Source organism: Cavia porcellus, unplaced genomic scaffold (assembly GCF_034190915.1).
Source record: "Cavia porcellus strain 051 isolate PalLab524CR breed Dunkin Hartley unplaced genomic scaffold, mCavPor4.1 scaffold_8, whole genome shotgun sequence".
NCBI lineage: Eukaryota > Metazoa > Chordata > Mammalia > Rodentia > Caviidae > Cavia > Cavia porcellus.
The window spans coordinates 83,864,719-83,936,807 of record NW_026947491.1 but is presented as its reverse complement, the minus strand read 5'-3'; the positions used below and the strand labels follow the sequence as shown (position 1 = coordinate 83,936,807).

General features: G+C 42.5%; 1 long non-coding RNA gene across 1 annotated transcript; it reads left to right on the top strand.

The window, feature by feature from the left end:
• The first annotated feature begins 41,257 nt into the window (after window positions 1-41,257).
• Window positions 41,258-53,543, top strand: LOC134477381 (uncharacterized). The gene is made up of 7 exons (XR_010049430.1): window positions 41,258-41,331; window positions 42,999-43,149; window positions 44,270-45,052; window positions 46,325-46,476; window positions 48,573-48,756; window positions 49,717-49,773; window positions 53,165-53,543. It is a non-coding gene; the product is annotated as an uncharacterized LOC134477381 (long non-coding RNA).
• Window positions 53,544-72,089: the final 18,546 nt, after the last annotated feature.

The following is a 72,089-nucleotide window of genomic DNA, read 5'->3' as shown; positions in this document are numbered from 1 at the left end:
TCATCAACATACCTTTTCTTTCTTCTGTTTTTCTTTCTCATGCTTTGCAGTGCTAAAAATTAAACACAGGACCGTGCCCACGCTAGGCAAACTCCCTCCTATACCGCCAACCCCTCTGTCTCTGATACAACTCTTCCATCAGAGACCACAGTGCCTCAACAAGCCACCACCACGGCACGCCTTTGAAGCTGTGCGTCAGTGACCTTGGGGGCTGGAGGCAGGTGAGTGGGGATTGGTGCTGGTCCCTGCCATCCCTTCCCCTGGCAGCTGCCTGGGCACCTCCTTCAGCTCCTCACCCCCACTCACTCTTCCTTGGCAGGGTCTCCATAAAGTCCGTGTCATAGACAGCGCTGTCGACAGCCTTAGAATCAGGATGAGTTGCTGAGAGTTCACCTGGCCCCACGGCAAGCAGGTTGTCTGCAGTCCTGAGCCACAAGCCTTTGGTTTTTGATGGCATATTCCATCTCTCCAAGGGCATCTTGCGTTTCTGGTTTGAATGAGTCAGGTTTGAATCATGGCCTTGTCTTGAGCTGTGTATATCTGGTGTAGTTGTCTCTTGCATCCCATTGTATCAGACACAGTTTCTGTCCGTCATTTGTTGCTGGCACCTATGGTTGTTTCTTTACCTGGATTACAAAGAGCTCAGAGGCTTCGGCAGCTCAATTATGGCAAATGGCTCCTTGATTGCCAGATCTTATATTCACCTGAGTTAAGGATTATCTAGTCACTAATGCAGAGAGAGTCATTTACTGCCTGGAATGCAGTGGTACCATGTATGGTTACTCAGGTCAGGGACTACACAAGGGTTCCCAGCCCAACAGGCTGATGTGGACTGAAATCCACCTAAAGTTTGTCTTACCAAGTCATCCATCCTCACTCAGACTGAAGGATTGTTTTGTTTTAATTTTCAAAATGTCAAAAAACATGCAGCAGTCCTTATGGTAGAATACACTGAAGGATTTTGACATGCTGCAAGTGTGCAGCATGATCTCTATCTCCATTTCCATCGTAAGTGTTTTTTCCGGTACTAGCTATCAAACTCAGGCACAATCTACATCTTAGCGCTTTTTATTCTGAGACAAGATCTCACTAAGTTGCCCAGGCTGGGCTCAAACTTACAATCCTCCTGCCTCAGCCTCCCTCATGCTAGGATTAGAGGTAGGCATCACTACGCTGGCCTATATATCTCTCTTTTAGAAATCCAAGCCCCTTAAGTGTCTATGTTCTACATTGGGAGTTGGGATTTTTGTTAGGTATCAAGTTGTCACTCATAGGAAAAGACAGATCAAATTACTTGCTCTGTTCTTCCTGAAGATGACTGTTCTGTTTAAAGAGCTGCCGGAATGATTCCTGCTTCTGTATAAGGGCTGTGCGCTGACCACCTGCATTACTGGAGCTCTGATTCCTGCTATTGTAGCCTGTTGGATCTCCCTTTATACAGGGTTTTGAATTCCTTATGTACTCACTAAGTGTATTGTCAGGGACCAGTATAGTCTGGCATCATGCAACCAAAGCTCACCACTTGTTGTCTGAGTGATGATGGGAAAATTATTTAACTTCTCCATGCTTCAGTGTTCCCCTATAAACAGTGTTAACTATTGGCTCTGCCTTCTGGGGTTATGATAATTAGACAAGTCACCTCATGTAAACTGCCTCCGCAGTGCAGGTCTTCAGTAGGCATCAGCTTTTTAGCTCGGACCACTTACAATGCCCTGAGTACTAGAAAACCACTGAGGGTATCTAGGCGACCATGTGCTTCTGGGGGCTGACTGTCTAATAGGACCCTAAGACAGGGATCTCCATTGCTGTGCTATAGGGCAGCACATCAAAGGTTCTCAAACTCCAGTGAGTATAAAAGGGCCTGCATTAGCCACCAGGGAAATGCAAATCAAAACCACGGCAACAGACCATTTTATAGTCCCAAAGATGGCTAAAATAAAAAGGTAAGTAATAATAAGTGCTGGTGAAGATTCTGAGCAACCAGAATCCTCATACATTGCTGCTGGGAATACAAAATGGTGCAGCCACTGTGAAAAAGAGTCTAGTAGTTGCTCAAAATGTTAGACACAAAGCTACCACATGATTCAGGAATATACTCCTGAGCACATATCCAGGACAAACAAAAACATATGTCTACACAAAAACTTACACATAAATATTCACAGAAGCATTACTCGCAGTCACCCAAAGTGGGAACAACTCAAATTAGTGGAAAAGTGAAACTTGGCACATTCATACAGTGGAATGTTATTTGGACATTAAAAAGAAATAAAGTCCTGATTCTTGCTACTACAAAATGAATGAAACTGAAAATATCTAAGCCAGTCAGGAAAGACCACAAATTGCATGGTTCCATTGATAGGAAAGTTCCCAACAGACATGTCTGTAGATCTATAAATAGATTTGTGATTGCCTAGATCCAGGATAGGGCAGTGCAAGAGGAATTGCAGTTTCTTCTTAGAAGTGATAACACTGTTCTACAGTTAATTGTAGTACTGGTTGCTCCACAAACCTGTCAATATATTAAAAGCCACTGAATGACACTTTAAATGCGTGAGTTGTTGGGTAGCTAACTTATGTCTCAATTAAAATGTTTTAAAAGAAGTACCTAGAGGGTTTGTTTAAAATACATATTTTTAAAACCTTTCTCTCAAGATCAAGTCTGATCCAGGGTTATATAAAATCATTTTATTTTTCAACTGCTAATTAACTGTGCTCTGTGGTGACTATTGTGTTTGAAATGACACTATCTTAGTTAGAAATAGGCCAAAGGGTGGCTATTATAGTCCACTGAAGGTCCTAATTTAATGCCCACAGGGATGATTTGCAGCTGGTTCTGTTTGTCCCACAGAAGCCAGTCATGTGATTCACTTTTCATCTGACCTCAAAGGGTGATTTATCAGATAGAGGAACAGTCCCCTTGGCCACCTGACAGAGGCAGAAGGTGACCTGAATGTGTACATCAAATGTACCCCGGATGGAAATTTGTGAGAGTTACAAGACTAGGAGAGAGAGGGATGGGAGAGGTGTTCAGGAAACTTTGAAAAAATCTGACTTTGGAGGTTACAGTGCAACTCACAGAATGATATTGTCAACAGAAACGACAATTTTCAGATATAAAGATGGATATTTCCCCTATGACCATTGGTAGCTATTCTTGATTGTAATTAGGGTGACCAGCTTGTCCTGATTGTTCAGAACTTGCTTGGTTTTCACATTGTAAGTTCCTTGTCTGACAAATCCTGTCAGTTGTGGAAAACTGGAATGGTTGGTCACCCTCCTGGTAACAGAGGCATCCTGTCTTCAGCTCCTCTGATGACCCAGGAATTTTGCATCCCCAGGATCCAATTGTTTTCCAGAAGTTCCTCCTCAGAAGATCTGAGATTTTTAGGTGACATTTTACCTACAAACCCTAGCTGATCAAATCTAGGAGCTCCTCCATGGCTAGGATTTCAGGACTGCTTCTTCCATTACTTCCTTGACGGAATGGGAGTTTAAATTTTCGGTTTCCTGTTCTCACTGTTTCAGTGTATACAGATCTGAACGAGCAGGTAGTTCATCTCCTAGTCCGAGGGCTCTGTGGGGTCACAGAGAGCCAATCTGAGCCTAAAGGCAAGAACTGTCCAGCATCACTGAGATCCTAGACTTTGAGCTACTTAGAGCAACTGAGTGGTCTTCAGGTTATGTGATTTAGATTGAGGCTCTTTATATGAAGGACTAAGGGTGAAATGGGTGTGTGGTGAACATACGGGTAGTCTGTGACACAGATAAGACCATGCGGTGAGCAAACCAGGCGTCACTTTATTCTTGTTATCAAGCAAGACTAGATTTTCCATTTTTCTTTGTAATTTGCTGGTATCATGGATGAGAAAGAGACAGAGACAGAAACAGACACACACACACACACACACACACACACAGAGAGAGAGAGAGAGAGAGAGAGAGAGAATGCTATTTAACAGAAAGGCCACAAAAGCAGTCGAACAGACATATAGATAAACAGAAGGGAGAGATTGTTAGGATGAGGATGGGCTCTCTGTTCCTATAGACTGAGGCCAGCTGAAGGCTTTTCTGTAAAGGACAGTCCCTGTGCACTCTACCAAGACACCTGATTGGCAGGGCAAGTCAAGACCATTCTCGCCATGCTATGCTCATTTGTCTTCATTTATCTGGGGCAAAGCACACTCAGCCCTCTCTACAAATCACCTTCTCGGCAAGCCAACTATCTCTAGGGCTTTGCTGCTAGAGGGAGACGCACATATCCTTTTGCCTGGGAAGAAGCACATCTTCTGCTTTGACAGAGGTACCACGTGGCTCCCTCCCTCCCCAGCATTTTTTGGCATCAGCCGGAGGCTGCCATCCGTATCAGACTTTTGATCATACCCTGCAGCGATCTTGCTTTTACAGGTGGTAGAAACAAGATATATTGACTCCTAGAAAATATTCTGTTTAAAACAAGAAAAGCTTAGCTCAAAGGAGTCTTGAGTGACACTATCTACTTTCTTCCCCAGATTCTTCTTACCATTCACTGTAAGCTAATCGGAAATCTGCGTTCTAACAGGGTTTTCAATGCTGTGACAGCTCAGAACTACTAAGAACTGCAGGAAGCTTGTGCTTATCTTTGTTGTGATCACTTTTCTTCTTGCCTCTTGATTTGATATTTCTAGTAAACCTCCTCATTAAGGCAATATTAAGCTAACTCATAAATATGTATAGAGTCTTCTTAATTATCTGTTGATGGATATGGACCCTGATACATTTACATAATGAGCATTTTATACATGCGGATGTATTTTACAATTAGACCCAGGTGGGGGTTGGGAGAGGGAGAAAACAGGAGAAAAACAAGCTTGACAACACCAAAGGCTTCCTTTTAGAGAATGCCATAAGTCTGAGGAAACACATTTGTACTGTTGAGAATCTTAGTTCCTATCCACAGATTTCAGATACTATGAGTGCTATTGCCAAATTGGAAGAAAGGCTAAGCTGGAACTCGAAATTGAAGCCTATCATGTTTTGAATGGTTATGGTGAAGTTAATATATCAGAATACAGGAGGTAAAGCAGTCAAAGTTTGGTAATAGTAATCGGTCTGGTAAATGTTATTATGTTCTCCCACATCTGACATGCTGCAACCCTTCCTTCTATTACAGTGGGAGGGGTGTTTCCCTACACTTTAAGTACAGACACAATACATGTTCTGGTTAATAAAAATTAGGTAAAAGTGTTATCATCTACATCCAAAATGTTCGCCCAAATCTCTCGTTCAGATTTATTTCACAGTGCTCAGTCATGCACTCAGTCATGCACTCAGAGCCCTCTGCAGCCATGATACAAGGGCGCGTGGTTACTGCTTGAGCTGGTGGCAGACCTTAGCATCTCCATGTGGTGCTGGTTTTACAGATTTCAGAATGCAAGAGTTATGGAGTCAAGGAGGTTCCACTAAGATTTAAAAGAAGGCCTCAGTGGCCTGGTAGTGTGACTGTCAGAGGAGTGTGCACAAAGTTATGGGGATGAAGCCAAAAGTGCAGCGGAGACCTCAGAAGGCTGAAGATGCGAGGGGTGAGGACCATCCATTGAGGAAACCCACAAGCAGTGATTAGAGTCAAGTGAGAAATCATGAAGGTTGCTTCCAGCTGCCCAAATCTTTTGGAATTTACATTTTGCTACAATTCTGCCCTGGGTGCTAGACATGGAGCTACAAAATTTACTGTTTACCCTGCTGGGTTTCAATCTTGCTTTGGTTCAATTTCTGACTATTCCTCTATTCCTCCTTTTAGGATGGGATGTTTACCCAGTGCTGATGTATGTCAGAAGTACAAAAATTTCTTACTGATTTTTACAGAAACTCCAGGTAGGAGTTTATTTTACTTAGAGGACTTTAGACCTGGGCTTTTCAGAAATGATGAAACTATTAAGACTTTGGTGATTTGGGCTGGGGATTTAGCTCAGTGGCATAAGCACCTGCCTTACAAGCAGGCAGTTGTGAGTTCGATCCCTGGTACTGATAAAAAGTTAAAAAAAAAAAAAGACTTTGGTGATTTTTAGTGATGGAATAAATGCATTTTACATAATGATATGGGCATGAGTTGGGAGGGGACTTGAAGAAGAATGCCACACTTAGATCTAAAATGTCCCCAAAAGTATCATATTCAGAGCTAAGGCCTGGCTGGAAGTGGCTGGTAACTGGGGCCATGACTTGGAAGGTTTGTTCTTATCCATGGCTCCTCCCTTCTTTCTCTGCTTCTGGCCACTAAGCAGTGAGCAGCTGCCCTCTACCATGCTATTCTGCCTTGGTGCTTCTGTCTCAGAGCTGGCTGACCATTGACCTGAAACTGTGAACTAAAATAAACTTGTTCTCCTTTAAGTAATAGGTGTCAGGTACCATGTCTCAGTGATGGGACTGTGGTTAATGTAGGAGGTGAGGTTGGTCACTTTAGGGTAGACCATTTATGAAATGTTTTACAATATCCATATTCTGTCCGTTTTGATTCCATCTGAAGACATCAGCTTGAGTTTTAGATGGCAATGCTGTGGAGCAGACAAAGCTCACTGCCAATACATACCAGACTTGTGGTCTGAGCTAGAAATACACCTGTGATTATTGCAAAGTACTGTGACTTTGGGGAGGGGTGTTTATTATAGGAAGAAAATCAAGTTCATCCTGACCACAAATTGGGACTTGGAGTTTGTAATGTTATTCTAGCTATAATCTCTTTTGGGAATTTGAACTTAGCAGTTCTGAAGGAGTTTTGTGGACAAGGGATGGGCCGAGGTAGCTGAGATAAATGCTCTTTCTCTATTCTCCAAAGACTGTTCTTCTGGATTTCCTAATTCTTTTACCTGAAAGAGAGCACAATCTTTCCTTTCCAGTTTTGCTGGGTCACCTTATGATTCTTCCTAGCTTTAGTAGTGGCTTCTGAAGGCTGCTATTTAATGCAATGCTCAGATAAGTGAATGCAGTAAATGCATCTGATCCATCTAGAGGGCTATTAGTATGGGGAGTGGTGTTTTGATATATTCATTCTGTTAAAAAAAATTGAGCTGCCTCAGATGAAAATTGCTATATAAATCCTCACTTGATAGTAACATCCTGACAGAGGAGAAAATTGGAAAATAGTGATAACCAAAGTATCCTAAATTGGAAATTGGTTTTCACTGTCAAAAGCAGCATAGAAGCTAGATGTGGTCTCAGGACTTGCAAGGATCCAGGAGGAGAAAGGAACTATCTCTGCCCTTGCCATTTGATAAGTATAAACCAGCAGTCTTTGTTTGTGTTACACACGCTTTTTCTAAAAGCTTTATTTGTGTAATTCATTTGGTCACTACAAAATTCAGGCAGGTACTCTCGATTCAAATATGAGGAGACTGAGGAACAGAGTGGTTGAAGAACTTGTCTAAGATTCTGAACTGATGTAGTCTGGTTTCCATGTTATGCTGATAACAGCATTGAAATTTTAGATGTTTCATTGGCTACAGAATGTGGGCAATATAAAAGAAATACAGATGAAAAAGCAAAAGATGAATAGAGAGATTGTGAATTATAAAGAAGCTTTTTGGTTAAAGGATGATTTCCAAAATAATTATTACTTTCACCCAAATAAAAAATGAATTTGTTAGAGACTTTATATAGCTTAGAAATTAACAAGGGAATCAGGAAGATGTTATAACCCAGCCAAAGGCGAATTCAAATGACCACACGTGTATAGCTGGATAAGGAAAGTACAAATGATTTTATGAATAGATGGACGGCTATTAGAGCATGATAACCAGTTGTGTTCCACTGGATACAACTTGTGTTTTCACAAACAACCACTATTTGCACTACTGTCCATTTTCTACAAGTTAATGTCTATCTGTTTATAGAGGTGTGAAGAGAAAGCCACATACCCGTTTTGAATTTGATGATTCCTGTATTGCTCTGTGGAATGCATATACAGTAAAGCCTTTTGCCAATTTCAAAATCTACCAGATTTCCTTCCAATAGCCTTTTGTTTTTGTAGGTAATGCAACAAAAACTTAGAAGCCTCTTTTGCTAAAAAACACCTGACTCTTTAGTCTGCACTAAAAGACACTAAAAGAAAGATTAAAAACCTTGGCGTCTTCTGACCATCTCTATTTTCTTTCTGACTTGTCCTTTCTCTGAGTCACTCTCTGCTGCAGTCACCTTGGTTTCCAGGAACAAGAAATCTGATGGATAAACATCTCGTGACAAGGGTTGAAACCGCCCTTTAGGTAGCAATGACTTTCTTACCACGGCAAGGCCTGCCCTGACCCATGCTGAGATAATCACCAACTGGACCCCGCTTTGACCAAGAGTGCTTAATGCGGCGTACTTCTTGACCCCGCCCCCTTTCTTATGTAATTAGAACTCGTGTTAGCCTGCTGGGGATGAGGCTGAGAATACCTGATTCTCCTCGGCACCCCAGCATAGCTATGCTGAACAGATTGCTTACCTTCCTTTCACTCTAATCTTTTCCCCTTGGTTTCTGGGCCGAGTGGCGAGATGGGATTTGTTGAGACCCCTTGGAGCCAGGCTCCTCCCTCTCTCTGGCCTGGCACTTTGGCATCAGCTTGCTGCTGAGTAAGCCTTGGGTTTCTTCCCTCTGCAAACAGAGATGGAGGAAAGTGCTGAAGCCTTACCCTTGCTGATTCTGAACTGCAAAGTCAGTAACAGCAAGACCTACATTCTTTTTAATAAGCACTAAAAAAAAAAAAAAAACCCTCTCATATCCTCCTGTAATATCATTTGAGGTTTAAAATTAAATGTCTTTGCCAATAACAAATCTAAACAACGCCCCTGTCTTGATCTATTTTCCGAGTGTTATATTGGAATACCAAGACTGTAATTCATAAACAAAAGAGACCTGTTGATGCATAGCTCTAGAGGCTGGGAAATCCAAGAGGTTGGCACTGGCGCATTACAACCTCAGGAGAAGCCCATATCCACACAAACGGAAGGAAAATGTGTCCATGAAGCTAAGGGACGAGGTCTGAGCTCTGGAGAGCGGCAACACATTTCCAATAGAAAAGCACTAATTTACTGTATTCATGAGTGGCATTTCACATGACCCAATCCCAGCGCCCAGCTGGGGAACTAAGATACCAACATGAAACTTTGGAGGATGCATTCAAACCCTCCTAATCCCACCTCTCGATTCTAATAAACCCCTTAAGTCATACCTCTCTTAAATGCAATAAAAACCATAGCTCTAGCGGGTGGACCAAAGACAGAACTGTTTGGGAACACTTCTCATGGTTTAGACCCAGAATGCTCTCCCAAAGTCTCATGCGTCCAGAAGTGGAGCTTTTGGAAGGTGATTGGGTCATCCATTACTGATTCCATTGGAATCCTCCATTACTGAATTCAGAGCCACATGGAAGAGGTAGGTTCCCGAGGACAGAGCTGCAAGGGTACCGCACCTTCCCTGACTCCTCGATTCACTCTCTGCTTCCTGACCATCGTGATGGGAGCAGCTTTCCTTGCCAGACCCTTCCGTCATACTCCTCCTGCTTAGCAGTCAGCCAACTACAGACTAAGTCCTCTAAAACTGTGAGCCAACTAAATCTCTCCTTCTCTAACTTGGGGTGTCAGGTATTTTGTCCCAGTAGTGAGGAAAGTGACTAAGACTACCTTACAAGGATGCTTGTGGAAAAAAAAAAGAGAACAGATGTGTTTGGAGTTCAAAGCATGACATGAAAATCATCAGGTGGGAGCTTCAGAGATGCCGATTTTGACAACAAAGGAAATGCAATAATTTTGCCTCACTTTTCCTGATAAACTGGGTTAAAGACAGTGACCCTCTATCATGTGAGTGGCTAGTGGCACCTGTCCACCTTCCATTAGGGATCCTGTTGGAGCCAGTTTCTCCCTCAGACCCTTAAAGAGGCAAGCTGGGTCCTGCCCTGGAGCCCAAGCTGTAAAGTGGCACTATCAAACATTAGCGGTTGCAAGGACCACGGGCGAGCTTGTGGAGCACCCACCCCTCACTTCCACAGATGCAGATTCCACTGGTCTGGGGCAGGGTTTAGGATTCTTCACTTTTAAGAAGCTGCTGGTGCTGGTGCAGGTCTCTCAGGACTATGTCTTGCTTCCTGTGCAGCCCCCCTCCTGCTGTGAGCTTCCTGAGAGGGTGCAGTGCCCGTGGGTAAAGGGGACACTCACCCAAACCCCAAACTCTGCCCTTTCTAGATCACACTCAGAATTTCTTGAGTGTCCTTTCTTGATCTGCCTGGGCAGCTTCTCTTGATTCAGCCTCCCAAGGAGGCTATTAGTTTGTTTTTATTAAATTCCGAGATGGAGAGACTGGCCATAGAGGTTAAATTCTTGTCTCTGGACTAATGAAAGTCACCTTCTTTGAAAGTAGCCTCAATGTAGGTGAAATCGGGTAAAAATGAGGCCATATGGTTCAGCCGTGTTCCAATATAGCTGGTGTCCTTTAAAAAGGGGAAATTTGAGCAAGGACACATAAGTAGAGGAGAACGCCATGTAAACACAAACACACACAGAAGGACACTGCTTGATACCAGAGGCAGAGACCGGAAGGGTGTAGCTGCAAGCCAAGGAACTCTGAGGGCAGACAGCCTCCAACTGGAGCTGGAGGAGAGGAGGTTCCGGAGGAGCACGGCCCTGGGAACTCTTATTCTCAAATACCAGCCCCAGAACTATTGTTTATTGCTCCTATTGTTTATGAGCCACTCAGTTCATGGTATTTTGTTACAGCAGCCACAAGGTAGCAACACCCAAGGCTTTTCTAAAGGGCAGAGCTGGTTGGCTGATGGGAAAAAGTGAGGAAACTTTTTATTCACCAAAAGTGATCAGAAAGGACAGAGAGACTGGAAGACGTGACTGAGAACCATGATTCAGAGTGAGTAGAAAACTTTGGATTCCGAAGTGTAGAAATGCAGACTAAAAGCAGATAAGAGGGTTGGGGTGGGAAGGAAATCAGTTCTAGACCGAAAGCAACAGAAATGCCAGGCAGTTATCCTGGCTCCAAGGGTTACCTGCTGGTTAGGATTCTGAAGTTTCAAGAGGATAATGTACACACACACACACACACACCCCCACTTATATAAGAGCCTGTGCTTTGTTTTTTCTCCATGGTTAATGTTGTAGATTTATTATCAGACAGCATCTCTAAAAACTTGTTAGGAGCAGACCAAAGCCCAAGCTTCAGATGTCTCACTGACACTGTGCTTGTTGTTTTCATTACAGAAGATCAGTATTTCCATCAGTCTCTTCTTGAAAGCCTCAGTTTCCTTCAGATGAAGGAATTAGACGCATCAGAAGTTGGCTTCTAAATAAACAGCTTTCTGCCTTGCTTTTGTTTTTCTGATAACCCTTAAGTCCTGCATCCCTTGCCTTGTCCTTAAAATCACATGCAACTCCAGTACACTACAGATCTAGTGTAGTGTAGAATTCATGGGGGACGTTCTAAAGGCCAAGGGAGGAGCTAACAGTGAGATGGGAAGATGAGACAATGGAGATTGAGTGGCATAATATTTACTGCCATAAGATTTGACACCTTTTTATTCTCGGTAATGATGGGGTGGATGCTACCAAGGATGACTTGCAAGGTTCTGACTTCGGAGAAGCCGTAGATATGATGTCACCAACCAAAGCCGGGAATGCAGGATGCAGAGCAGGGGTGACACATTCTGTGAAGCAGAGGATAACTCATGCAGGGGAAAGAGCACGGGCTCTGTAGTCTACATGCTATCCACGGCTGCACCACAAATTTCCACAAACAGTGGTTTAAAACAACACACAGAGAACAAGTCAGCATTTCCTGAGAACCAGCCATGTTGAAACTTGGGGGGCCGACCAAGAAAGCAAGGAGCCCCCCTCTCTGGTAAGCGGCGCTGAGCGAGCTTCAGGTGTTCCAGGGAGAGAATACATCAGTGTCTCCTGCAAGCCTACCAGCGCTCAGCTGAGAATAAAATGTCCCTTCTCACCTCCCCCTCACATTAGCAACTGGATGGATTCGAAGTCAGCTGGAGTGGATAGCAACTAAGGCACGTAAAGCAACTATATGCTTGTATTGTTGGGTTGATTATGCTGACCTGGGGCCAGAGGTCTGAGCCTCTCTTGGGAACATGACTGTATGCAATATAGCAAATATGGGGCATTTCCTTCTGTCTTCTCTTTAAAGGCCAATATTGTTTTCACTGTTTTGCTTTGTTCTGATTCATTGTTTTGCTATTCAATATTGTTTTGAGAGATTTTATACTGTTCTGTTTTTGGTTTGATTTTGCTATCCCTGATTGAATGGACAACTATTGTGAAGATAACGAGATACACTTTGGTACCTATTACTGTTATCCCGGCATCCTGCCCTGAAGTTCTGTGCCATTTTCACTGCATTGTCTCGATTGGTTTTGTTCTGTCTTCTTTTGTTATATTTTACTGCCCTCAAAATAAAAATAAAACCATATCGTGGTTATTTTATAATGTCTGTGTCCTGGGTGTTTTGCATGGTTTATATGGGACACCTACTGCAGACTGTCTCTGGAGATCACAGTGAAGATGTTGAGAAGATTGGGGTCTCCTTCTCTAACCAGGCCGATCTGGTTGTGGGCAGGATTCAGTTTCTTGAGGTCTGTGGACAGAGATTGCCCGAAGGCAATGCATGCATGTGTCAATCCTTGACACATCCACTTGTTTCATCAAAGGTAGCAACAAACAGATCTGTTAACGTGTAACCCAAGCCCAGAGAGGATCCTACATTCCCTTTGCCATGTGTCACACAGGGTAAGACAGTTATTAGGACCAGGCCATGCTTAAGGAGAAGGGATTTCACAAGACCAGGAACATCAGGATTCTGCAGGCCACTTTGGGTCTGCTGCCACATCCAGATCTAGAACTGAGTTATTTCTTGGGTGGTAACTTTGAACTAAACTGCTCTAAACTTGTTTCCTCATCCTTAAAACGAGGATTTACTACCTAGCTCAGCTAAAAGGTTGAATAAGATGATTTGCATAGCAATCCTAGCACTTTCTCTTGTCCTTCTGTCATGTTGATGAACAGCTTTCCAGAAGGTTCCTTCTCTGTTAGCCTGCGGCTCAGGATAATGACTTTGGCAATTAGCTGGGTTGCAACATGAGCGTAGGTGAAACTTGGTGATCAGAAGCCACTGAGATTCAGGAGTGGATATTACTGCTCCCAGCTCTACCCTACAAGTGCTAATTGTAAAACATGATGTGTTCTTGAATATTTAAAAATATTATGCACATTTCCATTAATTCTCCTCAAAACACACCCCCCTTGCTTTGCACACATTTATCCCAGCATCCTTGCCAGTTCCTGCAGCAGCTCTGAAAGTCTCCTTTTGTGGGTGTCTTTAGGATGCATGATCAAAAAAATAGAGGAAGCTGCAGAGTGCCATCCAACAGAAGGGTGGACCTGCAAAAACATTACAGTGTGTCCTCACGCCTTCTTCACCAAATCTGGCACATACAACTTCTGCCTCTCCCCCAACGTCAAAATGACCATCCAGGGAAACATTGTGAATCAATTCCAGGCATCAAGGTGGTCACGGTGACCAACTAAAGGCACAAAAGAGGACTTCCACAACCGCTTCAGAAAGTGCCAAGGACACTGGACTAGGTTGTTTGAAGTGGAATATTCTGAGGGGAATCAATAGCAGGGTATCTTTTACTGTAATACATTTTTTTTTGTCTTTTTTCTTTTTTTATCGGTACCGGGGATCGAACTCACGACTGCCTGCTTACAAGGCAGGCACTTATGCCACTGAGCTAAACCTCCAGCCCCAATACATTTTTAAAACGTAGATATTCGTCATTTTTGATCACAGCTCATGTATTAAGCAACACAGCCTCCAACATGAGCCCATTTCTATTGATCTACGGTCAATTCCTTCACCTTAGAGTCTACAGCATTTCAAACCCTCCACCAGCAGTTTTTCATACTGGCTTCACTTCCTAATGCTGTCATTTGGGTGCCAGAGAAAGAAAACAGATCTCTTTCTGCATTGCTGCTTGCCTAAAGGTCCAATTTGGGTTGTGGTAAGAGAGGATGTCTCAGACAAGGGCTGTCATTTCCCAGCCTTTGAGGGACCTGACCCCAGCCAGCTGAGTCATTTGTTAAAGGTTAAAAAGATGGGGGAGGGGATGAAATGTCACCAGCAAGCAGAAAGCAAGCTCACAAGCTTCCCTCTCCAGTGTCTGGCAAGACTTTTAATTGTTTCTAAAGAAACCACCCGACTGATGTTAACCATATGGAAATGCTAAAACGCGGTGTAACAGGATAATACAGTTGGATCATATTTCTTTAGTTGTCTGTAAAATGGCATGTAATTTGTAAACCAAAATCGGTGCTTAAAGCAATAATTATGGCAAAGTTCTTCATTTGAAATTCCTCTCATTTTTTCCCCCTCCAACCATTCCAAACAGATGAGAGTCTTTAAAAGATTTTATCTTAATGGCGTTGTTTAAAGGACCATTGCACTTGTCGTTACTATTTTTTCTGAGCCCAGTCTTATTGATTACGTCCCACTCTAGCAAACCACACATGCACACGTGTACACACACACTGTATGCAATGCGATACTTCTGCTCAGCCCCTGGGTGAGTAGATGTGCCACGTGCCTGCTCTTGGCAGTAGGACTGTGACACTGGTGTCCTTGTGTATGCTTTCCAGAAGACACTCCTTTATCTTGGGCTTTTAGAGACTTAATTTAGGGTGAAAGATCAAACCCACATGATGGGAAGGAATATTTATAGTTAAGAAATGGTAAGATGAATGATGGGATACACAATAGACAACAAGTAACACGTGGCTTTAGATGTAATGATTCTGGCACTAATGACAAATCCCTTGCTGTATCTCAGTTGGGAAGGGTTCTCTCCGGAAAGAACCTGGGGTGAAGTGGCTGTTTTCCTCTGGCTCCAGAAGCTTTTCTTTTATGGTTGTGGATCTAGTTCTCTGACTCTTATTAGGCATTTTGCATCCCAATGTAGCTGAGTATGATGTTGTGGGAGTCCAGACAGGCTCGTGTTTGACTGCTGAACTGACTACAGAGGTCTTTCTGTCTGTCTGCCTGCCTGTCTGCCTGTCTCTGTCTCTGTCTCTGTCTCTGTCTCTGTTTCTGTCTCTCTCCATCATGGCTCAATGTTTAGGCTTTAATGCAACAGAGTCCTAGAAACTTTAATCAGGAGGGCTGGGACAAATTTTGGGGGGCTTTAATACTCCCACTGTGTAAATCAGCAGGGCTCCTGAAATCATGGCAATAGACTCTTTTCAAATAAAAATACACTCTAAAGCTTCTCCCACTCCACTGTACTTAAGGATCACCAGGGGTGCTTGTTAAAATACAAATTTCCAGATTCTATCTCTGATTATTGAATTCAAATATCTGTGAGTGGAACTTAAAATATGCTTTTTCAAACAAACTTTCAGATGATTCAGAGATTACTGGTCGACAGTCCCTCTGGGAAAGATTCTACTTATTAGATGCCTTTCCCAGTAATGTGATGTTTCTACAGGATTCCCCAGCACTGGCTGGGAGCTTCAATATCCCAGTCTGTGTGATACTTTAAAGTTTTCCTTCCATTATTTTTGGGTAGTTTTCTTGCTCCATTGTTCAGAGGTACTTCACTAAATTCTTGCTGTTCGGTTGGATCTTGCGTCAATTTAGCCCAAGTAATGGCAACAGTGCTCATGTCTGTAATACTGGGCTGTGGAGAAGCAATAAACCCATGGCTGTGCTAACCAGGCTTATCTGGAGGAGTTACTTTTTTTTAAAATTTTATTTAAAGAAAGACTAAACAAAACAGAAAATAGGTAGAAATAATACATGCATTCAGAGAAAAAATAAACAGTAAGAAATCACTGGTTGATGTTTACATATTGTCATTTTACAAATAGTTATTCAAGATACAAAAATGGAACATGTAAAGTGAGAATTCAAACAGCGAGACTGCAAACAGTTCTGTTCAACTGTTCAATAAAAACTTAGAAATATGGTTATCAATCCTATACTCTTAAACATACATGCAGTTATCCATATCTTCAATTGTGTTGAGATAGAAAAAACCCAAGCAGGCTAATATCACTCTGAACAGAGAATAATACTATTGCTGGGTTTCACATTATGACACACCAGAATCAGCACTGGGTTCTTTAGTGACTCTTTTTCCTCAAAGTATCTGTTCATTTCATCATGTGTCATAAGATCAGCTCTCATAAACTGTTTATAGATTCTACACATGCATGAACATGTATTTCTGTTCTTTCTATATTAGAGGTAGAAATGAAACAAAGCAAGACAGAACAAAACATATTCCTATAAACACATGAAACAAAAAAGACATATAAGACCATTGTGCAAGGACTTCTACCATAGTTCCTGTGTTGACTCTTGTTATCTTCAATAGAACTAGCTATATCATCAGACATAGTATAACTGAATATATCAGTATATAACAGTATCAATAAAAACACAACTTTGTATATAGCATAGAACTTCAAAAACTGGCAGATATCAAACCAGAATGTATATCGTAGGGTCTTGTCTTCTTCAGTGTAGTTGCCTATAATCCCAAATTGATACTATCAATCATATTAGTTTATTTTATTTTATAGAATCTGAAAATGATTTTATAAGTTCATATAAATTGCACAGAATAGTGGATTACATTTTGGTGTACTGCAACTTACTTAAAATTTACATGGATTTTTTTTTTTTTCGGAGGTATTGGCTTGGCTTTCCAGAGTCCTAAGTTCCAACATGGCGTGGATCTCAGGAGACACTGCTAGTTCTCCCCCTGGAAGGGCTGCAGTGGGCTAAACTACCGCCGCTTACCAAGGAGGGGAAGTGCTGGCTTGGATTCCCAGAGTCCTAAGCTCCAACATGGCGTGGATCTCAGGAGACACTGCTAGTTCTCCCCCTGGAAGGGCTGCAGTGGGCTACACCACCGCCGCTTACCAGGGAGGGGAGGTGCTGGCTTGGATTCCCAAAGTCCTAAGCTCCAACATGGCATGGATCTCAGGAGACACTGCTAGTTCTCCCCCTGGAAGGGCTGCAGGCTGCCACCCTGCCTCCGCTTACAGGGAGGGGAGATGCTGGCTTGGCTTCCAGGAGTCCTAAGCTCCAGCATGGCGTGGATCTCAGGAGACACTGCTAGTTCTCCCCCTGGAAGGGCTGCAGTGGGCCACACTATCGCAGCTTACCAGGGAGGGGAGATGCTGGCTTGGCTTCCCAGAGTCCTAAGTTCCAGCATGGCGTGGATCTCAGGAGACACTGCTAGTTCTCCCCCTGGAAGGGCTGCAGTGGGCTAAACTACTGCCGCTTACCAGGGAGGGGAGGTGCTGGCTTGGATTCCCAGAGTCCTAAGTTCCAACATGGCATGGATCTCAGGAGACACTGCTAGTTCTCCCCCTGGAAGGGCTGCAGGCTGCCACCCTGCCTCCGCTTAGAGGGAGGGGAGAAGAGTTACATTTTTAAAGACATTTCTTTATAACTTCCTAAAGGTATTTTCAAGCAAATGCTCCAAAAGGTTGTAAACTCTTCAAAGGCAGCAATTAAAAAACTCCTAAGCTTTTCTGATTGCTTTATTAACCTCTATTACCTGCAAATAGGTAGTAATTTGAAAGTCCTTAATTTCAACATGCTTGGAAAAGTTGCGTATTAGTGCAATAAACACATGATCAAATAAGGGGTGAGACCAAAGGAAAAATGTAAGAGAAATCCTTGGACACCCAAAACAAAGACAAGCTCTGAACATACTTGCCAAGTGTGGCTTACTGCCCGTGTAAAGACAAAAACAAAGGCTGGGTATTTACTCAGTGGCGTAAGCAGCCACCTGGCAAGTGTGAGGTTGTGAGTTCGATCTTCCGGACAAGAAGGAAAAAAAACCAGAAGACAAAAACAGTGAGAGGTGGGGCTGAGAATGGTACAGAGCCAGGCACAGGGAAAGGTGGGCTACATAATGTTTGCTACACAACGGGCAATGAAAGGTAAATGTGTCCATCTCGACCAACGTTCTGCGTGAATAGAAACATCCCTTTGAAAGCGGTGATCATGTGCCTGGTAGCTCATGTGCTTGGACTTACATTTATAGTACTTGCACAGTCTTGGAAAGTCCAAGGAAAAACTCGTAGGAAGTGACCATGGGTTTCCAGTACTCTCGGGCATTTATCAAAGCAGAAGACAAAGATCCTTTCTGAACAGATAAACTTTCAATCCAAACTTTACTGTTCTCCAAGGGAAAGCCCAAGTGAACTTGTGCTTGCAATCCAAAATTTCAAGCATGTGTAAACAAGTTACGATTACCAGGAACGAGCAGCAGGCAAAGATCACATCTCTTCTCTAAGACTCTCAGGTGATGGAATTATCAGATATAGAATGTAGAAATTAACTATATCTAATATAGCTAAAGAAAATCACAAAATGGAGTTTTGTAACTTATAAAATGGAGTTTGAAAATTACAAAATGGAGTTTTGAAAACACATGCAACTACAGTTTTTCTCTCTCAGCTGTTTGTCTCAGCCAAACCCTGAAACACACACACACATGCATACACACCTGTGTGCATAATTGTGGTCCTTGTTCCCCATTACTTCCAAATTAGTGTGCTCTAGACATGTTTTGTATTACAGAAAAGTTATCATTTTAATAATTGAACTTGCATAATTCAGGAGCATTTTTGTGAGAACATCACCAATATCCATGGGACGTGGTCTACTGTATACTTTACAAGTGGTTCAGCCACAGTCAACAGTGGCAACCTTTGTCAGACAGAAGACTGTATTTATATTAACAGCTCTGGCTGAAGCTTAGAATTGAGTGCATATTTGCTTTTTATATACATTTTTATTTTCTACTTATTTATTTGCATACTGGCCAATTAGCCCTGGGCCTGTGCATGATGGACAAGCACTCTACGACTGTGCTACACCCTTAGCCTCTTCTTAAAATTCCAAGACAGGGTCTTGTGAAGTTGCTGAGACTTTCCTTGAACTTTAAATCTTCCTACTTCAGCCTTTTGAGTAGCTGGGCTTGCAGGTATTCTACTCTTGAGTGCATATTTGGATTTCTTGGAGGCTGCTACCAATCTGTGACCACAGGAGAAGAGAATTTTGCAATATATCTTACAGCTCTTCAGAAAAAGCCAATAGGAGAGTAACAGCTGGTTCCTAGCTTAAAAGCTTTGAGTAAGATGTCATATGCTTCAGCGGCCATATTGACCTTGCTGATGATTAAGAAGTGGATAGGACAATTGAGAGAAATGATGCAGATAGAAAAGAAGTGGAAAGAACCTCGGAAGGCTTAAGAGTAATGTAAGAGGACACAGAGCAAACTCTCAAACGTTGCACACTCAGTATAATACAGGACACGTCAGACATAAAAAGAAGTTGAAAATGTGTGTCAAGGGTGAAAACTGCACAAAAGTTTCCAACAACAAGAAAATTGGAATTGAATGACAGCATTCCTTGCTCCAGGCCCTGTTCCAACAGACTAGCTCGTGATGTTCTGATTCTCAGTGTGGCATCACATGAGACCTTGAGGACTGTCCTCACAGAGGAAGACGCCATCTGTCACTTTTAAAAGGCAACTATTTAGCTTTTGAAACTCAGGTGATGGTCAGACAGTACATGTCTTTTTAAACACTCAGAGGTTTTGTTTTGCAATGGTCGTATTATCTGAATGCAAAAGAAACGTAGTAAAAATTTATCAAAGTTGCAAAATAATTTACCCACATGGAATGAGTGAATAATACTACTCCTGAAAGTCACGGTTTCTTTCACAAACACTTTTCCCAGATGAACTCACGCTACCAAAGCTCTCGGAACAGGAGGCCCAGCTGTCACTGGCATATTAGAATAGCAGTTGGCGCAGTCTCTGGGGCTTTTTAGCTTAGAAGTGACAGCATGCTCTGCGTTAGAGATGCGCTGGCCACACAAGTTACCATCCAAACTGCGGCATTTGGGAGCATGAAAGAGGACACTTATAATTACTTGTCTCCCCTTACCTGGGGGGTCACTTCCCACAGTTTTAGTTACCCAACCCCCAAGGTTGGCCTGAAATACTAAAGGGAAGATTCCCGAAGTGAACCATCCGTAAGTTTTAGGTTGCACTGTCTGAGTAGCGTGGCGAAATCTTGTACCATGATGAGTTTCAGCCAAGCCCGGTGATATCTACACTGCTGGGAATGTGAATCAGCCCTTTGTCCAGCACTCAGCCATTAATCCCTTGGTAGCTCTCCAGATATCGGATTGACTCTCACGATAGATCAGTGCCTGAGCTTAAGAAACCTTTAGTTTGCTTAATAATGGCTCCGAAGTGCAGCAGTAGTGAGGTAGAGGCAGCCCAGGGGCCTAAAGCGTTGGCAGACAGATTAGCTAGCCTTGGTATTATCTGGCAACACAGCAGTTGCATATAGGGAAAGCATGGTATATATTGGGTTAGTACCATCCAGTTTCAGGCACCCACTGGGGATCTTAGAACATATTCCTCAAGGGTAAGGAGGCTACTGTGTGCAGGCACAAAAGTCATAATCTGGAACTGTCCAGGATAAACCACAAGGTCTAAACATACAGGTGATGCATTCACATAGAGCTGATACCTGTTTAACAGCATGGACAGCTGATATCATGATGGGTGTCAATCAGACATCAAGGGAAGAAATTCACATGCATGGTTGACATCATATCACCTCGGAGAGGAACCCTGCAGTGTGCTGAGCCATGGATACTCTGCAGTCAGGAGGTTGGGCCTGACCACTCAGCCTCTGTGGGGGTCACACCTGAGAGTTCTCAACATCATTGACTGCTGTGAAATGGGACCCAGCCACCCAGCCAGGCAGGAGGGTGATTCTGCTTCATGTCTCATTAGCTTTACAACACTTGGTATGTCACAGACTTTAGGTGACTTTGCCACCCCCAAATTCAAGAATCATAAATCTCCCAATGCTAAGGATCAATGGGGTCTACCACGCGCAGCTTAGGATTTTCAAATATTCAAAACCAACTGTTCATAGGGGAATTTGCAACCACCAATTCAACTTTACAGAGAATACTGCAGGATATTCTAAAAAAGGAAAATACCAAGATTCCAGAAATAGTGGCAGAGAGGCCACAATGAATGGAGCAGAAAGCGAAATGAAGAAGACAAACTGACAACAAACGACAGAAAAAGAGCTCAACAGAAATAAGGCAGAGAAGATTGGATGATAGGAACAGCTATTTTGGGAAAAACAAGACATCATAATAGCTAGTGCTGATTTAGTATCATTTTGTATTGAAGTCCCATCAAACTTGTATTCTTCTGTCTCCATCGGTCTTAACAGGTTGTATCTTATTGGATTTTATTATATATGATAATATAAGTAAAAACTTTTATAGACAAGGAGATTATACAGAAACCATTGTTCATTTTCTGTTAATGGGTTCTAAATACCCTGTAATAATGTCATTCTCTTGAATGGTTTTATAGTGCCTTGATATGTTTGGTGCTACAGTATACGAAGTTATACTCAAAGATTTCAAGGAAAGAGACACTATGGTAACTATTTTTATGTCAGGATATCTTGTGGTAAAACACTATTTTGCTGGTTATGTTTTGACCTGCGCTGTTCTGTTGTTATGCCCTCTTTTATCTCAATCCCCCCTTTTTAATTATTTACTTTTTTCTTTTTAATTAAGGGAAAAATAAAAAATAGCAGGATACAGTATAATAACCTACTTTGATTTCCTATTAACTTGATTTGAAATCCTGTATTGCCCTCACCATCTTGTTTTGACTGATTTTCCCCTATTCTGCTTTGCTTGATAGTCCCAAGTCCGAAAGTATAGGCAACAACTGTGAACACAATAAGAATCATTACGACACCAATTCCGGTTGACTATTATCTTCTTTTAAAGTCCTGTAATGTCTCCAATGCTTTGGTTTTATTCTTTACTGTTTTGTTCAATTTTATTATAACTGGAAATTCTTCTTAAAATAGCAAGAGGCAGTATGGTAAACATTGTTGATCACCTTGTATTTTGTTTTTACGTTATCTATTATGTCCATCCTTTTGATTTGACTGACTCTGTTCTGATATGTTGCATTTGGTTTTACTCTCTTCAAAAAAAGTAATAAGAACTGTGGGAGTAATAAAACCCAAAATGTGTAATTGTCATTCTACAAAAGAAAAGAAAAGAAAAGTGCTCTAAAGGTTATAACTGCATATATGTTTAAGAGTATAAGATAGATAACCATATTATTGAGTTTTTTTGGATCATTGAACAAAACTGTTTGCACCCTCAGTGTTTGAAAGTCCACTTTATATGCTTCCATTTTTTAACTTGAACAACTATTTCTAAGATGAGAATATGTAATCTATTAACTAGTGATTTCTTACTATTTATTTTTTAAATTTTGTATTACTTGTACCTTTTTTCTTTTTTTTCTTTTTCTCCTTAAATAAAAAAAAGGAAAAAAAACTAACTGCATACTAACTTTCATACTTGAAATGCAGCATGTGAAAGGAGATCATTTCATACCAACAGCCCTTTTTCAGTGTCTGCTTGTGATAGTGCACAGCATGGGAACCTGAAGGTAAACGACCTGGGTTCAATCCCTCCTCTGCCATTTGTTAGATTTGTATCCGTGGATGTGCTGTCCTGCTTCCCTGTGCCTCTGTCTCCCTTTGTACCTATCTGAGATGATGTGCATGACGCACTTAGCACAGGTTGGGCCCCTCGTGTATACCTTGTTACAGCCACTGCTTGCGCTGAAGATGCTAGCTGCCCACAGAAGAAAACCAGGCCAGCTCCCCAGTGGAGATGCCTCACATCCCTCCAGAGTCCCATGTTGGCCCTCAAGTTCAAAGGAAGCAACACAGGGCATTGTACGCCTCATAGCTGGCCATATTCCTCACTCAGTCTTTCCCATGTAGGGGCAGCGGGAAAAAACCCTTTCCTGTAGACTCCTAGATTTTCTGTATGGTGCCCATCAAGTTAGAATAACAAAAGACAGACTAATAAGAGAAAAACAGAGGGACATATATTGGCATATGCAGTGCACAGACACATGAGAGGTGCTTGGTGATGGGTAACTCAAAAGGGTGAGTGACTTGGGTTTATACAGCATCAAAATAAAGGACAATAACTGTACAGAAGTGATGAGACCAAGGACATTGGGGTGGGCTGTTAGGGAAGCAAGTGTGACAAGGACAATGCATAAAGGAAACTAAGCGAAGAGGAGAGTTGATTAGTCGTGTCTGCTGTGCGATTCCTTTGGGCTGTCCAGGCTGACAGGTCTAGCAATGGGAGAGGCTGGCATGCTTGCTACTTCTCACTTGTCTTCGGCTCAAAACAATCCTTAGGACAAAGTAGTAGATTTGGGATGGTATACTCCAACCCCTTAATTTTTATTAATGAAGTATATCTTTTAAAATTTTTATTTTAAAGAGAATAAAATGAAACAATAAAGCCAATTAAAACAAAACAATGAGTGATACAGGACTTCAAAACAAGGTAACAGGAAATCAACAATGGCTACCATAATGCCTCTTGTTATCTTCAAAATAGCTGCCCATGCTACCAGACTTAATAGAATCTAACAAAACAACACAGAATAAAACCAAATGGAACAAAGCAATGAAAATGATACAGAACTTCAAAGCAAAGTAATAGGAAATTAACAATGGCTACCACCTTCTCTTTTTAGACATTTCCTCTCCTTCACCTTCACAATGTCTGTTCTACATTTTGGATCCCACAATCTCTTTCAATTCTTTATACTAAGGAGGAGACAACACAATGTTCACCCAATGTGAGTCCAAACCATTTCACTCATGAGCATGATCTCAAGTTGCATGTATTTACCTACAAAAGCCTTGAGGTTATCCTTCTTTATAGCTTAGTAGCTTTTCATTAAATAAAAATACCATATCTTTCCTATCCATTCCACAGTTGATGGGAAAGCTACCTCTGCTTTTTTCTGGGTCTCTGTCACATGAAGCATTGTCTTGTCTCCTCTGACCTTTTTCTTTCGAGTCAGATGTGCTTCTTGAATATAGCATATTGATGGATCCCATCTCCCAGTCCATTCTGGTCATGTTTCTTTTTATTGGTAAGTTGAGGCCATCTACATTAATGGTTATGCCTTACACGCACTGGCTCATCTCTGCCATGCTGTTGTCCTGCCATTGGTCCCCCATTTTCCTCCTCCATTCAGTTGCTGTCCTGCTCAGTGATTCCCTTCTGCTACTGTTCCTGGGACCATGTCATTTTTATCTGTCTCTAGAATATCTTTCAGGACTCTTCATAGAGTTGGTTTGGTGGTCATGAATTCCTTTAGCTGTTCTTTATCATGAAAGTATCTTATTTCTCCATTACTTTTGAAAGATAGTTTTGCAGGGTACATCAATGTGGGTTAGAAGCTGTTTTCTTTCAGGACTTCAAATACTTCATTCCAAGCTCTCCTTGACTTGATAGTTTGTGTTAAGACGTATACCATGATTCTGATAGGTTTTCCTTTATAGGTGATCCGTTTCTCTTCTCTAACAGGCTTTAATAGTCTGTTCTTGTGCTGAATTTTGGGGATCTTGATTATTCCTTTCAGAAATTTCAGGTGTGCAGCTTCCAAATTTTTTCCATTTCCATGTCTCCTATGTCTGTGGGCTGGAGATCTGAGATTACCTTTTGCTCCTTCATCTTGAGGTTTTCCTGGGTTCCTCTGGATGATCTGGTTGTGGGGTCCCAGGTGCTTCCCATTTGCAGTGTAGGGGAATGGGTCAGGCACCTGGGTTTCTCCTATCCTAAGTTCCCAGGAAGGTAGTGGAGTGCAGGACTGGCTTCTCCACACACACACGCAGCTCCACCAAGGCTCCCCCAATGGTGGCAGGTGAGTGGGAGCTTAGCTGGCTGGTTCTCCTTGCCAGTTCTGGCTACCAGTCCTTGATGGCGGCTGGCAGGCTCACAGGAGCAGCTATGTTCGGTTCCTTCTTCTGGTGGTAATCTCTACAGCTCTGTGGTAATGTCCATGCTGCATTCCACAGATGTGCTGGGTATGGACCTGATCTTGGCCTCTGGATGTGGGGGCTGAGATGGTCTTGTGTCAGTGGAGTTCTCCAGAGACCAACTGCTGTCTCCTTGCTGCTGTAAGGCATAGCTTTATAACATTTAGATTTGCAAAATAATTGAGCTGTTAAGTATAGAGAATTGCCATAGACAATCTCCTGACCCACATCCAATTTCCCCTATTTCTGCCTTATATTGGTATGGTATAGTTGTTTCAACTAATGAACCAATATTCATATAGTATGATTAGCCAAAGTGCACAGTTTACTCAGATTTTCTTAGTTTTTTATCTGATGTCTTTTTTCCATCCCAGGGTCCCATCCAGAGTACTGTATTACATTTTGTTATCCCTTCTCCTTAGGCACCTCTTGGTTGTGACAGTTTCTCAGACTTTTCCTATTCCTGTGATGACCTTGGCTGTTGAGATTGGGTCAGGTGTATCATTGGATGCTTCGTTGCTAGGATCTGATATGCTTCTCATGATTAGACCAGAGTTACGAGTTTGAAAGGAGAAGACCACAGAGTTGAGGCACCATTTTTAATCACATCCTATGGAAGGTACAAACTATCAACATGATTTATGACTGCTGATGTTGACCTTGATTACCTGGCCAAGGTAGCCCTGTTAAGTGTTTCCACTCTGGAGTTTCTGCTTTGTCTTCCTTTTCCTCTTGGAAAAGAAGTCACTATTAACAGCTTATGCCTAAGGAATGGGACCCTCCTGAAATGTTACCATCTACTGTAAGAGTTGGAGATTTTGAGATTAATGAGCAGCAGCTGTCAAGATAGGAAGTCATCTCAGTGAAAGGCTGAGGACACAATGCCATGTAGAGATAAACTGAGTTTCTCCCAAAGTGGTAGAAGGTGTCTAATAAGATAAAGCAACAGAAGAGAGGAAGATAGAGATGTGGGTGGTGGCAGTGGTAGGCAAAACCAGACAGATGGCCTGTTAGTGAGCAGAGAACTCCTCGTTATGATTAAAATCCTTTCTTAAAGACCAGAGGAAGAGTTCCAATGTAACAGTCACACGTTCACTGTTTAAAGGGATTATTTTTAAAAGCTTTCAGCTTAGTTGAGGAGGATTAGAAGAAAAAAAACAAGAACACTTTTAGATATTTTTAAAGAACTCACTTAGCTCCTTCCTAATTAGTCTGCTTTCTTCAAACTGTTGTATAATTACTAGGGGAAAATTACTCTTAAAGAGAAGCCCCAATGTGCCTGTAGGAAAATATGATTTTCTCACCGGGATCAGGAAAGACTTAACCTGCTTAACATGGATGAACAATTTTATTAACAAAGGGATTTCCCAACATCAGTGCATTGAATATTAATCCTATTTTAGAGCTACTTCTTTATGAGAAGTGTTGATGAGGGGAGAGGGAAGTGATCAGGCTGCCAGGCACTGTATCTAAAATCCTGAAACACCTATCAGACTAGCTCTTCCCACTACACAATACTTTTCTCCCTGATGTGAGCATGGCACCAGACATCCCAAGTTGTTATCCGAGTGTGTTCAAAAATAAAATCTCTCATATGATAAACGCCAAGTTTTATTTAACAAGCAAGTAAGTCAGCATCTGGAAATAAGTCTGCAGGCAAATCTTCAACTTCCAGGAATCCTGTTGGGGATTTAATGTTGCCATGGCAACAGTTACTGCACAAATTAAGAATGAAGGTTTTGTTTCAATAGTGTATTTTGTTTCTGTACCATACATTACAGAAAGGCTCAAGATTATGCATATACACCAGTGCTCCTTGACTTATGATGGAATGACCTCCCAATAAGCCCACTGGAAGTTGAAAATATCAGTTGAAGATACTCTTAGCACCCTAACCTACCTCCTAGCTTAGCAGCAGAGTATTTGTAGAGTGACCGTTGTTTACCTTTATAATCACATGGCTAACCCGAAGCTATGGCTCATTGCTGCTACCCAGTAGCAGTATCTTACTAGCAATCATCACATGCCCTGGGAAACACTGAAGTTCAAAAATTGGAGCATAGTTTCTAAAGAATTCCTATCACTTTTGTACCACCATCAAGTCAAAAGATCTTAATCAGCCAACCTGAACTGCATAGTGAGACCCTATCACAAAAAGACAAAAAACAAAAAACTTAATCATTGGAAACCAAGGAGTTTCAATATATATTATATTGTATTATGTTACACTATACACTTCATAAACCTGTGAAAATTCATTTTTGGCTTTTTCTCACCTGAAAATGCATGTAATAGGAGAAATTCAATCTTTCAAATGATTTTTCCAAAGACTATATAAGCAAATACCTGTCCCCTATTCAAAACTGCAGATTTCTATTCAAGATGTTATTTCTCCAAAAGTAATATGCTTCCATCACAGCAAAATTGACTGTCTGTGTTTGAAAGAAAAATGAGAACATCGTTAAAACCATTAGTAAGGCTGGAAACAGTACAGTAATTTTTTATCTAATGTTTCTCAGAGTGACATGAGCATCTTTGATAATCTGGTCTTTCTTTGATGATGGATGTAGGTCTTTTTGGACCATTTTAATGGCTAAGATTGGTCTGATTCAAAAGGAAGAGATTTGAGATATAAAAAACATTCCCTCACCTCCATATTTCCAAGACTGTTTTATTTTATTTTATTTTGTACCAAGGATTGAATCTGTGACCTTGTACTTGCCAGGCAGGTGCTTGCGTTGCTGAGCTAAACTCCCAGCCCTCCAAGACTATTTTTTTGTAACCTTAACTACTAAGCTTCCCATGGCTTTATTTCTGTACAAATGAGTTTTTGGCAGGTGGAACTAAAAATTATTGTTACAGAGAATGATTTCTACTGGGGTTAGAATTAGCACACATTTTATGTTTGTAAAGTTTATACGTATTCCTTCAGTTCTTATGATCTATAATCACAATCTTCCCATTGTAATGTTACAAATATCACACAGTAACAAATAAAAGGTTTAAATTCTTTTTACAGCAGCAGCAAAAATAAATGGAATATTACCCTGTGGATTGTCATTTATTAAAGCAGAGATGAAAGAAACATAAAGTACAAGTCTCATATGCATATTTCTTTCCTTAGAAATTCTATCTTGAAATGAACCTACTCTTAAGGTAGGTATTTAAAATCTCCTTCTTTGATATATTAGAACAGGTTTAACATCATTCCCAAGTGAAAAGCTATTCATTAGACAAAATGAAATGCCCAAAGGTCAGGATGACTGTGTCTAAAATTTTATTCAAAACTAAATAATTAGTTTTGTCAAGGAGTCCCAACTGGGGACCCAGAAGGTCAGAGAAAGCACGTGGTTCAATATGGTTTTGTTTAAGTACTACACTTCAAAAGATAGTCTTGGGCAGCCTTAGTATAGCTCATAATGTTTCAGTTTGCAAAAGGGACACAGTTCATGTGTGTATTCATCACAGAGGCAAAAGTGTGGTTTCATCTTTAGAACATGCTAGGTAATTCTATCTGGTACCTGAGAACCTTTTGTAGTGACTACAGGGAAACCAGCAGGTAGTAGGAAATGGTTGTCAATCACAGCTAAATATCTGAAATTCTACTCTTAAGAGTGGATGGAGGAACTGAGGTAGTATACAGATGATGGTGTAAACTTTGGAAACAGAACTCAATGTCAGGTCCAAGATCCACCAACTGTCAGCATAAGGACTTTGGGCAACTTTGACCTCATCTGTGAACTGGAGATAACAATGGCAGTGGTGTGTCCACTGTAGGAACACCTACTGGGCCTGCCAACTCCTCTCTTCCTCATTGGAAGGAAGCCTGGAAACCCTGTGTTCTTATTTTGCATCTCTTTTGCAGATAGTGGGAGTCTGGTGACACAATCTGGCCAATGAGATGCAAATGGAGACCTGTTGGTGGCTTCTGGTCTCCTTGGAAATATTCCCTTCTTTTCTCTTTTCCTTGTCAGAACTAGATTTTCATGATCCCTCTTGCTTTCATCATGAAGTAAGGATAAGGATAAAAAAAAAAAAAAAACCCAATATGCTAAGCAGTATGGAAAAGTGGAAAAATTGGGCCTGGGAGTTGTTCGTGGTGTCACTGAGCCGGAAACACCAACTGCTAGACTTAATGATCATGAGAGAATTCACTGTCTTTGTGGTTTAAGGTACCATCAATGAAACCCTCTGATGCAGCCAAAAGAATTCTAGACTGACATCCCATAAGCATGAGACGAGATGCTAAACCCTGGGACAAACTTGGTTTTCAGTTACAGAAATAAATGTTCGTTTTAAAAAGCCTACCCAATGCCCTCCATATCTTGGGAAATACAAAGGCACATTAACAGAAGAACTCACTAAATGGTCACGCAATTATTCATGTTGTTAGCTGCTTTTCTTTCAGGAGGAAACATAAAAAACCTTGTAAGATATGTTGAGTTTGTGTCCAAAGTAGAGAACAGAACATGAGAGGGCTTTTACTACATGATATTTCCATTTTAGGGAAGTTGGCCTGGAGGTTTTGTGGGGTATGTTTGTGGTAGGAAGGGTTTGGTGGGGAGGGAGACACAGGGAAAGTCTTACACCTTCAAAGTAACCTGCTGAAGATTGTAGAGGTTGAAATTAAAGCAAAAAAGGAGACAGGACGAAGCTGAACTTTATTCAAAAGGTAAAACTCTTGGGATTTGGTGTTTGAGTACATATGGCTATAAGGGGCAGGCAAGTTAAAAGATAACTTTTAAATTTCTAACTTGAGTGATTAGGTACATAGTTGTAAATAACTGGGGAAAAACATACACTTATTATTATTAAGAGAAATGTTGAAAAGGTTAAGCTTGTTGTGCTAGTTACATATGTGAGACAGGGTGAGTATCTGAGCACACAGTTTCTGGGAAATTTGGAAACCACTGGCTTACCAGTGGCAGCTTAAATCATGAATGAGATTAACCACGAAGAGACTATCTAGGCATACTTTTAATGTGTCTGAAGATAAGTAGGATTGGGGTAGCAATAAAATTTATATATAAACTGGAAAGCAATGAATATATCTATCCCATAAGAAACAAAGACTGCTATAGAGAAATTTATAGTTGTAATTTTCTGTGCTATTTTAGAAGATGATTCACAAAAGAACAGCATGTTCTTTAGGAAATTAGAAAACGAGCAAGAGAATCAACTAAAAATAGATTTTATAAAGATAAAAGCTGAAAGCAATGAATAATAAAACAAAATAACAGTAAAAGAACTAAATGTAAAAAATATTTCTGGGTCAATAAAACAGATACACAATTCACAAGTCTGATTTTGGAAAAAGTGTAAAAATTTACAAGTTTGGAATGAATAGAGATATATAATCCCATCTATACAATAAACAAAAATTATAATAAAATGTACATGCAATTTTGGCAATGAATTTGAAAAACTACAGTAAACAATAGGTTTTCATGTAAATCTTAAGTTTTCAAGTGAGTCAAGGGATGGTTACAGAAGTTGAAAGACCGCTTACCTTAGGAGTATGAAAATAATTAATAAACTATTATGTTAAAAGTCACCAGAATCTGATGATTCAGACATGATTCTAAGGGTAAATATTGCAGCAATTGTGGAAAATTATTTTAATTTATAAAAAGATTAAAAATATTTCAATTACTGGACAGTGATTTTGAAGATAACAAGAAGCATTATGACAACCATTGTTGATTTTCTGTTATCTTGTTTTGAAGTCCTGTATCATTTTCACTGTATTGTTTTGATTTGCTTTATTCTGTTTTATTTTGTTTGGTTTTATTCTCTTAAAAAACTTTCCAATTCCTATGAAATCTGCATATTATAAAAGTCAAACCTAAAGTATTATTTACTAATTACACTGATGAAAATAGAGTCAAAAATTCTATTAGATAGAGTCATTAAATTATCAAGAGAACAGCCCACAGAAACTAAAGAATAGCTAAGTCTAGATAAAATTACAAGTATGAGCTCAACAAATTCAAGGTAGGAAGCCACTCAACCCTGTCAACAGATGCTACAAAGAGTCTGGAAAAATTCAGTGACTATTTTTAAAACATTTACATGCACAGAGTAAAATACGAGAAGAAAGAAATTACTCAGTTCATGATACAAATTATAACACTTATGCATGAAAAAGAAATAGTAAATATAAATGATCAAATCCTTCTCTGTGAGAGAGTCATATTTCTTTGGAATGCTGAGCTCAGAGACATCTTGGGGCTATGATGTAGCCATTTGATTTGACCAGTGAATGAGGGGAAGTGATGTATGTCACCTCAGAAATGAAGTTTAGAAACCATCGTCAACTGGCCATTGCAATTTTCTGCTATGAAAACGGTAAGTCTGTGCAAACCTGGGCTTTGAGTTCCAGAAATGAGAAGAGAAAAAGGAAAGCCACAGCTTTGCCCAGCAGGCAAAGTAATTGAAAAATAAACGCTGGTGTTGCAAGCCACTGGGTTATTTCAGTTGTTAGCAATCACAGCACACTGTAACAAATGCTACGTAATGCAAAAATTGCCATCAAGGATAGAGAGATGCCATAAACACACAAAACAAAGACCAACCAAAGAAACAAATAAAATATAATATAGGGCATCACTCTCAGATCCAGGTAGTTATGGTGAGAAATTGTCATTAGATTCTGGAAATATGATGGCCCATGTTATCTAATAGTGAAACAGTCTCAGAATTATAACCAGTGGTATCTCATAAGGTAGATAATATACTGAGCGAATTATGGATTTATAAGGAGAAGTTCGGAAACTAAACGTTATTAGTATGCATTGGTTATCGTTGTCTAAGCTTGAAAGATTATCAGAAGAAGGAAATAATTCACAAAAAAATTGGCTGGATTGCAAAACATAACTGGGTAATAGAACTGCTCATCATCTCCAATGAGTATGAAATAAAACTGAGCCATGCCTTGGGCAATGAGGACCCATGAAGACATTTGTGGCAAGATCCACACCAAGCCCATAGCCATCAAACCTGTCAAAGCCTCTGAGATTCATCAGTGGAACTCAGCAAATCTTTTCACTTGGAAAACATGATGATTCTACCTTATGCCTTCCATATAGAAGTTTCTAGATCAAATTACTCCCAATAAACTTAGGAAAATGGGCAACACTGTGGAAAAAGTGGTACTGTCAAGAGAGCCACTAGTCCAGAGTGTTCGGTGACTACCCAAGACTTGAAACATCTTGTGGACCTTCAGGCTGCTATCAACCAAGCAGAAGACGAGGGAGCCAGGTGCTTTGTCCCAAATGAGGGCATTTCACCAGTGCCCATAAACATATGACTGAGAGGGACAACGGAAAGATTCACGAGAGGACAGAGCCACCCCAGTGGAAAACAAAGGGCTAGCGGATTGCTTGCATGCCTCTCCACTCAGGATATGAGGTCTTGCTGCCTTCCTCTGAGAAACTTCAGAGTTGTGATGAGTCAGCAACAGCTGCGGACCTTGCATCCCTCCTGATTTTCAGGGAGTGTGATCAGAGATCGCCCCATCCCTCTTTTCTACCCTTGTATGCTGGGAACTGTGAGGGCACATTCACTTTTATAGTTTTTAGGATTAAGGAAAAAGGACAGATTTTCACAACCTTTCAAGATCAAGGGGAATCACTTTCAAACTGGATGCAGGGACACTCCTGGGACCATAATTAGTCTTGTCACTGGCATCGGAGGGGACTGTAACGGGGTCTTCTTGAGGGAGTGGGGTGTGAGTCTCTTTCATGCAAGAAAGAGAAGAAATGAAGAAATCTGAGCCAGAGGGCAGGGTATTCTACTAGGTCATGTTATTGCTTCCAGTTCCTTCCCTCTCTCCGTGTATTTATTTATTTGTTTATTCATTTATTGACAGCATCTCTCTGTGTCATCCAGGGTGGCCTCAAATTCACAGCATGCCTCCTGCCTCAGCCTTCCAAATGCTGGGATTACTGGTTCCTTTTTTTGAGTTATAGTTTTCTACAGCAATGATGTTAGGTTTGGCTTGTGATTTTCCGTGTCCAAAGAATGTGAGTAGAAGTAATGTGATTTCGGAGCAGAAGCATTAAGCAGCATCTCGGTATCTGGCCACTGCTCTTCTCCTTCTACCACTGAATGGCACATATCAGGTGGATGCTCTGCCTTTAATTGCGATCCGGAGTGAAAGCCAACCACAACAGATTAACCACTGTGCAGTGTAAGCAAAAGAGATACCGTGTTGGGGCAAAGCCCTGATGTTTAATGTTCTTTGCTGTTGCTGTACAATCTAAGTTATCCAACTACATGTGAATATTTTTTATATTTGTATTTGTATTTGTATTGCTAAGCTGTTCCCATACAAGTCAAGAACAAGATGAGAATGCATAAAATCACCATTATCAATATTGCCTACATATTCTAGGCAATGCTACAAACAAAATTCACAATGTAAACATGCTCACCAAAAGTAAACATTTTGCTGGTAATATAATTTTATAACTGGGAGCACTGCAAAATTAGTAAAAAACAAATAGATATTTTATTTATTTATTTATTTTTGGTACCAGGGATTGAACTCACAACCTTGCACTTGCCAGACAGGTGCTTATGCTGCTGAGCTAAATGCCCAGCCCCAACAAATAGATATTTTTTAAAAAAGAATTTGATAAACTGGGTGGACACAAATAAAAATATAATATCATTAACTTTTTCTGTATGAACAATAGCCATCTACATATGGAAATAAAGAAAAATTTCATTTACAACAGAATAAACACCATAAGAACATGTTATACAAGAAAGGAACAGGATCTATATAAAAGTAAAAAAAAATCTACTTAAGGGCAAGAATATGAGCTGAAGAAATAAAAATCTAGATTATGTTCTTTAAAAGGCAGGCACAATGGGATGTATTTGTAATCACAGCTGCGTGGCAGGCTGTGGTGGTCATGGGATTAGAGCAAAGAGGTACCACGACTTGTAAGTGGGATCTTCCCAGAAAATTGGTGGAGCACATTTCTGGGTAGGTCATGGAGCCTTTGTCTCAGGACCTATGGTCGCATGACCCTTCCTCTTCGGTGCTGTGCCCCTGAGAACTAAGGGCTACCATAACTAAGCAGTTTTGCTCCACTATGCCCTTCTGACTTGCTGTTCCTGCCTCAGAGTCATGGACTGCTGAGAACCATGGACTGAACCCCTGGCAAGTTAGCTAGACCTGTGTTAATATTGAAATAAATAAATAGGACTGAGCATGTTGTTCAACAGTAGAGAACTTGCCTCACATATACAAGATCCTGTGTTTAATTCCCAGTGCGACTAATGAGAGAAACAGAGAGAAATGAGGGAGAGATTATCAATAAATAATCAGTTCACCTGAAAACGACCTATCAATTAATGCAGTACAATCTCAGTGTTTTTAATGAGATAAAATACTTTTAACTTGATAAATAAAGATCGGTGGTATTGAAGCTACTTAAAATCTAGAATAATTTTTAAAATTACAGTATTGGCACAAGAGCACCACAAGATACAAAAAAAGTGAAAAAATAGTAGAAAGCTCAGAATTAGATTTTAATGTATATGCATATGTGTAAGACCTAATAAAGATGGTATTTTATGTGAAGTTTAATTAATAACCTCATCAAAATTGGATTTACTCCTGAAATAAAACCAACTTGAGCCCCTACATTAATTCCAAAAAATAAACTCTAATAGATTAAAGACTTAAAGTAAATGATTTTAGAAAAAATTAGGATTCTGTCTCTACACCTAGGGATTGGAGAAACCTTGTAAACTAATCTTAAAACATGTATAAGCTACACATATTTTACACGTATAGATGTAAAATTTTAAAGTATTATTTATGACTCAATAGACCAAAAAACAACCCAAAACCAAGTCATCAGGCAAACAAGTTAGGGGAAATATTTTAAATTCATGTGCTAGATAAGAAATTAGTATCTACAATATAAAAAAGCTCTTTCACAATTTAATAACATAGACAATCCAATAGCCAAATGGGTTTGTGATATGAATAGGCAATTGCCAGAAAAGCAAGTGAGATAAAAATGTTCAACCTCCTCTAATAGGCAGAGAAATGGAAATGTAAATTACCATGATGACATCCACCAGAGAGGCAGCAATAAAAAGTGCAATAGCACCTATTATTAGCAGAGATGGGATTCAGGACAAGGCCACTCTCATATGTCACTGGGGGAAACGTGAAAAAGCAATCTATGATTTCTGTTAGAAATTTGCATGCACATACAAGTCAACCCAGAATTTCTGTCTTAGGACTTCAAACTGTAGAAGTTAAAGTCCCAGCGCAAGCAAATATATACAAGGATGACCATGGCAACATTATTTTTAATCATAAAAATCTGGCAGCATATAAAAATTCATTAATAAAAGAGTAGCTGGATGAATTGTGATAATTATGGTAGAATATTATGCAAGAATTAAAAATTAATCACCTATTCTATTTGACCTGGAGGAATTTTCATTATGTATTTTTAATATACAGGAAATTCTATGCCACAAATCCCTTTAAAATGTGTTCTTAAACACTGCATATGTGTGCATACAGCCAGATACATTGTGTATGCACATATGATCACACCTATGTGTGCATAATTGCCCACAGAGTTACATGAAAGAATGCTTACATAGTTGTTCTTTCAGAAAGGCATATTTGGGGTGACTTTTACTTTTTCCTGAATGGATTAATTTCTTGTAATGAATATGTTCGATTTATGACAGTGCAATCTTAGTCCACTCAGGCTACTGGAAGAGAATAAGCTATGCTGCGTAGTTTATCAACAACAAAAGGTTTTATTTCTTTCTATTTTGAAGACTAGATCCAAGATCAAAGTGCCAGCAGGATCTGGTGAGGCACATATAACTGTTGACTAACAGCCGTCTCTTCTGCCTCTCTCCTGCTACCTTTTTGTTGGGTCCTTGCATGGCACAAAGGGAAAATAAGCTCTCTGGGGTATTGTTTTATAAGGGCACTTATCCCAGAAATGAGGCTCCATATTCCTGACCTAATAAGCAGCCAAAGATCCCGCCTCCTAATGCCATCCCCTTGGGGGTTAGGATTTCATCTTATGAATTTTGGTGACACATAAATATTCAGACTATACCAAGGAGGAAAAAAGCAATACATCTTTCTCCATTGTAGGGAGGAAAAAATTGGATGAATACTTAAAGCTACATGCCTGCATCGGGCTATCGTGGTATTACCTATAAACTATAAACGCCTGTAAAAATTGTAAACATCTAAAATTAGGTTTGGCTAGATAAATTTGACCCACCATGAAAATGCTATCAAATAGCCATTTAAAACTATAAAATAAATACATGTTTACTGACACGTAAAGTACGCATTATTGTTAACAAAAACAAAATTATTAAAGAGCATCAATAGTACATCATTTAGAAGGAAAATATATTTTACGTGTGGATGTTTACTTCTATGTCCCTATATAAATTTATATTTTCACAAATAATATACAAACATGTTGCAGGATACATGCCAAAATACAATACAGCTAAGCTCTTGGTGTCACCCTTACAAAGTGATATTATTTTCTTGCCATTCTTTTTTAATTTTTCTGTATTATACTTCTGACTCATATAAACAAAGAAAATATGGATCGTTCCTTTTCTTTGCCCACTTTCCTTTCCTCTTATAGGCTGACTATTCTTTGGTGCTGAAGGAAGAGGACAATTACACAGAAGGGAACACTTGGAGATCAGATCTTTTCTCTAGAATTTTTTTGGTTGTCCTGGAACGTAGCTGTCAATAGAAGAGGTGGAATTAATTCCTTATCTGTATTTCCCTCTTGCTGTTAAACTTTAAATCGAACTTGGAAGGAGGAGTGCCAGCTTCATTAGCTCCAATCCGTGGCTGCGTGCCAGCAGGATTAATATTTTCCTAGGCTTCCTCCCCCCGCCCCTCTCCTCCCACATGTTCCATGAACTTCGTGCGTGGTTGTATTCGAGCCCCTAGGGAGTGTTTATGAACTAGATGAGAAAGACAGACTTGTCACTTCCAAGTCACAGCTTGTTTGAACACATTTGGGCTGATGAGCCAATCGGACTGCACCTGATTTCTGGCCATTTGAAAAGGACAGTGGTTGGCCACCTCCACAAAAATCCCACATAAAGTGCCACTGAAGCCTGGAAGGCGCTTACAAGTGAAGAGTTCCAGAGACGCTTTTGAGGGTGACTGTGGAGGAACTGGGCTTCCTCCCAGCTCTGGAGACAGAGGCCCAGTTAGTCTGGGACCAGCTTCCTGTTTCCCCCCTTAGACCCCAGTGATTTGACCGATTTTTTTCTCCCCTCTGGATTTCTCATAGGACCCAAGTAATACATGTATTTCTCAATTTATTCAATAATTAAGTTCCTAGAAGTGCTGGGAAATCTTTAAGTACTTCTATAAAATCCATTTTCTCTCAAAGTATATTAAAAGCAAGGAATATGCTTTAGAAATTTAATTCTTTTGTTTCATATTAATGGTGAGAACAGTTAACGGAAAAAGTAAATTATGTAACAGGGACCCAAAAGAAACCACTGGCTAATACGTTTGATGAAAATGCAGACACCATGTGGTTGTAAATCACAGTTGTGTTTACAACACTGCCATGCCGGGGTTCTTGCGTGGGAAGTCTTTGTTACATTCAGTGATGCCCACGTTTTGCATTTTGTTTAATCTTGAGGGAATTTTAATGAGTTATTCTGAACCTGCTAATGTCTATATTTCACTCGCCTTTTGTAGGACAGGCTAACAACCTCCATCTTTTACATATGGATGAGCTTTGATTTCTTTTTCTTCTAGGGGGCTTCTCTGTGATGTGAACTAGTGATTTCTAGTCATCGTTTCATGTAGAAGTTGAAGGACACCTAGAAAACACACAAGCTCATGTCGCTTGAGCAGTGCAGCCATTAGGAGGGGGCTTTGCTGGTTGGTACCATGCCCGGTGTCTTGCAAAGATCGCTTCAAACTATTTGTAGTTGATCCTATTCTATGCTGCTAGATAAGGAGCCTCTCAAAATTTTGGCAGGCATTTTAATCCCACATTACTCTGAAATTTGCTTGTAAACATTTTTAGGCAATGTTAACTTGATTCAGGCTCAATACCATCACTGATGACTTTTAAGTATAAATAAGACTAGAGTTAGTCCTTCCTAACTGCTGTACCCAGTTCCGACCTGAGAGATAATTCCTGGTCTAGGATCCACCCCATCCAATTTTTTAAAACATAAGCATTGTATATTTTATGATTAGTGGGCATACAATGTTTGCACATATTCATGGGGTACAGTATGATAGTTCAATACATGGGTACGATGTCTAATGATCAAATCAGGATAACTAACATCTCTACTTCCCCAAATATTTCTCATTTCTACATGTTGTAAAGCCTCGGGCTCCTCTTTCCTAGTATTTTGAAATATGCCATAACTGTAGGCTACAGTTACCCTATAAGAACTGCCCCTCTTTATCTGTATTTTAATACTTCTTACCCAGCTTCTCTCTTTCTCCCCTCTCCTTTCCCTTTCCCCATCCCCAGTGACCATGATTCTACTCCTTTTCTATGAGATCATTCTTTTTAGCTTTCACAAATGAGTAAGAATATGCAGCATTAGTTTTTTTTACCTGACTGAATCCATTTCACATGAGGTCATCCAGTTTCATCCACACTATTGTAAGTAACAGAATTTCATTCTTTTGGGACTGAATAACATCTCATCTATTGTGAATAACACGCAATGAGCATAAGACTGCAAATATTTCTGATAGTTATTTCATTTCCTTTGAATATGTACTCAGTAGTGGAATTACTGGATCATATAGTGGTTCTACGTTAAGCTTTGTTCCCTTCTCACCTCCCTCCCCTCTGTCTTCCTCCCTCTATGACTGGATTTTTTGTCTTTTCACGACTGGATTATTCAAAAGTCTTGCCTTCAAGTTTAGATACTCTTTTTTCTATTTGGTCTCCCTTGATCTCATAGGTCTCTAGTGTATTGACTTCAATGGTTGACTTGTCTCCCAGGCTGTAGTGGTGACCCCAGAGCTGTGGGCTACCGAGCCTCCCCTTCCCCCCCAGGAGGGGAGCATCAGTGGTTCTGGGGCTGCTGGAGCAGCAGTGGTGAGGAAGGAGCTGCCCACTGTCCCCGGGATGGGGGGGACTCTAGCAGTGGCCTTGGTCGTAGGATGGCATCATGCTGTAGCAGCTTGGGCTCTGGGTGGAGGTTAGGGGGCCCAGGGCAGTTCCTGCTCTGCAGCAATGCAGATGTGCAGACCTCAAATGAATTTAATGCCTGCGAGATCTGTAGGCTGGTCCTGCAGTTTGGACTCTCAGTCTGTAGTGATGGTGGGGACCCTACGCCTTCATGCTTATTTTTCCCAGACATGTAGAGTCCCCACCCTGCCACCAGGGAGCCGGGATGTGGCTGCAGGGCAATGTCTTCCTCTTGGTGCTGCCATCAGTGCCACCTGTATTTGCTGTCGCTGCCTTGCTGAGTCTTGGCTCTCTCTCTGTCACTCTGCTTCTGGGGAGCCTGGGACACCATGCATAAGCCACAACAAGGGCTGTCACTCCCTCCCAGCTTCTCCCTTCTCTCCCTGCTTCATGATTCTGTGATTCCAGAGCTTTCTCCCACCAGCCTGTCCCTCCTCACCATTTCTGCCTCTGAGCCAGCCCTGAACTGTGACCCACAGTAACTCTTTTCCTTTCAATTGTGTGGAGAGCATTGAGTGCCAGTGGCGAGAAAGTGACCTGGTATCTTTGTTTGGGAGGTAACAGAACAAAAAGAGCATTTCCTAAACTATGGTACGATAGCCATCCTAGGGCCAAGGGGGTTTAGGGACGCACAGATGAACATTTTCTTCTTTTGCTTTTCCATTCTTCTTCCTTTCTCCAGCTGTCCCCTCTTCCTCACTAATCATGCTGGTTTTCTCTGCATGATAATGAAAGCTAATGACAGCTACATTCTAGTGGACACTTACCCCATTCAGGCACTATTTAAAGAGTAAGAACGTGCTCAATCCCCATTATAATCTATTATGTAGTCACTATTAGTATTATCACCATTTTACAGATGAAAAAGCTGAGGCACAGAAAGGTTAAGAACTTGCTTGAGATCACACAGCTAGTAAACACAGGAAGGAGGATGAAACTGGGAAGTTTGACTCCTTACAAGAAAGGCAACTTTAGGAAGAACTTAGGTTCAATTCTTGAGCCAGCCACTTCCTAGCTTGGTGATCTTAGGTAATATTTTTAATCTATCCGAGTCTCAGTTTCCATATCTCTGCCTCAGTTTCCTCCCTGATTCTAACACACCATCAATTTATGTGCTACTAAGAAAGACTTAAAAACTTACATTCAGGCATGACTTACACACTTCCTTATCAATTATCTGTTGAATCCCTACAACAGAGAATGTTAAAATATGAAAAAAAATGAATATCCTAGAACCAATGACATATCCCAACTATGGAACTCAGCATCACCAAGAAGAGTGGTAGAGCTTGGATCAAAGTGTTCCCCAAAACCTCATGTGTACAGAGGCAGAGCTTTTGAAGATGACTAGATCAAAGAGGTCTGCTTATCAGTTGATTAACGCCATTGATGAATTTGAACCTGACTGTGCTGGCTGTTAGAAGTGGAGTCTGGTGGGAGGAATTGAAAGAGTTTTGGCCTAGAATAAGTTACACGATATTATGGCGGTGGGAGGCGGGATCAAGGGGTGTTTACCTTGAGGTCACTTCCTCTTTCCCCTATTACAACTTCCTTTTTCCTTTCCCAGTGTGCGAAAAAAGTTCCAATTGGGTGCTCATGTGTCATCAATGCCTGCCCTAAGCGCCACCCCATCAGAGGTTATATATATTTATATATCCCATACCCCACGTTCTGGTCAGTGGAAACCAGGCTGCCTATGGCCATAGACTCCTCTCCCTGTCCTTGGAATAAAGACTACTTTTTTACTTTGTGTTTTTCTCTTTTGTCACACTGAAAACTCTAACATAATGGTGCCTTGTGACTCAGATGGCAGAGTGTGTTAGCTCCTAGAAGTCCCTCCCAGTTGGAGCTCCCCTGTCTATGATCCACCTTTTTTTTCCTCCAGGACTGTTTACTCGCCTCTGTTAATCCACATGCAACAGCGACCTTCCTCACTCATCACAGATGAGCTGCCATCACTCCATAGTTTTCTGTTTCTGTTCCTAAACTTTGCAAGCTTGGGATAACAGTTTACGTACTCCTTAGGCTGTACAGCGTGAGGCAAAACTGCTATTTTTATTCCCCAGGACCCCTGCCGCGAATTCTTTGATGATGGCTGAAGAGAACAAGTGTTGGGACTTTCTTTGTCACACTTTCAAAATAGGTGAGGATCTCCTTTGTTAAATGTGATCTGGGACAATTTTCACGTTCTGTGGGGGCCCGTGAGGCAAAATTGTTCTTTTGGCTCACTTTTAATTCGGTCATGGGGACCATTTCCTGTCCCCTGAAAAACACACTTCTGGGGCGCCTCGGTGCTCTTGGCCTCTGGGCTATACAAACCAAACAGCTGATCGTGTATTTATGCTTTTGTCACAATGGCGGCAAGTTGGCAGAAACCCCTCATCTTTAGGCCCTTTTCACTCTGGGGACGCGTCCTCCTCTCACTCTGTCTTCTGTGATGGCCCAAATACTCTGCTCCCCCAGGATCTCCCTCCCTCCCTTCCCACCGGACCCCTTAGATGATGGCTCCTGTCTTTATGGCTCCTCCCCTGCATCTCTCATACCAAACCCTACAGTATTCTCAGCCAGAGGTCTCTGCGCCCCTGCGCCATCCTCTCCCCCTTCCTCACCCACAGCAGCCTCTAATCCTTCCCTTAGTGTCTCTCCCCAGTCTCCACCTTCTCAGTCCCATCCACATGAGCCATCTATTCCACAGGAGGCTTCTTTGTCCTCTTCCCCTGCATCACCATTTTCTCCGCAGGCTCATGGCACCCAGTTTCATGTGTCCCAGCGTTCCAGCAAGCCTCGTGCTTCCCAGCAACCATCTTGCTGCAGCTCGCATAAAGGACAGTCAAAACATAAATTAGGTGTCTTTTCTGCTATTCTTATTTCAAGAGATCTCTATTAATTAGTCTACAAAAGATTCACACTAGTCTATTTATTATAGTTCAAATTGGCCAAATATGTTAGAGTGCACTCTGATTTTGTAAGATGATTGTCAGTCTATACATCTGTTGTCTGTTTGTCCATTTGCCTGCTCTGTAAACAGCTGTTCCTTTTCACTTGAGCTCAACAATTTTTTCCTCCTCTTTTACATTTTCAGATCATCTAATCAAGGCTTATTTGGGTTATAGATTTAAAAAAGCATGTTTCCATCTAGGTTGCCAGGTGGTCAAAGTGATGCTAAAATTAGACAAAATCCCTTCTGAGAGATAATTATAAATTCCTTTTGAATTCCTTTTACTGGGATCCATCAGAGCTTTTCCAGAAAAAGGTTATATAACACATATTAGGGCCATAATTAACTATACTCAACTGGATTTAAATGATACTACAGCTTATCTCTCTCCTAAATAAAAAGGTAAAATTAATAAAACAGGCCATTCTCCAAAAATCAAATGGCATTAGACATTCTAACAGCACAGGAGATTCTTATAAAATTGTAAAACCTAAATGTGTGTATGACAAATGAATGACATGTCAGTTTCTAAAATTCCCTGGACCTTATCCTTGTCTTCCTTATGGGAAGCCATTATTAAAATTATACTCATAAATACCCTATTGATTGTATTGACTCCTGCATACTTAATTGATTCTTCGCCTTTGTCTCCTTTAAACTTAAAGCTGTACACCTACTTAAGGTGATTGTGGAGGAGACAGATACCTTCCACTGTGGGCTAGATCCCAAGACAAAAGGCTAAACTTGGCTCTCAAACCCCACAGGGAGACCTTCTTAATATGGCTCTTCATGTCCTCAACAACAGAGATAAAAATCAAAAGAAAAGATAACAATCTGATCTGTTAGCAGTGACACTTGGAGCTTTGAAACAGGTAAACTGACAAGGTGGAGCTGCCCGAGCCCCTCCTAGACCATGCTTCAACCAAGACGGACAGTGAGCAACCCTGCATTCCTCTGGGGCCGTGTCCCTACTGCAATCTCAAGAGCCATTGGAAGAGCGACTGTCCTGGCTGCCACACACAGGTAAGCCATCCTTGCCCTCACAGGAGATCTCATCACCACTGGATTCATCACTAACTAATCTATTTGGACTTGCTGCTGAAGACTGATAAACTCGGGGTCCACAGCCCCCATTAAGGTGTCCTTCTCAGAACACCAAGTCCCACTGGAGGTCTCAGGTAAGACATTCTCTGTACTTGTGGACATAGAGGCCATGCATAGCATTCTTCCTGAATTTTCAGGCTATTATATTAAGTCCTCAGTCTCTATAGTGGGTGTTTATGGCCAACCTATGCAGCCCCTGCAGACAGGGCCTATTTCATGCTTGCTCCAAACTCTCTTCTTTACCCATAGCTTCCTCATAATTCCAAATGTCCCACACCCCTTTTTAGGTAGGGATCTTCTTCAAAAGCTTAACTTCTCCTTTACCTTGACCCTCCCCATAGCTCTCTGTCCTCCAGACACTCTTACAGTGTGACACAAAGCCACCCCCTCCCCTCCCTTCTTCTCTAGTCAATCCCATAGTTTGGGATACCTCGAGTCCCACCCATGCCACCCATGCCATGCCTATTTTAATTCATCTCAGGAATCCTTCAATTTTTCCTTGTATTCCTCAATATCCTTATAGCTCCCAAACATTTACAGGGACTTAAACCTATAGTCAAGCATCTTTTAAACAACGTTTTCCTTAAATCTATCCGTTCACTCTATAATACTCCCATACTCCCAGTACTCAAGCCTGATGCATCTTATCTTCTAGTGCAGGACCTTAAGGTAATCAATAACACTGTTATTGATTGTTGGCCATTATTGTTAGCCCAATCCACCCAGTGGTACCAAACCCTTACACCATGCTCTCTCATATCCTTCCCTCCACCACTGGCTCTACAGTCTTTGATCTGAAAAATGACTTTTTTATTCCTTTGTGTTTATGCAGACTGACCCAGACACTCTGAGGTCTCAACAACTTACACCTGTCATCTCTATAGTAAAACCTCTCCTCAGGGACACATAACACCCGCTTCCTTTCCTATTCATCAATTTCATGGACACACCCCTGGTCAGGACTGGCAGGTAGATTTTACACACATGCCCTCCCACAAAACTCTCAAATATCTTCTCACCTTTGTTTGTACTTTTTCAGGATGGATAACAGCCTTTCCCACAACCAAGGAGACTGATGATGTACTTACTAAAGTCCTGTTACAGAAAATCATCCCAAGGACTACAACCAAGGTGGAGCAGTCCTTGCCTGGTCTTCTTGGCAACCCCAGCAGTGGTCAAAGTTGCTGGGCTGCCATCCTGGTTCCACATCACTCAAGCTAAGCAGTGCCCTCTAAACCCTAAATCTAACCACCCCGAGTGGTCACATTATCTTCTATCTCCCACCCATCTCCATCTCACCAAGGCCTCACAGCCACAGTTCTCAGGCTAAGATGCAGGCATTCACCAGTGATAAAGTTGTCCTGGCTGAAACACCTGGTACCAGCTTCTGCATGAGCATCATCCATCATCCCATCAACCTTCCTAAACCCAAATTTAACCACCCCCCTTTCAGCAGGAAGTAGTAAGAGAGAGACTTCGCCCTTCTCCTAACAATAAAAGATGGGAATGAAAGAGTTTTGTCTTAGAATAAGCTATACAATATTATGGCGATGGAAGGTGGGTCAAAGGATATTTACCTTGAGGTCACTTCCTCCTTCCCCTTTCCCAGTGTGTGTGAAAAGAGTTCCAATCAGGTGCTCATGTATCATCAGTGCCCGCCCTAAGAGCCACCCCTGGTCAGAGGTTATATGTATATCCCATGCCCCACCTTCCGATCAGAGGTGCCTATGGTCATAGACTCCTCTCCATATCCTTGGAATAAAGGCTACTTTTTACTTTATATTTCTCTCTTTTATTGCACTGAAAACTCTAACAAGAATAGGTAAGTGGAGCATGACATGGAAGGGGGAACTGTCCCCATCCACTTCTCTCTCTCTTTGGCTCTCTCCTTACTCATTCTGTTTCCAGGCTGCCATGAGATGAGCAGCTTTCACCATGATATTCCTGCCACATCATAGTCCTGAAAGCAATGCAGCCAGCGGATTGCAGACTAATAGCTGAAACTGTGAGCAAAATTAATCTTTCCTCCTTTGAATTTTGTAGGTCAGCTATTTAGTACCAGCAATGGAGAGCTAACTAAAACAAAATGTAAATGAGTCAAGTGCTTATAATAAACATTAACTATGCTGTTTGTTTAAATGAGTGTGCCAGTTTTATAGACAGAGCCATTGGGACACAGTGATTAAACTCCCAGCTTGCTGTAGTAGGATGCTGGAGGAGCTCAGATCTGGCCAAGGTCTCCTTCTTGACAGGGGCTTCCTGGCCACGGGAGGACCAAGGCCTGGCCTGTGTCTGTTATCAGACCAGAGAGCTTCCACTTAGTTTTAGGTGCCTTGATGAAGATAAGCAGAGCTCATTTGCTTTAGAACTTTCCAGTTTGCATTTCTGGTTACAAGAGTTGGGAAGGTCGTAGAAATACACCACATGCCTCACATTCCCGAGAGGGTGTCTAGACTTTCTGACTCAAGGCAAATTACTAAAGGCAGAAATGCCCGTTCTACTTAATGATTGACTTCCACTTTTTACACAGACACTCAGATGCGGCCAGAAATAGCCACAACCCTGTAATCATTCACAGAGCTGAGATAAGTTAAGTGGGTAATGTCTCTCTGTAATTCCTTTCCTAAGCACTTAACGCTGATGTATATCCCTCCCCCTTTTGCTCACAGAACAGATGTTTGAAAAAAAATGTCATTTGACTGAAGAAGGATAAAACATTGCTAAGGCATGGATTTACACTTCCACCCCCATGCATAAGTACTGGGAGGCTACCACTGGCGCTGTCTTGCATGAGTATCTGTCTGTTACACACATACAATCCCTTGCAAACAGGCACAGGGGTGATGTTTTCCCCACCCCCACCGTGCACATGAACCTTGTATTCACATGGATTTTCTAACTTGTACTGGGAATAGTTTTGCTCCATAGCCACAGCTTTGAATGACCTGTTTCACATTTTTTTTCACAAATGCCAAGAGCAGCGTTTGCATCCTGGTCTGGGTAGTAGGTTCTTTAGCAGGGGAGGGTTGGGAAAATCCAGGAAGGGCTATAGGACAGAGCCGCAGAGCCCTGCGTAATTTCTGGTCATTGGCAGGTTGGCCGTGGAGGGAGTGCTGCCTTGTGGAAGCCCAGGCACAGAGTGCAGGAAGCACCGACTTCTGCAAAGGAGGACACAGCTCTGTCTCGGGGCAAGCGCCAGGTCTCGAGTGATGACTGGGTATCTCGGATTCTTGCAGCAGAACAAAGGTTAGATCTGACAGTCATAATTGCAGGCTTCCCAGGTAATTATTTGCTCTTGTACCCTGTCAGACCCTCTTATAGTCTCAGAGAAAAGCTTTGTAGGGTGTGTTTTCCTCGCTTGTCACCTTCTTTTGTCTTCAGGGTGCAGCTCCAGTGTTTGCTCACCCTACCTTTTCACCATGATGACACCCCCAAGGGCGCTTTGTCCTCTAGAGGGAAGGAGAGGATGTAGCCACTGGACTGGCTACTGAGGGTCCTCCGTATCTCCTGCAGAGTCCTCTGATTTAATGCGTTGAAGGAGGAAACCACCACTCTTGTTGGGGACCCTGCCTTTTTGTTCTGGATTGAACCCTCTCTTGGTGGCTACTGGCCATCTTTTGCTGGTGACGGACAGTCAGACATCTGGAGAGAGTACCTGGGAGAGATAGATTCTTCTCCATTGCATGCCAGCTGCTGGATCAGGTGCTGTGCTTAGAGACCCCTGTGAAGCTGACCCCTCCTGGCCACTGACCGAGCCCCCTGAGCCCAGGATGTGCCCACACAGAAACTGCTAGGTTTCTCCCGTTCTTGGAGGGGATGCGCCATTGCCTCTCCAAACCCAGAAAGAGGACTTGATTCCCCACCAGCCCCAAAAGAGCATTTAGTTATCTTACAGGTACAGAACTAAAAGGGTCCCTAAGGGGCAGTTCAATGCAAAGGGCATTTATTCCTCTTCTAAAGATATTTTTAACTCCTTTTATTTTGGCAAAATATGTACAACAATAAACTTACCATCTTAGCCATTTAGATTGCACAGGCCAGTGGCACGGCACACATGTATATGTTGTACATACCTCCATCTCTGTATCACTTTTTCACGTTTCCGACTTCATTCCCATTGTATATCATCCGGTCTTCCTCCTCCCAGCCCCTGGCAACCAGCATTCTGTCTGTCTCTGTGGCTCTGGTCCCTCTGAGTAACTCATATAAGCAGAATGTAGAGTTTGTATTTTTGGTGACTGGCTTATTTCACATAGCATAATGTCTTCATATGGTGAAGCATATGTCAGCGTACACTTTTTAAAGGCTGAATTATTATTCCATTATGGGACTATACCACATTTTGCTCATTCATTCATCTGTCACTGGACACGTGCCAGACACCTTTTCCATAGAATTTTTTTTCAACTTTAAAATTCTGAAGCCCCAGTACACCCCCAGGAAAACCCATTCCTTACACATGTACTTTGCAATGACTGAACAATATTTTTTAATTGGCACTTGCTTATGTAATGTAATATCTCTATTTTTATATGAATGTTTTTTACTACATGACTTTTATGGATGGGGGTTGCATTGTGGTGCATCAGTCAGAATAAGCAGGGTGAAACTGCAGTGATAAACAATACCAAACCTAGATGACCCAAAACAACAAATTTTAATTGCTTACTCTACAAAATTATACGCTCCGCAAAATTTCTGCCCGGAAGCCACATTGTACAGTATTTCCTTAGCCCAAGCTAGTCACATGACATACTTTGTGGAAGACAGGAAAAATACATAATCCTAATATATACACAGAAGGAGAACTGGAAAAATTTGTTCACTAGCACCAATGATTGTCATATGAAGGACATAACATAATAAACCTGAACATTATTTTTGGACATGTATTTTTTATAAGTTGAATAATTTTTTGAATGCCTATTTGTTTAAGACATCTAAAGCCCTCCAAAGAATTTAAGTGAAAATGTTAACAGTGCCAACATTTATGTTGGCTTAGTGAAAATCTTAAATTTTAAATACCAAACAGTGATAGAAATTTGAACCGTGATATCTGGCATTGTTCCAAATATCAATAGTTCAAGGTGGAATAGGCAATACAAGAGATAAAACCTCAGATAAGCTTCTTGGGTTGTCTAAAATCTGTTTATCTATTATCTTTTAATTGTAAATAATTAATCTTCTATATCTTTGTATAGGAAGATTCCCCACTTCAGCAGGCCCAGCTAAAACTTCACCAGTCTGCAAATTATTTGTCAACTGCCGCCCCTCTTGCATCCCTGCAAGTCTTGGATGCCTCGTGAGCACATTGGCTTTGAATCTGTTTCTGTCTTTTCTAGATGATCCTACATACAAATCCGCCCCGACATCCAGGTACACGTTACCCTGGGCTGTGGACAAGTCCCTCCGTAATCATCAGACCCTTTGAACCCATGATGCTGAACTTATGTGAGAACAAATCAGCCGGTAGCCATCACTAGCTCAAAGGCTGTAACTATCCAAGGAAATCAAGATATCAGGAAGGTACTGACATAAATCATTCCAACAAGATCAAATCCGACAACAGCTATTGTCCAGAGTCAGTTGTCCAGCTGGTCTCTGGGTACATACTGGCCACACAGACCCTGTCAGCGGTTATTTTGCAAAACTTATCTCATGTCACAACTGCAAGACAAAGCAAAATATGACACCACGTGACTTAGCAAGTCACGTGAAAAGTGCAGACCTCATTCAAGCTCCTGCTCTTGGTTATTACAACCAAGCCATGTACCTTCGGTTACCCTTATTGTATCTTATCTTGTACTACTTACAGCCACTTCATCCAAATGACTGTTAATGGGTATTATGAGAAAGAGAGAGGGAGATGAAAAGGACCCATTTGCAATCTATCTAGGAAATACTAGGTCAATCAGAGATAAATAAGAGTCTTCACTGTGAAACTTCACAGAGTTTAATAGCCTGATGTGATTGCTTTAAAGATGCCTACTGTTTATCAGTATAAAAGACCACAGTACAACTCTTTCGGATAAAGAAACAAAATAGCATTAATATATATACAAATATTTTGCTTATTTCCTGACTTGCAGTTTCAACAAAAACTTGTAATAGATTGTGTTAGCATCTCACCCTCAGTCTGATACTGATGCAGTCTTTACTGTAGAGTAAATAGTACTAACTAATCAGACGTGCAAGACCCCAAGTGTCTAGAATCAGGGGCTGTCTCAAACAGGCTAGCATTTTCTTGAAGGAATTCAAAATGATGAAAACAAAGGAGGAGAGCAAAAAAGAGAAGATCCTGCAGAGCTGGAGGGTGTGCCAGGTAGTTTGGTGGGGAGATGAATACAAGAAATGGAGGAACAGAGATCATGGGGTAACTCTGAGATGAGAGACAGGTGTAGAGGGAGGAGCATGCGGAGAAAAGCATTTAAAATGTATGTGATGATTATTAATTGGATCATCTTTGAAATCTGTTGAGGAACACAGGAAAGAAGCCAAGTACTCCATAACCCCAGCACTGTGGGAGGCTGAGGCAGGAGGATGGTAAGTTTGAACCCAGGCTGGGAAATGTTGCAATTTAGCAAGACTTTGTTTGACACTAAAAATGGGATGAATAGATCGCTCGGTGTGAAGGCCTGGGCTCAATCCCTGCTCAAAAAAAAAAAAAAGGAGAAAAGTAAAAACTGGTGATTGCCCTTGGGTAACAGAGTGTGTCTTTGAATGCTTCCTTTATTGAGCTTATTCACGTGAGCCCTTGAGTTCATTCAAGTTACCAAAAAAAAAAAAAAAAAAAAAAATCACAAAATATCTTTAGAGAAATGCTGAATAACATTAAGCATTTTCAATTTCTACAGCCAAGAATAAAGATAAGGAATTCAAAACAAATGCTTATTGCTTTTGGCCCAAGGAGCTTTTAATGTTAACAGAACAAAGAATGAAAATTATGGATTTTTAAAAAAAATTTTTTTAAGGATTGATGCAAAACCAGGAGTGAATTTCTCAGTACAAGACACCATTGCATTGTAGCTGTCAATTTCATAAAAGAAAACATCAGAGCAATATTCGCTCATACAATTTTAATTGTTCCTTTGATTAAAATGTGAAATTTCCAGATCAAATAAAACTTTTAATAACCAGCCTAACTTTAATTTTATGTTAAGCCTAAGCCATCTGTTTGACTAATCATGGAAATTACTTATATTTATACAACATAGTACATCGGGTTGTTAGGGTTAAATGAATTAAATGTATGGGAAACACTTAGAACCTTTCATATATAGCTAGCATCCTATATATTGTTATTATTTTTATTACCAAATTGTATATCTTTTTTTGCAACAGCTTTGAAGTTGGGTTGGTATTGCTCCTTTGTACAACTACCATCCAATACCATAGATGAGGTGGCTGATAAACAACAGAAAATTGTCTCGGAGTCCAAGAACGAGTCACCAACAGGCTTAGCATGAGGACCTGCATCCTGATGGACAGTGTCCTCTCACTGTGCCATGCCTCACAGAAGGGCAGGAAGGGCCAAGGGAGCCTCACAAAAACTTGGCCTCCTGACCTAATCACCCCCATTATTTTTAATTATTTTATACTATTTTTGTGTCTCACAAATGATTACATCTCTTGTTATCTATTTATAGTAAAACACATGAATCTCAGATATCACTTTAAAAAAAGAAGTATCAGCCTTACTAACCCTTACGAGACCTGTTGGGGGTAAAAGATATTTGTTGGTAACTGAAGTTTTAACCTACCATAAAGGTGTGGTGAAGAACACCCCGTGGTACTTGCTGAAGGCCAAGGCAATAGAGAAGCAGTAAAAGATGGTGCTAAATACCAGCTTTGGCCACGTGACCAGTCATAGAAATGAAGATTGTAATTGTAATTTAGACACGTGTATCAATAAGATAACTTTATTTCTTCATCTTATCACATTGATTGAATTTATACTGGTACTCAAGTATTGCTATATCTACATTAATGTTTAAGTATGAAATGTCAAGAAAAGAATATCACCCAAAGAAAACCTTTGCTTCTATTCCAGGAAGAGAATGCATGCATTGTTGTTTGTATGCAGGATGGTTGCACTGTGTTGGGTAGAACCATGAATGTGCTGTTGTATTTGGAGATTAAGTGTGCTTTAAGGAGATAATGTCTGGTTGTCAAGTTGACAAGGGGTGGACTGTGACCGCGTGGGTGTTGGGACACCTGGTACATTAGTAAAGCCCCATTGTGGGTGTGTCTATCGATGACAGACATGTAAGCCAGCAAACCAAGAGGGGAAGATCCTCCCTGGCTGTGGGTGACACCAGCCAATAGGCTTGTAGACTGGGTGGGATAAAAGGGAAAACAGGAGGAGCTATGCACACTTGAAGAGCTTCCTGAGTGGGTGTGTCCTTGCTGCTGTTGCCTTTGGACCTGTATCTTCAGGTCTCCAGCTTCCTGTGCCTTCCAGTGAAGACTGACCACTGAGATTCCAGGCCTTTGACTTTGGACTGCTGCTCCATCCTTGATCTCTCTGGTTTGTGGCTTCCAAATTTTTGGGCTGAGCCACTACTAGATCTTCTGTTTCTCCAGCACACAGATGGCTAGTGTGGACCCTCCTACCTCTGTAAGCCTACCTAGCAAATCCCCTTGCACAATTATACATGTATTTTCTGTTGATTTCATTCTTCTAGAGAAGCCCAATACCATTCATTTATTATTCCTTGGGAATATTTGATAAAAGGGGCCAAATAAACAAAAATTAATCAGAAGAAGGACTTTGCAAGGAAAAAAATCAAGACAAGGGGTTGAGTAATGAGCCTCGTAAAAATACACAGGCATTTTCTTAATCAACATTCATGTAGATAGTTTACTGGGTTTGTGAATAATCTCCATCCTTTTGAACATGTAATAGAAATTTTGGATACATTGAATCTGTATTGAACAGACTTCTTTGGTTGCAAGTAGCAGATACCGACTCTTGGCAACTTAAGCAAAAAGGGATATTTTTGAAAGGATATAGGACAGGCAAAAGACCAGACTCAAAAATCAAACTCAGAGACAGCTGGAGCTTAGCACCAGGACAACTGGACGAATCCTTACGGTGTGAAGAACCCAGCTTTCTTTCTCGGAGTTACTTCTGGGCATAATGAGCTTACTCTTTTCAAACTGTTAATCTTTCTGGCCAAGACTGAAAGTTCAAGGAAGGATCCCGGACCGTGAGTTTCCTCCTTGTCTCAGGAAGAGTTATGCACCCTCTCATCAAGTTCCATCATACTGTCTCCAAGGACAGAGGCAAAGCTCCAAAGGCACCAGGTTCTAATCCTACTGAGGGAGTGTGGGGTAAATGCTGGCCTGCCAAAGCTCAGCCAATGCCTACTCCCACTCTGAGTGATAGTGACCATCAGTTGGCCATCCTAGCATGCTCAGTTCCACAACCAGGAAGTAAGAAAGTCCTTCATCAAGCAGAAAAGATCATAAACACAGCTTTCAGTCCATGTATGCAAGAGGACATCCTCCTTGTCACAGCTGTGGGCACAAAGGAAGACTGGAGGGCAGCATAGGTGGGGTTAAATCCCCACCTGCCCACTATGGTATCCACACCCCACATGGAGCACCGCATGGGCAAAACCACAGGCCAACAAAAAGGTACTTTCTGGGGACACCTCTAGGCTTCTCTTTTGTCCTTGGTGTACTTACTCAGCTATCAGAGCTGTCTGACCATTCGGGTCAATTTCATTAGCTCCTTTTCAAAGTACTCAAATTTGTTTTAATGCACAGGATTAGCACAGACAGGGTCTTGCCTTCACATTAGATGATTCACAGTGAGCCTGCAAACAATCTGAGCTGTCCCCCGGGGCGGCATGAGTCAGCTTGTTTCCGTGAACTTGAGGGATGTGAACTGGCCTTGTTTCCCTCACCTGGTGTTTTGTTCTGCTCCCAGGTGCCCTCTTCTTCTTCCCGCCTCACCTTTCGCCTTTAGAGTCCTGCTGATTCCACAAACAAATGCCTGGTCAGAAGGTGCATGTTCCTGCCAGGCGGAAAAACAAATCAAAGGAGAGCTGTCCAGCTTGTCACCTTCGTTCTTGGCAGGAACGAGATGTTAATTTTTGCAGCTGTGGCAAGAGGCCTGTCCCCAGGCTTGGCAGGAGCAGAGGGGGAACCGAAGCGTCATACGGATCTCATCTACAAAAGTCCCCCTGTGGGGTCTTTCTTGTTCCCATCTGCCACTTTTGAAGATGTGCTTCACTATTAGGCACATAGGCTACCATCCTTTCTAGTCTGGCCTAAATGCAATATTAAAGACGTCTGGAGAAACCCCAGTCGTATGAAGTTGGCTTGCCAATGTTTTTGGATAAAACTAGGTAGAGGAGACTGAGGAAACTACAGAGATTTCTTGTTAAGATGGCATTTCAGCATGGGATTAGGCAGTGTTTCTTTGATTTATGCTTTTCCTTATTTATACCCTAGTGCATATCACACACGCAGTTCTGTGCTGATGGCTGATCCTGAGCAGAGCAAGTCTGGACAGCTCCAGGAAACATTTCCCCAACCTTAGTGCTAAACCCTTGGCCTTGTCCCAGCTTAGGCTCTGCAACCCAGCCTGCTTCCCCTGCTGCACCCTGAGCCCTGGCTTTTCCATTTGTGCCCTCGCCTCACTCCTTAGATCTCACAGATGGCTACAGCTTTCTGATTACAGCCTTTTGCTGCTTTTCTTGGGGACATTTTTTCATTGCATTGCATTTTGCTTTAATTTTATTTATTGCAGTACTGGGGATTGAACCCAGGGCCTTCCCAGAGAGCTACCTCTCCACCCTCTTTTCATCTTTTGAATCAGGGTCTAGCTTAGTAGCTAAACTGCCCAGGCTGGGCTTGAACCTGCAATCCTTCTCCCTCAGCCTCCCTGAGAGCGGGGATTACAGGCTTCAGCTACCACGCTCAGCGTCTTGAGAGTTTAGCTTTTCCTCCAGGCCTTGGTTCTCTGTGCCATGAACTCAGCCATCAGCAACTTTGACATCTGTTTGACTTGAAAATACCTACGAATGGTATCTGCCTCGACTCTGAGCAGAACCCAATCATGTAAGAGAAAGAAAATGGAACAAGGAGTGTACCTTATATTTGAAGAAACAGAGTCTGCCTATATTGACCTACAAGATTTTTTTAAAAATTAAGTTTATTGGTACAATTTAGATATGTATGATGATGTTCACATTCATCACAGGGGAATTTGTATGTGTATGTGTGATATCTTTTTCCCATTTTCCTCCCCTCTCTTCAATCTATCTTCCATCAGGGTTTGAGGGGGAAAAATGTTCAGAGATAGAGGACTGTCAGAACCCAGCTTTTGGAAGTAAGTTTTTAGGCTAGACGTGATAAGTAAGATTGGTCTCCTCTACCAGTTCTGGTCACTTGGTGGTGCCAACTGTGGAAAAGGGTTCTAAAACTTCACCTGGCTTGAGCAGGAAAGAGTATCTCCACCACTGGGGGAGACCAGCCTTGGACAAGGCACATGCTTTTGCTGTCCCTGCCATAACGAATGGCCTGCTGTGATCCTGTCATCGAGAAACCAAGGGCAGTAGCTGAAACCTGTAAACCCCACTGTCAGGGAGCCTGAGGGAGGAGGATTGCAAGTTCAAGCCCAGCCTGGACAGTTTAGCAACTAAGCCAGACTCTGACTCAAAAAAATAAAAAGGGGTGGAAATGTAGCTCATTGGGAGGCCCTGAGTTCAATCCCCAGTATTGCAAAAAATAAAATAAAATAAAGTGACAATCTGACTGCAACAAACTGTCCTTCAACTTTTAAGTTGAAGAATAATTTATTTTTTAAATTAAGTCATTATTGAAGGGGATTCATTTAGGTCTACATGGAATTGGATAGAGAAGAACAGAATGCTTTCAGAGAAATAAGTTGAAAGGCTCCCATTGTCCTGGTAAATGACAAAATTGTAAAACATAGCTCGTGGGCTGGGAGAAGAAAGGTGACATACACTGGAGTGAGTGGGGCTGAGCCCAGCCTGCCTGGGCAGGAGGTCGCAGTGCCAGGAGCCGTGAACGGATCAGTGTGTCAGAACATCAGGGCCCACCCTGGCTTCAGCTTTCAGTAGGCATCCGCATTAAGGGCAGCAGAAGACCACATCCAAAGCTGGAGAGTGCTGGTGAGAGAGATGGCCCTCTTCTCCTATCCTGCCAAGAAGCAAGTGGGAAGACATGGTCAGTTTGGAGAAACCAAAGACTGACAGGATTCTGTATTCAGGTGGCATTGAGGGTAAAAATAGCAAGGGACAGATGAAAAATATTTCAGAAAATAAAATAGACTTGATTAAAACAGTCCAATGAATAGGATTTTGTGAGTAATCTAAAAGAAATGGGAAGGATAGAAGTGACTCACATTTCAGATCTGGAGAATGGACGAGCCCTGAAGAGGTCTGGAGAGGAAGCGAGACTGGAGTGGGGCAAAGCCTGCCGCGTTCCCCTCCATCTCTGTTGCCTACAGAACTAGAACTGCAGAGCGTTAGCTGGGCCTGTGACGGCCCGGTGTAAAGATGACATTACCAGGCCTCCTTTGCAGCTCCAGACCCTGTTTTTAAGTGTTTGCTTATAGAGGAAAAAAAAAAAAAGACAAAGCTACCAAACAGGCCAGCAACCCCGCTCATGCCTTTAGTGAAGCCAGAGTGCAAGAGGAGGAGACAATTTCCCTGATCCACGGGCACAACTGGACTCCTCTGTTCTATTCATGGTGCCCTGAGATAGACATGGACAGATCGCCACTCCTCCAGAGCAGGGCAGCAAAGATAAATGGAACCGAGGAATAGATAAAGAATGGAAGGTATCTAACCCAAACAACTGTAGGGCTGGGCGGAGGGGTAGGTTGTGGCAACTGTCCTCAAACATCTTAAGAATGAATGCTCGAATGTTCTGTGTGGTTCTACAGGCTGAGTGGTTTCTCCCAAGGCTACAGCATGACTCAGAGGCTGCCAGGGACTGGAATTCAGGTCTCCTAAGTGCTGGTTGTACAACCCAGAGTTCTAGTTGAGGGGCCTCCTGGTAACAGGACACTAGAGGCTAGAGCTCTTGATTCCAACACTACTCACATCTACTTCAAGGTGAATGCACTGGGTTGACTCTGCAGAATGAGCAGTATTCAGAGAAGCTTAGCGATGTATTTCCCACCTCCCCGTTTCTCTCAGAGCTCCCCCTTTTTTCCCATTCACGCATCATTCCCAGTCACCTCCACCCATGATGGCACCCCCACCTACGGCAGAACCACGACTTCCCCCACTCCATTATACCAGCAGCTTATTCAAAAGGAATGAAATCTTTTAAACTAATGAAGAGGTGGTTTGATAGATGGTGAAAGAGGACCAGAATTTATACTTAGGATCATGGGATCTGGGTATACAGTCGCTCTTAGCAACTAACTTGATGACTTTGGTCAAAATATTTAGTTTTTCTGAGCTTCTTATTTACAGTTGGTTTCTGGTTTTAAAGTTGGATGATAAAATACCAGCTCAAGTGGAATCACATTTTTTTCAATGGGAAAGTCTCCAAGATTTCCTCTGTAAGACCCTGTAATCACCCAAAGCATCACTGGCTGTCCTTGGTCTACACCGGGTGGCCCAGTCCCTCCTTCTTCTCCCCATTATCCAGGTCGCCTTGTCCTTCCCACCCTCCCTGCCTAAACTCCACCCACCCTCCGGCTCACGGTGGAGTTCCTCTCCAGTAGCACCCCCTGTCTATGCCTTGACTATGCACAGGGCTGTGTCTTTTGAAACAGAAAATGAAGTGCGGCTCCTGCTGTACTATCTGAACTTCTTTCCATCTTAGAAAGTACTGTTTGATTGCCAAAGTTAAACAGTAAGCCTACGATAGTAGGATTCGAGCAATAGCCAGGCATTATTGTGCAGGCATTATTTGAGAAACCAACATACTTCTATATCTTCCTCAATCCGGTATGCTAAGGTTGGCCTTAACAGCCCTCTATCTGGGCAAGTGTGATGGAGCACTGCGTCCCAGCACCCCTAGAATGGTGGGAGGGACTCAGTTCTATTTGTTACGTCACCATCCATTCCCCAAACACTCATTGAGCACTGATATGGAGCCAGGCAGTGTGCTGACTGCTTTACACAAGTCACCCCGCTGGTCCTTACCAACACTCCATGGATTAGTTACGGTATCATTCCTGCTTAGAGATGAGGAAAAGAAAGCTCAGAGGAGTCAAGTCACTTGTCCAAGATCACAAAGCCAAAGCCAAACCCGACTGCCTGACCTAGCATCTGAGTTCTGACCCAGGATACCAGGCAGCTTCCCAGGGCGGTCCCAGCTTCTCCCTCCACAGCCTAGGAAACAGGAGGAGGGAGAGGACAGAAAATGATCTGTTAGCAGGGACATTTGTGGGGCTGAGTAAGCAAAAGAAACAGTGTTCTCCAGACAGGACCCCCGCAGAAGCCACACAGCAAGAGATACAGGGGCGAGCATGACAGATGTTTAAGATACAAGCAGTTTGGGATGGCTGTGGAATAGAGGGCAGGCAGACAAAGCTGGGCTGGGTCCAGTGTACGGGGGTGCTGCTGAAGGATTTTAGGCAGGAAAATGATGATGATCAGATGCGTCCATGGGGAAGATCATTCAGCCTGCTACGTCCACCCCCTTCCTCCAGCGTGGCCAGGGATCACCTCTTCTGATGGCATCGTGCACTGGGAGACTCTCCTGGGGGCTCCCAGACAGGTCTCCCCTTGACTGAGTGAAGCACAGAAGAGCCGGCCTTCTCTGCCCCTGGGTGCTGCGGAGCCTGGATAGGAGGAGAGGATGCAGTTATCACCTAGGAGCCCGAGGGCGAAGCTACCACTTGGGGGAGTGTGAAGCTAAGAGATGCAAGAAACCGGCAGAGTCTTGCCGTTCTGCCCCGGGCTGGCCCTTGCAAGGAATTTGCAATTAGGCGGCACAGCAAGCCGGTTTTTGTCATTTTCTCGCTGCCAATAGCATCCTAGCTAATACTCGAGACAAGCCAGAAGCAGGGGGACCAGCTAGGTGGACGCTGCGGTAATCTAATTAAGTGTGGTGGTGGACTGTCACAAGCAGCTGTGTTAGTCACTTTTCCATCCACTGAGACACAATACCTGACACAGCCTGTAATCAACTGGGTTCAAGGCCGGATGTCAGGGCAGAAAAGCAGGCCAGAGCAAAACCGCTTAGTTCTCGGCAGTGGAGAAACACAGAGAGGCCACAGTGCCGGAGAGGAAGCTGCAAAGGACCAGACATAGACCTCAAAGCCATGGCCCCGCGGCCCGCTCCACACACCCACAAGTGTGTTCTGCCAGTTCTGGGGGCTGGGTTGGGAGGGTGGATCCCCTTAAGCACCGCAGCGGTGGCTGTGGGCATGAAGAGAGATGAGCAGACCCAGGAAACAGCAAAGGGAAGACTCTACAGCGCACAGCGCTCAGGGATGACCGATGGGGACAGAGTGGAGAGGAGGCATTCACTCCGCCACCTCCGTGGAGACTCAGAGATGCGCTCTTGTACAAGGCGGCTCTCCTCAATGTGCAGTATGTCGGACGTGAGAATCACTTGGCTCACCCCAAGTCTCCAACTGGGACTATAACAGCTCCAGAGGAGCTCCCTGGAGAGACGGTAGACCTCCACATCAGGCCCTCTGGTGCTTGGCATCGAGTTCCTTTCTTTTGTGTGTTTCTGAGTAGTCATGGCACTGTAATTCTGCATTTACCTTATTAGTCCATCCTGGGCTTCAAAGATGTCCTCCCTCTTAGGGGCCTTTGTGGGACTACAACATGAATTCAATCCTGAGAAAAACACTATCCCAAGGCTTAAATATGATGGCTCCTTTTCACCAGCCCATGTTTACTGAATAAACACTAAGCTAGGTCCTTTTTGTCCAGGCAAGGCCTCAGGGCATGGTCTTTGCCGGCTCCTGTGTTGACCCAACACTACCTCCAGGGGAGTCTGTGACTTTAATTGGCCAGCTTGGAGGTCTCTTTTGATATCCCTGCTACAAGGGAGCCTAGAAGGAAGGCTTGATGCCACCACACAAAACTCATTGCTGTCCCTGGACTGATGAAGTCCCTCCCTCCAGATGCACCCTCCACCTGTCTCCTCCTTGTGTCAGGCCCCTGAGATGACCCCTGAGGATCAACAGGCTCGAGGTCCCTGCAGCTTCCAGTGGGGCTGGACCGATGCATGCACCAGCGAGAGCCAGGACAGTGAAGGAGGGTTTGAGTCCTGTAGCAGCAGCTGGGTGCACACCCTTGACCAATGAGTCCAGTGCCTGGAAGGCATCCCTTGATGTCTCTGGATTCCAAGAACTGCCCTCTCCTCACCCCTTCAGGCCTACAATGGAGAAACAGTGATTCACGATCCTTGAACAGCTACACACACCCACTGTGGTTTCTCTATTTCCAGCCCATATCCTTGAAAATCTTTTTTTATTTAACTCCATCACTGTGAGTGTACCCTTTCTTGCTGGAATCCCCTTGGTGCTCCCCTTTCACTGTGCACATCTGGAGCATTTGAGAAGCAGATGTCAAACCAGACGAAACAGGGAGGGGAGGTTGGGTGGCAGCATTCTAACCTTCCACGCAGTCTCCAAGAGGTTTGGCCAGCCTGGCGGGGGGTGGGTCCGTGGTGTCTCAGAACAAAGCCAGTCCTCAGAGGAGTCCTGTGTCTCCTAGGACGGGCTCAACACTGGCTGAGAGCATCCATGCAGAAAAGTATGGCCTCTGTGCAAATCTGGTAACTACTTCAGATGTGTGGCGGTCTATGAGGCACGTTCTCGTGGCCACCACATTTGCACTGTGAACACGCTTGGCACCACTCCCAAGCCTGTTTGCATTTTACTTTAGCTCTTTCTCCTCAAAGTGGGCTGCATTAAAATTCAAAAATATGCTGTATCAGGCAAATGGTAATGCCAGGATACCTCATCACGAAAAGGTGTGCCGGCTCTCTCCCGAATGGCCTGAGACAGTGTCATTTATCACCTTCCAAATTCACAGCCATCCGGATAATTAGTGTAGTGTGGACAGAACCTGATTCTGTCAGCATCCCACGTATTTCAAATCCCCGGCAGGCTCCTGTTAATCATGGGTGAGAGACTGATGCAAAACTCAGGTTGTTCAGTTTCCAAAAGGAAGAGCCTTGGGAAAGATCAGTGCGTTACAGCTCTGTGGAAGCCAGATAATAATCCGGAGATTGCTAGTGGTTGAGTGATGTCAAATCAGGGAGAATGGGAGAAGCCAGAGGTCTGTGATGGGCTGCTCCATCCTGGTTCATGTCACACAGGGGTACTCGTAGGAACAGAATGTCAGTACTCAGACACCGTGACTATGACCTTTAGGGACATCTAGCTGCTAGGATGGTTTTGCTTACTCAGAATCCACTGGCTCATCCCCCTGGACAGGGGTTGACTCTGCACATAAATCATGGTCTCTGTGTGTACTATTTTTTCTGTTTTTTGACCACTTTTTTAAAATTAGTATATATTTGCCATACAAAAATTTACATTTGTCATGGGAGTACTGGCATTGCTATATCTACATATTGCATCTTACTCCAAAGTTCTATTATAATTTCAGTATTGAGGCTTAAACCCAGAGCCTTTATACTAAGTTGCATTCCTAGTGTTTTTTTTTTTTTTTTTTTTTTTTTTTTTTTTCTTTTAGCTTTGAGATGGGGTCTCACTAATTGCTAAAATTCCCAGGCTGGGCTCAAGCCGATGATTCTCCTCCTCGGTCACTCCGAGTGCCGGTACAGGTCTGGCTCTTCTGTGTTTCTGTGTCTATCACAGCCACTACCTTCCTCTGCTCTGCACACCACCCACTTCCTGCCAGCCCAGAGAAATCATCTTGTCTTTTCCATGGATCCTTCATATCAAATGCAATAGGATTGTTATTAGCTTAGTGCTCAAAAGCTCAGGCCTGTTTCCCCTCTTTCCAAATTTTGAGGGTACTTAAACACCAACAGTGGTGAAATAGTGTCAACCAAGCTTCTTTTCTTTGCAGGGCTTTGAGCAGGAAAGCGGAATTTCAGGGTACATCTTCCGAGACCTACTTGGTTTTCATCCCTAGTAGTAGGTGTCCCCCAAATGAGTTTTTTCCCCTACTAATGGAGTCTCAGGGTTCCTTTTCCCAGATTTGTGCCTGAAAAGAGCAGAACAATCATCAGGAAAGCCTCACCGTCTCTGCCCTGTTGCCTGCGGGAAGAAGGAATGTACTTTACTGCATCCAGTCCAGTTATTCGGCCAGCCAGCTCTGGCCCAGGAGCCTGCCTGGCCCTCCTGGCTGGAAGAAGGGCCTTTCCTGATATGGAAAATGGCTTCAGATATGACATGAACCTTTGCCTCTGCTTTTGTACATGTAGAGATATACACTTTTGGGTTTTCCTCTGGTCACACTGTTAGCAAGCCTGGAGGTTGAAGGGGAGTCCAAACCAGCATGCCTTGCCAGTTACGGTTAAGTGAAGAACCAAAAACTTTCACGAGTAATACCTATATAATCGTTTATTAGGTGTCAGACCCAGAGACATGGGCTCTACTTCTAGAACAAGGCATATAGAATTATTGATTGCCATAGCCTGTGGCCTAACGATATCAGGAAAGGAAATGTTCTTTAAGGTCCCACCTTGGGCTGGGACCTGGTTTAGATTAAGAACTTATCTTTTCTAAATTTCTTTCAGAAGTTTCTCACGTGATTAAGGTCCCCGAGGGAACACTGACCATTTGAAAAGGACAGGAAGACATTTTGCAATTGCAAAGTGACTTCTAAGAAACATGAAAATAAGCATCATAAAAACACATCAGGAGTCCATGGACCTCTGCGACCTTTCTGGGTTTGAACTTTGCTCTGGATGTGTTATTGGCACCTGTAAGACAGGGATGAATGAGTTATTTGGGAAAGCCCCTGGACCACAGTCTGAAGAATATTTGCATAATAATAAATGTATATGTCTAAAAAATGTATCATAATTACCTTAGCTCTCCTGAACCCAAGGAATAACTTTGGCTTGCAGAAAAGGGGATCCAAACTTACATCTGGTGCAGATGTCCATGTTGCACTGTCCAGCGTCCAGCCTGAAGGTAATCTGTCTTACCAGAATGTCTATCTGTAAACAGTTCTGCTTGGCTGCCCATGTGTCTTGACTGAATTCCTCCATCAAGGGCCCAGTGGAGCATGGAGGTTCACAAGGGCTTTAGGAGCTGCCTTCTGAGTGACGACGTTGTCCTCCCTGACCCCACACACACATTTATTTTGCAATATACAAAACATCTGTCACCATGTTGTGTGAATAATGTACAGCTTACTCTCATTGTCTGAATGAGAAGGCAGCAAAAGAGTCTTGTCCCCGTGTCTCCCCATGAGCTGAGCCAGAGGACATTTCTCAGCTTCTTGTCTCTGCTGCCTTAAACTAAAAACCAGAAAAGTCATAAAACTTACTTGCTTTTGGCTAAATAGGGACAGAATAGGGATAAAGTCCTGAAAGTTAGGAAACCCCACTTGCAAGCTGTTTATTTTCTGGACTAATTCCACAACCTCAACAAAACATTTAATCCCGGAATATAGTTGTCTCTTCCTTTTAAAGTGGTGCTGTGGCCTTGGGTTCCACTCACTCCCAAGAGGCCTCAAGACATAAAGTACAATAAAAGATGAGAAAGGAGATGGAGGAAATGTAAAGAGCTCTGCCAAAGACAAGGACTGGTCATGATGTAGGTCCTTGAAAAAGAGAAAGAGAGAGGAAGGGGGAGGGCAGGGCAGAGGAGGGAAGGGGAGAGGAGAGGAGAGGAGAGGAGGGGAAGGGAGAGGAAGGGAAGGAGGGGAGGGGAGAGGAGGGGAAGGAGGGGAGGGGAGGAGAGGAAGAGAAGAGAGGGGAGGATTGGAGGGGAGGAGGGGAGAGGGGAAGGGAGGGGAGGAGGGGAGAGGGGAAGGGAGGGGAGGAGGGGAGAGGGGAAGGGAGGGGAGGAGGGGAGAGGGGAAGGGAGGGGAGGGGAGGAAAGGAGAGGGGAGGGGAGGGGAGGAGAGATGTTAGTACCTAAAGGAAATACTTGTGTTTAACCCAACAGATTCTAGCAGACTGAACAAAATAGGAAATTTCCTTGATGAACTCCCTGGGTCACCTTAGCACAGAGATATCTTAAAGGCTCTGTGACTTCCTGCCAGGCAGTAGGGGTGCTCCTAGTAGGTTATTCAGACTCCTAGCTTATCCTAATATGTTTAGGACTTGAACGAGAATGTGAAAGCCACAATCCAAAAGGGTAAGGGGAGGTGTATTACATGAGATTCTTTTGACTCTGAGGGACAGAAACTCATCTGTGAGTAACGCAGTTAAACAGCGGGAGCTCACTGAGATGAATTCCCATAACTGTGGGAAGGGTTAGGGAGCAGCTGGACCGTGGAGACAACTGCACTTGGAATGTGACCTCTGACAACAGGCTTTTTCTCCATCTTTCCTGTACCATCACACACTTCATTCTCTGGAAAGGATCTCTTTGAGGAGGTGAGTCACATGGCCACAAACAGATGCCAGTCCTCATGTCCCACACTGTCACTTTCAAAATGAAACTTAGCCTCTTTTCTTAGTTCATTTGAAAAGTTCTGGAGAATGACTCTGATTGTCTGTCTTGGCCAAGAAAAAAAAAATTACTATTACTGGCCAAATTGAGTTAGGCTTAATACCTTAGCCTGCACTTGATAGAAGATGCTGGACAGAGCTAAGAAGACCAGAGTTCTGACAGAAAAGTTGCTGGTAAAGATGAGGCTTGGGAGAGTTCTGCAGGGAAAAAGGACTGCTTTGGTTGTTGGACTCCAGATGATGTATATTATGTCTTGGCAGAAAGTTTGCATTTTTTTATGTCCAGAGACTTTTCCTGAGGCTGATTAGGGGAAATGGACTAAATAATCTTGCAGAAGAAATTTCAAGCAGTGTAATGTTGAGACAGCGGTATTGCTACACTTGGGGGCCTTTAGTCTGTCCAATTTATGTTGAGAATCAAGAGCAAAGAGCTCAGCAGAATGACTTAAAACATTGTGAGTTTGTCCAGAAAGGAAGCTCCAGGCTCCCTTTCTGTAGGCTTCAAAAATAGAGCAGAGGAGATCTTTACTGCTGAGAAGGAGCATGAGGATAGAAAAGATGGCCTGAAGGCATCACAAGAAGCAGCAGGACTCCACCCTTTGCAGCCTCACAATTGTAAAAGAGAAAAGACTTTGCTCTGAGGAGAAACTCACACCATGTTCCAGAATGGTGGTGGCCTAAAGAATTTGCTCCTCTGGATTGAGTTCAGAGTGCTCAGCAGTCCAGGTACTCAGCTGCTACAATCAAGAGAGAAGAAAGCCTATCTACTTCTCCAGCTGGCAGTAGACCTTGGCGTCATCTATTTGGTGCTGGTTTTAGGTTCATGCAGAATGCAAGAGTTGTGTGGTTAGGACAGGTTCCAACTAGAGTTCAGAAGAAGGCCAGGGAGGCCAGGCAGTGTGTCCCTGAGAGCAGTGTATGAAGCCAAAAGCACAATGCAGACCCCAGATCTTTGGAGATGCCAGGAGTGGTTTATCTGAGGAAAGCTCTAAGGAGGGAGCAAAACCAAACAAGGAGAGAAATTATGGGAACTACAACCGCCAGCAGTGCTCTATGGGAAGAGCCACCCAAACCCTCTGGAGTTCATAGCATGCCACAGATTGCCAGGATGCTTGACATGGCACTACAGTATTTAATGTTTGCCCTGCTGGATTTTGGACTTGCTTGTTTCCTATACCTCTCAATTCCTCTCTTTGTACCTTTTAAAATGTAAGTGTTTTGTGCCATTGGATGTTGAAAACATCTAACTTCCTTTTTATTTGTGTAAGGGCTCATAGCTAAAAATTTGCCTTACATTTCAGTGGAGACTTGGAACTTGGACTTTTCATCAATGCTGAAACTGTTAGGAGATTGGCAATTCTTAGAGATGGACTAATTGCCTTTTGCATAAAGGGATGTGCTGCGGGCTTGGGAAGCCAGGGGTGGAATATTATGGCTTGGGTCTAGATGTTCCCCCGTATCTCATGCAGTCATAGGTGAGGCTTTTTCAGGGTGCTGAATCTAGAGTGTATGATTGATCCATGATACAATGCTAGGATTAAGGGCATGTGATTACTGAATCGGTCCACTGATTGGCTTGGCACCGCTCTAACCCTGCTAGCATGGATACAATATAAGGGGCAGAAAGAAGCTTATCCTGTCCCTTCTTTGCTTACTTTGCTAGCTTCTTCCCATCATGAGCTCTTTCTCCCTTGCAATACCTGTCTGCCACCCAACCTGCCTTGGAGTCAGCCAATTAGGGACTGAGGCCTCTGCAAACTGTGAGCTATATAAACACTTCCCCTTTAACTTTGGGATGGGATTTTTGTCTCAGCAACAGGAGAATAGTAACTAAGACTCTCCACCCCTGAACCAATGCCTGGAGGTAGAGGGGAGTCAGGGTCAATAGTCCAGATGTAACCACAGGGAATAACACAGTCACTGAGGGTCACCTCAGAAAATAGAGCACCCTTGGAAGCTGAGCAGCCAGCTTAATTGTGGGAAGTGAAGGCGGGGGCTGTTGAAAAAAATCCTGCATGTTTTGCCTTTTAATCTAAATTGGCATCACACTGGCCCAAGAAATACAGAGGCTGGATGCTGCATCTACTCAGCACCTCATTAAGTCAGGTAGGCTCCAAGGGATAAGAGCTCTTGGGGACTTAGATGGTTCTGTCAGATCACTGTAGAATCAACCTCAAAACACTCAAGGGAGGAGCCAGGGAGAAAGGAAGGTGGGGGAGAGAGAGACAGAGACAGAGAGACAGAGAACCTGCTCTGGATTTTTAGTTTTAGGGCAGTGTATGTGTATCATCCTTCTTCTTCTTCTATCCAAGCATCTGAAGTCATAGTTCACACCACCAGCTTTGTTTCTATGACAACAAATTACTACTCTGTTTTTTTTGCTTGACTTCCATCACTTACACATGATATGAACAGGGCAATAAATATCCATATATTTTCACACCAAGAGGAGGGACTTGTGCTAACAAAAGATGTGGCTTATTAACTTCTAACACTGTGGAAAAAACAAGTGCGTACATGAATAGGTTGGCATTTACTCATCAGAGATCAAATTACATTGAATTCTTCCAAGTCACACAAATGCAACTTATTTTTAAAATACAATTAATCATAGAATATTTTCTTTGGAACGATAACGATTTTTCTTATCATAGGGTATCTTTTGTAATGACTTTGTGTTTCAGGTACAGACTGCACCAGAGAATTTCCTAGAAGAGCTTAGTCAATTCAGAGTTGTGAGGAAAATCTCCAACTTTTTTTAAAGGTGAAAAAGAATCTGACTTTTCTCACATGCAGAACTCTTGAGAAGCATCAGCACAGACTGTGAGAGCAACATCAGCAAAAGAAATTTTATACCTGATGAGAGATCAGTGCCAGAAAAAAATATATGCACATAGACATATATGCATGTATGCGTATTTCTTGATGACCAATATGGTCCAATGGGCCAATATGGTAATATATATATATATGGTTTTCAATAAAATACTTAATCTGGGGAAAATGTTATGTGTCAAATCAATCCATTCTAAAGTAACCAAGCTGAGACTTTGAAATAGCCACAGTACTCCCTTATGAATCCAGTGGGATTTCAGAATGTGCCAATATAATTCCCAGAATCTGAGAAAGTATCCTCAGGCTTTTTGAAGACATGATTAAATTAAGGACCTTGAGATGAAATCATCCTTGGTTATCTGGCTCTACCCCAAATCCGGTGACAAGTGTCCTTATAAGAGACACCCAGAGGAAGCCTATAGAAGAGGAGGAGTCAATGTGACCACAGAAGCAGATCTTGGAAGCACACAGACAACGGTCAAGGGATGCTGACAGCCCAGGAGCTCTAAGAAACAGAGATCAGGTTCTTACCTACAGCCTCTAGAGTCAGTGTGGCCCATCAACATTCTCATTTTAGTCTTTGTCACTTTGCCATCTCTGGGACAATATCCAACACCCACAATTTAAAGGAGGAGAGGTTTAATTTGGTGAACAGCTTTTGGGATTTCTACCCATGGCTGGCTAGCTTCAAGGCAAGAATATGACAGTGACAGCATGGAGGAAAACCTGTCATCCCGTGACAGCCAGGAAATAGAGCAAGAGGGAGAATCTAGGCCGAGAAGCCCCCTTCCATGTCATCCCCGGTGACCCATTCCAATCAGGACCTGTCTTCTATCAGCACACTGAGGTCCACTGATGAGTATATGCCCCCCAATCCATTCATCTTTTAAACACATGGGATTTTCAGGGCACATTTGAGATCTAAATCACAAGTCTTATACTTCCAGAACTGTGAGGGTGTAAATTTTTTTTTGTTGTCATTTTAAGCACCAAGTTTGTGGTTATTTTTATGGGATTCCCTGGGAAACAGAGATAGTAACCCATTCAAATTGTGAAGGGAGACATAAAAAATTTGATCATTCAAAGGAACCAGCCCACTGAAAGGGGATTTCAATATGGTTGGCATCTACACTCCAAACATCCTGCAGGAACGGCTTCACATAATAAAGATTCTGCCAGCAGTGAGGATCTACTCCAGGAGGAAGCATTCATTCAGCACCTGCCACAGCCCAGTTACTGGGCCAGACCATTCCTTACATTGTCTGTGGGAGACAGTGTCAGCCAAATTCACTGGTCTGCATCCACCAGAATCTGAGATAAAGACCGCTCCATCAGCCCGCGCCCTGGAGGGAAGATAACGAACAGGCAGAGAGCCTGCAGCGTGTGTGACAGTGAAGGAGAATTATAGGGACTGCCTATTACAGCAGTGAAACCGAACCTGTCCAAACTGACAGACGCTCTGGTCTAATCCTCTCAAGGACCTCATGGGGTGATTATAATTCTCTTCGTTTTAGAAACAAGAAAACAGAGGCTCAGAGAAATGAATTACCATGCCAGATCCACACAAGAATTGAAGGGCAGAACTAGAAATGACATCTTGAATACTAGGGGAGTCAAGAAAGCTTTGGAGTTGAAGTGATATACCAAAGTGTATTTCAGAAATATTTATTAATCTACGTGCGATGTGGAATCACTTGATAGAGGAGGGTGGAAGGGAGGCCACATAGGAGGTTATGACACGAGGAGAATTCTCTCTGTCACTCTCTGTCTCTGTCTCCGTCTCTCTCTCTCAAATTATGTATTCCTCTAGGCAAATCGGTACCCTCAAACCCAAAGAGCAGTGGCCAGACAGGGTGAGGCATGGACTTGGGCCTGATTGAATTGCAAAGCAAGGAAAGAAAAACAAAAACTAAGACTCCCTCCAGGAAATGCTCAGAAGATTCTAGAATCAGACAGACCCACTCAAAACCCTGCTTGCAGAACTCCAGGTTCTCCTTGTTAAGGGGAAGGGTGATCTTGGCGCTTTCCTCCTCAGGTTGCTGAGCGGACTGGCTGAAAGGAGGCAAGTGACAGGCTTATCCCAGCACGTAGGCCATGTAAGTGCTCATTAAACACTTGTGGGAGCCCTTACGATTTCTAAATTTACCTCGGTGTGAGTATCCACTTCTTGCTTCTGGAAAATGAATCCAGAATTTCGGGTGACATCTTTGTATTGGTTTTGCTCACCAGGTCTTAGGAGATTCAAGCAATGTTACAGAGCAATGCTCTTTCCAGGTGCTTTTTAAATATCGTTAAGAAAACCACTTTGCTCCCCATCCATGTTTTTTAAGAAAGCGAAATCCTCTAGGGTGTGACAGTCTTATCACTGTCAGCTTCCATGGGGAGAAGGGGTGAGCAGGAAAGGAAACTGAGTCAAAGTAGTCACATGTTTTCCTTAGCACAGCAAGAAAAGAAGGACGGAGGGAAGGAGGGGCTGTGTACTGTTACATGTTTTCACACACCTCACCCCCCACAGTAATACATTTAGCCTTCACAAAAGCCAAGATGTTTCCTAACTCGCTTCTTTCTGAAAATTATATAAATGATCACCTCAATACGCATTCATTTAACTATGATTGACCAAGCATTATGCTAAGCCCTAAGTACACAGTGGGTGAAGGATGGTCCCTGTCTCCAAGAAGGTTTTAGTCTGGTGGAGAAAGAAGACTTACAAACAGGCAACCAACACATAATTACAGCTTATGATGCTTCATAAGGAATAAATGCTGGCATAATTGAAGCATAAGAAGATAGTGTAGGTGAGGAGGTTAAGGGCGACCTAGGAGACAGAATGAACACAATCATGGAAAGAAGATGTGCCAGGACGGGTGTTAGGGCGGTGATGAGGAGGAGGGAAAGCCTTCTAGCTGAGGTCCTAAGGTATGAAGGGCCCCCAGTGCCTGAGATCCCTAGGCCTGAGGGTCACAGTGGAGGTGGAGAGGAGAGAGCTGAGGAGGCCAAGGAGCCACACACCTCACAGGACCTTGGGGAACCTGGAAATGAGCTTGAATTTATCCTCAGTAAATGAAACAGTGATTGGAGGGGTTCAATCAGGGAAGCGAGTTTTTATTTACAGGGTGTACAAACATCTAGGAGAAGGTTTTAGATGCTGTAGGGGACAACAGAATTGGAGGGAAATCAGTCCAAGAGGACGTCCTGTCAGAGTATGACTGTGGTCTCCCCAGGGAGAGATAGCTGTGGCTTGGAAATGGAAGGTGACAGCAGGGGAGAGGGAGGATGCATTCCAGACATGTATGAAACGCTAATGTGTGCAGGCTGAGTGAAGGAGGTGATAATCACCAGTGGGGTCTCTCAATTAGCAAGCAATGTCTGTGGTATTCATGGGTGCATCCCCAGAGCTACTCTGGTCATCTGGGACTATAAACGCCCCTCACAAATGATGAGCTTAATGGAACTGGACTGTTCCTGGAACCCAGAGATCCTTCTCAGTCTGCTCCCAAGTTCTTACTGTGACAAGCTCCTCTTGTTTGATTCATTCTGCAAATGAGCACCTCAGGCAAGCTTTCTGTAAGTATTTAACGGTTCTGCTGTGGTCTGGACTGGACAGATGAAGCCTGGGGCACCAAATACCACACAGCCAGGGCCTTCAGTGAAACTGTTGTGTGCATACGTAGGCCACTGAATAATGTGTCCTGCGGTAACTAACCCCAAATGTTTTAGGGGCTGTCGCAGAGCAGCTCTTTGGGCAGCCTATTTCTGTCACTTAGAAATTTAACACAATACTTTCCCTCCTCAGAGCCTGCCCTCCTTCCTAATTCTAATCCTAATTCTACATGCACGAGTTCCCTGTAGGTTTTTCATCCATTCTTCATCAGGTGGGCTGCCGGCTAACCTGACCTATGCCCTGTGTCCATCCCATTGGGTGGCCAGGGCTCCAGCTCAAAGCTATTTCTGTAAATGTCAGCACCTCGATTACGAGTTCCTGAGGGATCCTGAGCCAGAATCACCCCCAATAAAATGCTTAGAAGCTGCTGACTTGCAGAATTGTGAGACAATGAATGTTTGTTGTTTTATGTCACTAGTGATCAGGTTGTTTGCTACAGAAAGAAAAAATGGATACAAATTTTGCCACCCAGATGTGGGGTGCTATGTGACATGTAACTGAAATGTAGAAGTGACTTGGAAACACGGGAGTGAACAGAGGTACAAGGCCTCTGAAGTATTTGAGGACATTTGAAGACCCTTAAAATAATGGCTTGGAGAAGCACTAGTGTCCTTGGAGGAGGCTGAGGTGAGGGGAGGGAAGGGATGTTGACTGAACACTGGAGGAAACGGAATCATCATGCGATGGAACACTGTCACCTACAGTTACTGGGAAAGACGAAAACAAGCCTAATTAACACGATGATCCAGCGAAGGAGGGTTCCAGTAGGCGTGCTGAAGATGCCACCCAGTTCTTCGTGCTATTTATGTAAAATGTGATAACAGAGGGGAAAAAAAAGGACTCTCAAACACAAAGGATCTGGGACTGATGACAAATGATATCAAAATTTGAAAAAGGTTTCTAAGCAAATATAAGACCGAGGGTGCTATCAGGAAAGCTTAGACTAAAAGTAAGTAAGACTCTGAATTCCTTTTCTAAAGTCTCAGGAAGGCCAAAGGTCTACCTCTACTTCTATTCAATCAGGGAAAATGTCTTCTAAAAAGAGTACTTAAGCTTGGCCCCCCATGTCCTGTTAATCAAAAAAACAGGGCTCCTTAAGGCCATCGACCTCTAGCCTTCTCAGCAGAACCCCAAAGCACAGATGCTTATTTTCAGTTGATTTGTGAATGTAGCTTTTGCTAAGTAGAGTGAACCCCAAATGATGAATAATATTTTGAAGACAATTATAGTTACAACTTGGGCTGAAAGAGACAATATAAAGTGAAATTTATCGGCCTCTAGATAAATTTCCGCTCGCTTCCATGAGAAAGAAAAGATGAATAAGGAGATACAACAAAGAACTCAAAGAACAGAGTGAAGTCCCATGGGGCTTAGTCTCACACAGCGGGTCCTGACCTGCCTCCAACAGTGCCTGACTGGAATTCAAAATTGCTAAGGATCGAGACTCCGCTGTGCAAAGTAGAAATATCTGTTTTGATTTTCTGATGCCTGTTTTGCTGTTTGTATTTGGTGTGTGGAGAAGATAACTCTTCACTTTACTTCGTGGGTCTCTGGGTTACAAACTGCACCCAAGAAGCTACAAACACATAACCTCATAGACGCTGGTCCTGAATCAGATGCCGGTTCTGAGTTAAGCATCCTAGAATGGGATGTGCCTTTTTGGGAATCTGGAAAAGGGGTCATGCATACTTAGCATATGTGTAAAATATAAATCATTTTTGAGCAAAATGTGGTAGCTTAAAATATCTGTGGATTTCCCGATACTCCTCCCTTCCAGAGATAGAGCCTAATTCCCCTC